The sequence below is a fragment of the Cydia strobilella genome, chromosome 10, assembly GCF_947568885.1.
Source record: "Cydia strobilella chromosome 10, ilCydStro3.1, whole genome shotgun sequence".
In the NCBI taxonomy this organism is placed as follows: domain Eukaryota; kingdom Metazoa; phylum Arthropoda; class Insecta; order Lepidoptera; family Tortricidae; genus Cydia; species Cydia strobilella.
In genome coordinates, this window is record NC_086050.1 from 18,589,051 (window position 1) to 18,661,139 (window position 72,089).

Below are 72,089 nucleotides of genomic sequence, written 5' to 3' on the forward strand. Positions count from 1 at the left end.
CTAAATTTGCGCCTGGCTCGCGGTCTATTACGGGGAGTGTTTCGAAGGATTGTTTGTATTAATCCCTGCCGCTTCTTTCCACCATCTACGCGACAAACTTTCCATCTTCACTACTTAGATGGTTGGCAGTCCTCAACTGTGCGTTTCTCCAGAAACTTCCTGCCTCGTACAGCTAAACTGTGAAATGAACTGTCACTCTCGGTATTTCTGGACCGATACGACCTTCAAACTTTCTAAAAAAAAGCATACTCACATCTTAAAGGCCGGCAATACTTGCAGCTCCTCTGGTGTCATAAAAAGTGTAGGTACATTTTAAATCAAACTTAGATAATGCTATTCCATGTTAGTTAGTTAGGTAATCAACCAGAAAGAAGATTGAAAACTTAAGTGGGATCTACGGTACTTTCGTAATCTATGTCCTTACCCATGCTACAAAATTGGACATAGATGACCCGATGGCTGATTGATATTATATAATAATTTATCAAAATCGGCTCAGTAGACATATGTTGATGAATGAGGGCTATCGTTTTTTTGCTCACCAGTTGGCGCCTCTGTTGATGGTGGTCCAAAAGACCATCTGTCAGTCATTGAAGTGACAAGTGACATTTGACATTTCGAACTATGGAAAAGACCACCATCTACACTAGCGCCCCTAGCGGCGAATTCATATTCGTTAGCCCTCATTGATGATCCACAAACTTCTAAAAAGGTGTTTCTTTTGGAATAAAATTGTAGTTGGATTTGACTTATTTTTTTCGTTAAATATAAATAGTATCATAGAGTAACTTATACTAGAGCGGTACTGTCATAGTAACCCCAGTAAATTCACTGCCATCTGTCGACACACTTTAAAACTAAAAATAAATATTTATAAAAATACGATAAAATGTATTTAAATATGGATAAATGATTTTTTTATTTGCATTAATTATTTTTATATGATTTTGACCCATGTTCTTTCACTGGTATGCGTTAAAATTATAAATAACAAACGAAACAGTCAACGCCCTCTATACGAGTGTAGGCCAAAACTAGTGGCGCCATCTGATCGAGAATCAAATTTTCGTGATTTTCGAGGCACGTTTTTTTCTTAGACTGTATCCATCTATTACGGAGTTATATCTATCTTTGGTAATACATTGTTCACACATACATCGTTTATACATTGTTTACAAAATAGAATTGTTTAAGTTCGATTTTCTCTCACACCAAATCGCCAGAGTAAAAAATCTACACAATGTTTAAATCACATTAACAATCGGGTCTAGCGCGAATTTATTTTGTTTTCTTTATTTACCCTTTGTTTACCTGTGTCGAAACGTCGGTAAATAAAGGTAACAAAATAAATTCGCGTTAGACCCAATTGTAAATGTAATTTAATATGTGATCAAAACGCGAAAGTTTTAAATTGTACACAATGTTTTTCACCTCAGCAGCTCGAACAAGCCTACTTTCGTCACTCCCTGGAGTGAGGAAAGTGCGACTTTCCTCACTCCAGGGAGTGAAACAATGTAGCTTTTTAATTTAGTGAAGGCCATGAACTTCATACTTTTATTACATATTACATTTTTTTATGGTACGGTACGGTACGGTACGGTCCGGTCCGGCCCGGTCCGGTCTCGTATCGTATCGTATCGTACATATTATAATACTTTTTTTTTCTGTTTATTCTGTGTAATTCGAAATACATTTTAACCTTTAATATGTTCTCACTACTGAGGTGAAAAATTATGTGTGCAACACGAGAGCAAAGTTATTTTACATCTCGTGTTTTTGATTCCCTCAGTACGCTCAAAATTCTACCTTAGAATCACTCGCTTCGCTCGTGATTCAATTATAGTATCTTTCACTTTCTCGGGACTCAAAATAAACACTCGCAAGAAAAACCAACTTTCCTCTCTTGTTGCACAAATAACTATTTCACTCAATAGTAAAATATGCGTACAGGAAATATCACGGTATATTATACAGTAATTATGGCGAATAATGATTACTTTATGAATACTTACGAATAAAATTAAGGGTAGGTAGTACCTATTACGAAATAGTCACTTAAAATTCACACAAAGGACACAGTTAAAGCAATTGAATAAACCAATAGAGAGCTATAAATTATAGAACAATTACTCTTATTACACTATTACTGTAACAATTGCGATAAAATCGGGCGATAAGCGATCAAACGGCGTTTAAGCGACGATTACCGCCATACAAACACAATGAGTAACTCGACGCCTTTTCATACATACATTCATACAAATTGCGTCGGCATAACATTTGAAACTTGAGAGGTGCGAAACATCAGTTTTAGGGAGTATAAGGTGACGCATTAAATTGAAGTGTGAGGAGTTTTAAATGAATTACAAATGTAAGAACCCTTTTCTGAGGTCCTTTTCTACCAATACCCTGGTAATTTAAATGTCTTTATTCATATTGATGTGTTTAATAATTATAAGATCTTAAAGAAGATATAAAAAGATATAATATAATCTTATTGGAATTGAAATATATTGTTTTACTTCTATTCCACATTTGAGTAAAGTTGTGTTATTATAGGTATAAACTAAAACACAGTTAGTAGGTATCTAGATTCTATAAATTACACATTCATTCACGGAAGCCGTGGCTCCGGGCGCCCTGTACACTCTTGGCAACGGTCCGTCATGAGTGAGCTACGTTTTGACAGTATAGTGTAGTGTCTATTTGAAATAACACAAATTAAATTATAAAGTAATTTAATAGCTAACCCCGAGTGCTCAAATTGAATTGTTCAACCTACAATCTTACACCCTCGAAGTTATACGGCGTGTAACTGGAGCGGACGATTGCTTCCCAATTATACAGTGTGCGGCACCTAATCATTAAAGCCTATCAGATCGAGCGCCAAATATAATATTTACTCATATTTAATAACTAGCTTTCACTACCGAGGCACAGTGTAAAAAGTAACAGCGAACCGACGCCTTTGATGTTTGCGTAAATGCCGACACCGCACAAGAACACAGTAGGGTTGTCACAGACTTTTACACAACTGCCCAAAAAACTAAGTAGTACCGAGCTACTAACAATGGCGATGTATGCAGCTCGGGTGCGCGCGACCCACCACTCGCCCCTTGCACCCCGCACGATTGCCCTGTCTAAACCGCTTCGTCGAATGACTGTATTGTTTTATAGACTGTGACCGTGTCATGGGGCATTCCAGAAAAGTGTCGGATACGTGACGCTTTTTAGGGTTCCGTACCCAAAGGGTAAAAACGGGACCCTATTACTAAGACGCTGTCCGTCTTTCCGTCTGTCCGTCTGTCTGTCTGTCACCAGGCTGTATCTCACGAACCGTGATAGCTAGACAGTTAAAATTTTCACAGATGATGTATTATTTCTGTTGCCGCTATAACAACAAATACTAAAAAGTACGGAACCCTCGGTGCGTGAGTCCGACTCGCACTTGGCTGGTTTTTATTTTTATTAAAACTTCTGATAAAATAAAATGAAATTAAAAAAATCTTTATTTTCAGGCAACTATTAGCTCAGATAAATACATATAAACCTTCCTCTTGAATCACTCTACCTATTAAAAAAAACCACATCAAAATCCGTTGCGTAGTTTTAAAGATCTCAGCATACAAAGGGACAGACAGACAGCAGGAAGCGACTTTGTTTTATACTAATATGTAGTGATACAGATGTCTCCGACAAAGTAGACTTTTTTGTGGTTTGTGGAATGCCCCTCATCCATGATGCTAAAAGTAACAACATTGGCTTCAACGGGCATTTTATTATGTCTGAGTCGTGCCACACGAGTGCTTTGAGATTTTGAGAAGTGAATCTTACTAAATACCTTTTATTACGTAGGTACATAGGTATAGGATTGGTTCAGGTTTGGACCTGAAACCCAAAAATGTTACATAGTAACTAAGTACTTACATTTGAAGGGTACACTCAAAGAACATGTCTAGTGACTTTTTTTAGAAAATGAGATTTTAATCTCAAAATATAGAGCCCTCAGTGAACTGTTAGTTACAACTTCTGTTACCGCTGCAATTATAAATATAACTCCTTTTTTTCTCACTTTAAAATCACTACTACACGAAAATAATATGGTTAATTACCTACATCGTTCCTTTCAAACAGCGATAACTCAAAATGTTGTCACGGAGACTAGACATATTCTTTCCGTGTACCCTTCATTTTGTACAGTCAAGTTAACTTTGGCTTGTAAAGGTGTTTCTGAACTCGACCGTACAAAGTCCACATTGCAATTCCTAGAATCACGTAACTATATTAGCTCTAGTATCCTCAATGGAACAGTTGAAGGGGAGGTTCGAGAGAAACGGACATGTTTACTAGTTTTATTCCCAGTAGGGCGTAACCAACGGATAACGAAATAAGAGAATTAACTCTAAGTGCTAATACTGGTTCTTGTTAAAAGAAAATGCATTAGGTTTTTCTCTTTAGTTTAAATCCAGGATTGCTAAGTGGGAATGGAAGTAGAAGGGAATACTTATAGGACAGATAGTAGGTAAAATTCATTCGGATATTTATCAGTATTATATTTATAGTATATATGTATATATATTGTGTCTATTATATTTATAGTATGTTTGTACTTATGTAATATATGTAGTTTATAAGTATGTATATTAGTTTGCTTTTCTTTTAGTTCATTGTTTTTTTTTCTCTGCACAAATTGTAAGTGTTTCTGTTTGGCCCTATGGTTGACTGGTAGAGAATGCTATTTGAGTTCATTTGACATTAAGTCCGCCATTTGTACATTATTGTATATATTGTGTGCAATAAAGTTTAAATAAATAAATAAATAATAAAAAGTAACTCAGTTAACTCGAAACGTGGATGTTTAAATAAAATTTTGGTCACAACAGGTGTTAAGTTTATAAACGTTTGATTCATCATCGTCATCATCATGGTGGCCTTTTGGTAATTCAATCTTGGATGTAGGCCTCTTCCCTCGTGTTCCACTCCCGTCGATCTTGTGCCCGATTTATCCAGTCCCGACCTCCGTGTTGTCGGATGTCGTCCACCCAGCGCTGCGGTGATCTACCGCTCCCTCGGGTGTCCGCTCTAGGCCTCCATTCAAGGACTCGTCTTGTCCAGGGACTCTTGTCCATTCTCGTAATGTCCACTTTCTTTGCGTAAACGTTTGATTGCGTGAAATATATTCGTAAATGAAAAAAAAAAATGCAATGACAAATTTCTTAAATGGAACCAGATAAATTATCAAAGAAAATAAATTTAGAGGTTGTCTTTTTAATTAATTTTGGAGGCAGCAACGAGGCGGTATTAACGCTAAGGAGTGAAGAATATTTGCTTACCTAATTAAGTCGATTTTAATTATGTCGAATAATATTTATTTTCGTTCAAATTGAACGAAACAGCTGGTAAGGAAAGCTTCTCATTTTGGGCGGAATATATACGAAATCACAACAACATGTCCCGAAAAAATGTATGTAATTCCTTTAAGATACGAAACCATGCACCATACGTTTTCGTAACTTAGATGGAGATTTTTAGGACATACGGAGAAATTGCGTTAATATTGTACAGAATAGGGAGCTATCAACCCACGCAATTTTATTGTTATTGTTATTTTATTTTATTTATTTAGAAACAAACATTCTCTTATATTAATAAATTGTTACAGTATAGAGTAATCAGACTTATTTATAGACCTACAGTTTCTTTAAATCATCATCATCTTCCTCGCGTTATCCCGGCATTTTTCCACGGCTCATGGGAGCCTGGGGTCCGCTTGACAACTAATCCTAAGAATTGGCGTAGGCACTAGTTTTTACGAAAGCGATTGCCATCTGACCTTCCAACCCAGAGGGGGAAACTAGGCCTTGTTAGGATTAGTCCGGTTTCCTCACGATGTTTTCCTTCACCGAAAAGCGACTGGTATAAATATCAAATGATATTTCGTACATAAGTTCCGAAAAACTCATTGGTACGAGCCGGGGGTTGAGTCGCACGCTCTTACCGCTAGGCCACCAGCGCTTCACCTACAGTTTCTTTAAATATAGTATGAAAACCATATAACTTGTATAAGTACTAAATTAAACTAGAAATATAAATTCTAATTCCGATTATTATTTTTTAAATAATCGGCCAATTTTAGATTTTAATTAAGTATGCGCTTCGACTGATTTACCCCTGCCTCCCCTACAGTTTGCACTGTCCGGACATTTGTAGGTAAGTGCTTAATTAGTTAGAGGCACATTCGGGTAGCAAGTTAGCATCGGGAAATGCTCAAAATGCACACAACTCTATTGTCAAGAGAATATTTGGCTTGGGAGGCCCATTCAGATGTTACAATTTGTTACAGTTTTCATCTTATTTTGATACGACCTGGAAGGTTGCTCTGGCTAATTAGCCTCATGAAGTTTATATTTGAACGAAATATTATATTTTTTATTCGGATGTCTGTTACCGGTATATCTTGTTACAAATGCATTTCCGTTATTAAATTATTATTTAATTGCTTAAAATTATAAATAAAAAGCATAAAAATTTGCCCGCTAAAAGCTAGTGAGCGAAACGCAACTGACGTCACGCGTTCGCATAAATTCGTTAGTTCACATATTAAGTGTCATTAGTAGCAAATATCAGTTGGACCGTCCAACGTGTGACGTCATCACGCTCTGTCGAATTCGCGCCAAAAATTATACGCGTTTAAACCGCTCAAAATTGTTCACTTTAAATATTTTTTAATCAAATAATGTGAAGGTTTACAAAAGTATTTTTACTTTTTCTGGTGTTCAAACGATATAAATTATTATTATATTAAAAAATCTTCATGCATGGAACTAATAATTGGTGCATGCGAAATGAAGTAATGCGTGCGTGAGATGCGCGCTAATCAACAATACGATTGTCAAGGTATCAAAACCAGCTCACACCCGTAACAAATTGCTAAATTAGAATATAATACTTCTAGGTTGTAAAAGCCAAATAACCCAAAAAAAATACTAAATACAAAATAAAATAAGGGTTTCTTTTGTAACTTTTTGGTAAGGAACCCTAAAAACGTCAATTCAATTCAATTCAATGGTTTATTGATAAAATACACATTTTACACGTCAAATTTACAAAGGTACATGGTACCAAAGATAGATATAACTCCGTAATAGATGGATACAGTCTAAGGAAAAAACGTGCCTCGAAAATCAAGAAAATTTGATTCTCGTTCAGAGGGCGCTACTAGCTTTGGCCTACTGTCGTATAGATGGCGTTGACGGTTTCGTTTGTTATTTAACAATTTTAACGCATATCAGTGAAAGAACATGGGTCAAAATCATAAAAATAATTAATGCAAATAAAAAAATCATTTATCCATATTTAAATACATTTTATCGTATTTTTATAAATCTTCATTTTTAGTTTTAAAGTGTGTCGACAGATGGCAGTGAATTTACTGGGGTTACAAAATTTACTATGACAGTACCGCTCTAGTATAAGTTACTCTATGATGGTACATATACAGTTTATTTGGGAAATGAAACTTTAAAACTACCAACTTCTATGCTGCACGCGTGCTGGCAGCCTGGCCGGTACGAACTCCGCAGCCAGCGCGCGTCTTTTGTTTATATTATGTATAGGTTTTTTTCCCGTTCTGTGTTGTCACTGAGCAATAAATGTATCACTTCTTTTTTTTTGTCATCGTAACTGGTGAATTTCCAATATGACTTGGAACTCCGGTGGCCGTTTAAGAAGTGTAACACTCTTACGGTAGATGTCGCTAGGGTCCCCTGGACCCATATAGTGGGAAGATTTGCTGACTATGGATGAGGTCTTGGTGGCTCAGTTGGCAGAGCGCTGGAGTATCGATCCAGAGGCCGTGAGTTCAAGTCTCATCCAAGGCAGTAATTTTTCCACTTTTAAATTCATTCTAAGCTTAATAGCATCGATCGCAGACGTTTCTGCTTGTTAAAAATTAATTTAACAAATGTATCGTTTCCACATCGTTAGTAAATGTTTATATGTAAATAGACTTTATATGTAAATATTCTATGTTTTTTTCGTATGATTCTATATATAGATTGTATTATATATAGTACAGCCAAAGTTTTTCCCGTTTTATTCATCATCGGCGGCCCGACAGCGTACAATGACGTAAAAGTTATTTGTTTTACAAGTAAGTTGTTCAACCGCTTGTGCTAATATTGATACCCGAGCAAGCAAAAGATTCCAAAATTAAACCACGAGTGTAGCGAGTAGTTCGTAGTTCGTACACTAGAATCTTAAGCGTTACGGGGTTTTCAAGGCACGAGAGTTAAACAAATTTTGCCCCCGAGTGAAACACAAAACTTTTCACCACAGCGCGAGGAAAATACTGAACAGTAAAACATCAAACTCAAACCAAATCAAATACAAATAAACGTTATTAAATCGGGCATTTTCTATGAAAAGGGACCTAATTGTCGATGGCGCTTACGCCGCACAGCGTCGCGCGGCATTGTATTTATATCGGAGCATCGTTAATAATAGCGTAAGCGCCATCGACAATAAGGTCCCTTTTTTAGAAAATACCACAAATATGTATCATTCAAAATGATCTCACTCTTGTGGATAAACGCTATTTTCTCGTTCATTTTTAAACAATCAAAAGAGTCTTAACGAGCTGGTGTGGTGAAAAATAATTTTTTCAAGTACCTTAAAACCTTTTCAACACATGCCATCTGTAAGCCCCATCTCGACAAAATGTCTGTAAGCCCGTAATCTTACGTATTGCGACGTTTACTGACACTTCCATTAGGTAACCCTACAGAAATGTACGTTTTTTATTACTTACTGCGCTTATACACCGTGATCCTAAGTAAGCTGACAGACTAAAGATAAGCGAATGATAAGAAAGTTATTAAATCGGAAATAACGATGTATGATGTACTTGTGACATATTTGAAATTTATTTATTGTAAGTTTATTTAAGTAGCAATTAGTGTTAAATAGTGTAATTGTAATTGTCTGTAAATTTTTCATGGGTGATCCTTGCCTGTCAATAAACGTTTTATTTATTTATTTATTAAGGATTAACCAATTTAATAATTTGGTTTTTACATAAGTCGTAAGGTTTTTTGTTTAAAAATAAAGCTTAAAAAATATCTTACTTGTTTTACATTTGTAAACATCGTATTGCAGACGTCGTCACTTCCGCCGGTAATAAAAAATATTGTAACTAAATATTTAACGGTTTTCTAAGCTAGTTGGTAGTGACCCTGTCTATAAAGCTGGAGGTCCCGGGTTCAATTTCTGGTAAAAGCATTTTTTTGTGTGTTTATCACAGATATTTGTTTCTGAGTTATGAATCTTTCCTATGTATTTAAGAAAATATGTATACCTATCTATTTTATATATCGTCGTTTAGTTTAGTACCCACAACATAATCATTATTTAGCTTACTGCGGAATCCATTTGTGTAACATTGTCCCATATTATTTATTTATATTTATTTTCTAACACCGTCTCTATAGAAAAATCACTCAATTATTATACATACATATAAAAAAAAAACCTCATCGTTAGTTTGGTAGAATTTATTTACGAAGTGTATTCTTTCTAATGGTTTCAAATGTACCACCATTAAATGGTCGCATTTTTGATTCCATTACAACGCGGCATGTAATATTTCTGAAAAATGAACACTTTTTTTAGAAAGTGACTAATTCAAAATTATAAAATGGGCCCTAGTCCAAAAATATGTAGGTTAAAGTTTTAATAACAAAACTTCCGTGAGACACAAACATATTAAAATATAATTAAACGGGTCACTCACGCATTTTAAGTCGAAGATTGCTCGACAGGTTTCGCTGCATAACGAAAAGCTTCAACGGGAACACGCGTTGGAGAATCGACGCAGATAGCAGGCTACAGCTCTCTGCGATCGGTTGCTCGGCGTACATGAGTGACCTGTTTTAATATATTTAACAAAGTTTGTCGGGTTATTGAGAGTTTGAGACCCACGGTGTATATTTTGTTCAGGATGATTGCTTAAAGCGACGTTCGCCAACGACCTTTCTAATGTGGATTTTATTTACGAGTGTCGCATAAAATATATCTGAATATCAAGAATGAAAATTAATAAATCTTTCATGGCCAAATAAATGTAACACTCTTATGGTAGATGTCGCTAGGCGGTAAGGCATATGGGGCCGCGTCTGTCCGTGTGTATGCGCGATAATCTCAAAAACTACTAAACGGTTTCTCATGCGGTTTTCACCTTTTAATAGAGTGATTCTTGAAGAAGGTTTAGGTGTATAATTTGTTAAGGTTTTGTGTAACCCGTGCGAAGCCGGGGCGGGTCGCTAGTAGATATGTTACTTGAATCACAGATTATATAATACTATACCTTGAATATAACATTTAAAACTTCCGCGGTTTAAACACATATTAAATCACATTTAGAAACGGGTCTATCGCGAATTTATTTTGTTACCTTTATTTACCGACGTTTCGACACAGGTTTCACTGGTCGTGGTCGCGGCTAACTGACGTCCCAGCAAAATGTCAAAACAGAGATTTGTGTGACTACCCCACGAAAAGTGCATTTAAAGTTCGAGGTAGACATCACATTTTCAAACCACTCACTACACATAAAAAGTTAATTATTGTCAATAGTCCGACACACAACACTCACAACATCCGCGCACACATCCGAAGATAGATCCCTTGGCTTTAACTTCTGGATCACTGGTCCCCAAGTTGCCGATAAGTTAAAACCATCTTCCCTATAAAAATTTCTGGGGTGCTTCTTGATTTCAATCGCTTCTCGCACAACTCGAGGATAATAATGGCGTTCAGTGGAGACAACTTTTGGTTTATGAAGCTCAATCCAGTGATTTGCGCCGTATGTAAGTAGATGTTCGGCGATCGCGGACTTGTTTACTTGGCGATTTTTTACTGCCGCTATGTGTTCTTTCAAACACATAGCGTGTGTTGTTTGAAACGTCGGTAAATAAAGGTAACAAAATAAATTCGCGATAGACCCGTTTCTAAATGTGATTTAATATGTTACTTGAATGTCCATAGTTCCATACCAAGTTTCATGTTATATCAGCAAGTCGTGTTAAGAGTCCCCGGCAAGCTCGGTTCTCCATACAAACGTAGTTCCGCTCTCATTTTACGACTAGCTAGATTGCTCTAAAACTTTGTACTAACAAGAAAAGGTATATCTAGATCTGTCATTAGTTAATGTAGGTTCTGATACAATAGTTAAAAAAATACAACGAGTTTAAGTTTTTCATACAAAACTTATTTTTCGTCTATTTCGTTTGTTTTTTTATACTAGAGCTATATAAACTAACTAGCTTTTGCCCGCGACTTCGTCTGCGTGGACTTAGTAACCGCAGCTAGAGTAAGAATAGCGCCTGGAAAAATTCTCATAGCAATCTAAATTTAAGCATATTATGCACACAAATTAGCAGGCACTTCGTTAATTATCTCAATTCCACCCGCTTTTTACTTTCTTAAGGGATGATTTTCGGGATAAAAACTATCCTATGTCCTTCTCAGGGACTCATCCTATCTCTATGCCAAGTTTCATCTAAATCGGTTAAGCGGTTTAAGCGTGAAGAGGGAACACACAGACAGACAGACAGACAGACAGACAGACAGACAGACTTTCGCATTTATAATATTAGTATGGATTACAGACCTAGATATACCTCGTGCTATTGTATGTGCAAAGTTTCATTACAATCCAATACGTCGTTTTAAAATGAGAACGATACTACGTTTGTATGGGAAGGTGAAATTCGGCCGAGCTTGCCGGGGACTTAAAATAAGAGCATAACTTATATTAGATTTTTTTGCGGCTTAGTTCTTGTGACTTGAAATATAAAGTAGATATTTTTGCCTGCGCATTGTTGACTCTTAACCTTTCAATATAAAAAGGTATTTGTTATAAAACTAAAAAAAACTATCACCTTTCGATCACTTTTTTCATTGACTCGTGTCTCCCACCTGGCTTTAGCTATTAATAAAACTAAATTAACCATAAAGGGGCACACCCACTCACATAACTCTGCAATCTTTACTGTTCAAAACAAGTATTTATAACTATTACCTTAAGGACCGTATTCGCTATATTTTTGTGATTGAACTCCGGTATTACTGGAACCAATTTATATTTACCAAGAAATCAAGCAAATTTGAACTTTATTTAAAAGGGATAAAGTATTCAGCAACTATGTGGTATATTAGCTGAAACATGAAGTTCGTGACATTTCTTTTGATCAAGCGCACGTGTTATGTAGCTTCAATGGCGGTTGAATGTTGTATCTCAAAGCATTAGGTCTTATGTTCTTGTTTAACCTAGAATGTTCGTATGTTTTTTTGTCTGATCGATCTGTTAATTATATATGTACTTTATTATCTCTGATGATTTGGCATTAGGTCACCGAGCAGAGCCTAGTTTCCCATAGCGAACCGTGACTAATATCCAGGAAAACATTACGTACCTATTTCAAATCGTATTTTTTATCATAATCTGTTTCTTTACCTAATTGTATACTTTACTTCTGGTAACTGTACTCACAATCGGCCTGATTCGAATTTTAACATACGTCAAAAATTTGCTAAAGATACGATATGGATCGGATATGTCAGTGTCAAATCAATGAGGATATAATAAGATAGAGCGGTACTGTCATAGTAATTTTTTTTAACCACTTTAAATTCACTGCCATCTATCGACATACTTTAAAACTAAAAATGAAGATTTATAACATAACATTTATCCATTTTTAAATACGTTACACGTTTTAAAATGTATTTAAAAATGGATAAATGTTTTTTTCATTTGCATTAATTATTTTTATATGATTTTGACCCATGTTCTTTCACTGGTATGCGTTAAAATTATAAATAATAAACGTAACAGTCAAGGCCCTCTATAAGAGAGTAGGCCAAAACTAGTGGCGCCATCTGATCGAGAATCAAATTTTCGTGATTTTCGAGGCACGTTTTTTCCTTAGACTGTATCCATCTATTACGGAGTTATATCTATCTTTGGTCTAATGAAATATCCGATCCGGGTCGTATCTTTAGCAAATTTTTGACGTATCATAAAGTTTGAATCAGGGCGAATATCTTATAAGAATTAATTTTAAAAGTAGAAGTACCTACTATAATATTTTGCGAAACTGTAAAACTACTGAAATAAGATCCCAACCGCGTTTTATAGCGCTGTATAAAACTATTGAAAGTTCAAAACATAATAAATCTACTATAATGGCTTTAACATAAAGTTTTAATGGCTTTAAATACATTATGGTTTCTTTATGGTCCATCTCGGTTGGCTTTAATTACATACTCGCTATTGCCGGGATGCGTATTTACAAAAGCTAAACTATTTCAGTCACGCCTCAGATTATAATCGGGGAGCTTTTGTTTATGCATATTAGTTAACAATATCTATACCATTTCGGTAAAAAGTAGTCACTCAAATGGATAAGCTTTTTGCTTACATATTTTCAAATATTATTCACGACAAAACCTAATCGAGTTTAGTAACGTCAGTATCGTATAGGGGCCCCGCGAAGCGTATTAGCAAAGATAGATATAACTCCGTAATAGATGGATACAGTCTAAGGAAAAAACGTGCCTCGAAAATCAAGAAAATTTGATTCTCGTTCAGAGGGCGCTACTAGTTTTGGCCTACAGTCGTATAGATGGCGTTGACGGTTTCGTTTGTTATTTAACAATTTTAACGCATATCAGTGAAAGAACATGGGTCAAAATCATAAAAATAATTAATGCAAATATAAAAAATCATTTATCCATATTTAAATACATTTTATCGTATTTTTATAAATCTTCATTTTTAGTTTTAAAGTGTGTCGACAGATGGCAGTGAATTTACTGGGGTTACAAAATTTACTATGACAGTACCGCTCTAGTATAAGTTACTCTATGGTAGTAGTATAGCCTTTGTAAATACGCTGCCGGCGTGCCTTATGATTTCAGTAAGGTGCTTTGGGGTAAGTGAGAACGGGTTTTTTCATGCGGGGTAAGAAGAAAAGTCGGCCGTAATTGCTTCGGCATACGGACGATTTTGTCATACCCCTCATGAAAAACCCGTTCAATCTTATCCCATCGCACCTTACAGCTACGAAATATACAGGGTGAAATTTTAAGCCACCATGTAGTGACTTTATAGGTCATAATGGTCAACTTTTATTATGGGACCAATGCCGAAATCGCAAAAGAAAAATTTGGCTGGCCCATAGAAATCAGCGGCATCACATCAGCCGGAATGTATGAAACAGCCAAATTTTTTTTGCGGTTTCGGCATTGGTCCCGCAATGAAAGTTGTTCAGTGTGACCATAGAGTAACTTATACTAGAGCGGTACTGTCATAGTAAATTTTGTAACCACAGTAAATTCACTGCCATCTGTCGACACACTTTAAAACTAAAAATGAAGATTTATAAAAATACGATAAATTGTATTTAAATATGGATAAATGATTTTTTATATTTGCATTAATTATTTTTATGATTTTGACCCATGTTCTTTCACTGATATGCGTTAAAATTGTTAAATAGCAAACGAAACCGTCAACGCCATCTATACGACAGTAGGCCAAAGCTAGTAGCGCCCTCTGAACGAGAATCAAATTTTCATGATTTTCGAGGCACGTTTTTTCCTTAGACTGTATCCATCTATTACGGAGTTATATCTATCTTTGGTGTGACCTATAAAGTCACTACTCCTAAAACTACTGTCTGACCTCCTAGTGGGAATTGCCCTAGGATATAGGCTATAATATGTACTTTTATAACTTTGCCTGTAAAATTAAGATCATTGTTATCTTTATTTAATAATTGAAATTGAAATCTTATTAGCCTGTATCTGTTTTTTCCCCAATAAAGAAAATAAATAAAAATAAATAAATACACAGAATATAAAAAAATGGTGGTGGTTAAAATTTCACCTTGTATAGACGAAGCTCTCTGTACATTTTTTTATACCACGACGGTGGCAAACAAGCATACGGCCCGCCTGATGGTAAGCAGTCACCGTAGCCTATGGACGCATGCAACACCAGAGATATTACATGCACGTTGCCCACCCTTTAAAAACCTGTACACTCCTTTTTTGAAGAACCCCATACTGTAGTCCCTCGGGAAAACCTCGGCAGGGAGCTCATTCCACAGCCGAAGCGTCCGCGGTAGGAAATTCCTCTTAAACCGCACAGTACGCGACCATTTAGGTGCTAGTGTGAGGATGAACGCCCTGCCGATGGCGAGCGGTGCGGTTTCGACTTCGACAAACGATAAATATGACTAACACTTATCTGAGGCCTCTGAGAGCATACCGCGAACCACGTTCGACGTGTTGCCTCCCTGCCTGTCATACTAACGTACGAATGTACAAATGTGACAGAAAGGCAACGCGTTGAAAGTGGTTTCTGCCGTTTCAGTTTCTTTTTTCAAAATAGTAAAGCTACAGCCTTAGTTTCTATATTTTTCATTGAAAAAACTTCTAATGATATAGTTATGGAATATATGTAGTAATTAATTTTTAACAAGCAGAAACGTCTGCGATCGATGCTATGATGAGGTCTTGGTGTCTCAGTTGGCAGAGCGCTGGAGTATCGATCCAGAGGCCGCGAGTTCAAGTCTCACCCAAGGCAGTAGTTTTTCCACTTTTAAATTTATTCTAAGCTTAATAGCATCGATCGCAGACGTTTCTGCTTGTTAAAAATTAATTTAGAATGGGTAACACATCGTAACTGGTGAATTTCCAATATGACTTGGAACTCCGGTGGCCGTTTAAGAAGTGTAACACTCTTACGGTAGATGTCGCTAGGGTCCCCTAGACCCATATAGTGGGAAGATTTGCTGACTATGGATGAGGTCTTGGTGGCTCAGTTGGCAGAGCGCTGGAGTATCGATCCAGAGGCCGTGAGTTCAAGTCTCACCCAAGGCAGTAATTTTTCCACTTTTAAATTTATGTAGTAATTATCAAAACAACCTATCTGGTTTAATCACGAAATATCAGTGTAATGTCGTATATAATCGGTTTTGAAGTGCCGACGGCTGCTGATGGCGATAACTATGCCCACTAAAACTATCGCCAAACGACTTTATCTGCGTTTTATCACGATCTAAAAACTGGTGAAACTTTTGTACTTAATACCTGGCGATATAACAATGGCTTGCCTTAAAGTTCTGATTTTAAACTTGTACGGTTTTCACACATTATTTTAATTCAATTATTATTTCACACTAGCTTTTGCCCGCGACTTCGTCTGCATGGATTTAGTAACTGCAGCTAGAGTAAGAATAGCGCCTGAATAAAGTCTAATGGCAATCATTCAATTTGAGTACGCTTAATTGCTTACACAAATTATCGGGCAATTCATTAATTGTCTCAATTCCACCCCGCTTTTGAAGCTCTTAAGGGATGATTTTCGGGATAAAAACTATCCTATGTCCTTCTCCGGTACTCAAACCATCTCTATGCCAAATTTCAATTTTTTTTTGAAAAAATGTAAGGAATCGAATGGTACCATAATTTTTTTCCTATTTGGAAGTTATGTTTTTTTAAATCTTTGATGTCTTTTATTTATTTATTACACCTGTAGTGTATTTTTTAAGTTTCCAATTTTTATTTTTTTTATACTACGTCGGTGGTAAACAAGCATACGGCCCGCCTGATGTTAAGCAGTCTCCACTCCAGAGGAGTTACATGCGCGTTGCCGACCCTAACACTCCTCTCCCTCGAGCTCTGGCAACCTTACAGGAACACAACACTATTAGTAGGGTCTAGTGTTATTTGGCTGCGGTTTTTTGTAAGGTGGAGGTACCTCCCCAGTTGGGCTCTGCTCTAGATCTGGAATGACATCCGCTGTCCGGTGCCCTACCACACAAAGCGAGATGTCATTCACAGTGCCCATACCTCTCTTTTGGACGTAGTTTAAGGACATACCCGGGTCCAAAATTGTGATATTTATTGCGATAAATTGCTCATTTCCTGTCTATTTTACTAGATTTAGTTATAAAAATCAACACGTGGATAATACCCTATTCTTTAGAAGACAGGTGCACGGTGTATAGTCCAGTGAATAGTGATGAATTAGCAACAAAATAAATGATATTTTATCGAATATCGCATGTTATTTAGCCGTTTGCTCACTAGTAAATACGGAACGCCTCCAACACATATTAGATTGTAAAAAATATTGGTTCACACCTTCTCGGGTTTAATACAGATGGACACGCGAACTGTGGATAAGATGTTTTGCGATCGTAATTTCATTTGTAAGTAACTGTATTAAAATAGTATTTGAGAAATGATGAATTGAATGATGAATGTCTTCTTAACGCTGATGACCTGGTATTGATAGCGTCATCGGGTGAAGAGTTGCAGGAGGGTAACTATTAGAATGCATGGATCTTTTGAACGTAAAGGATTGAAAATAAATGTAAGTAAGACAAAAGTAATGCTATTTAAAAAGGAAGAATATATGACAAACTGTGAAATTTTGTTTGGTCAAGTGAAAGAGTTTGTGTATCTGGGAACCTTGTTCACTAGGGACGGTAATCATGATAAAGACATTGAAAGGAGAGTGAATGCTGGAAATCGCGTGAATGGGGCACAAAGCTTTTATGAGCAGCCAGAAGGTGTCGCATAAAGCACGGTTGGTTGTGCATAGAGGCGTGCTGGTGCCTACACTTATGTATGGTAGCGAAAGTTGGGTATGGCAGAAGAAGCATCAGAGCCAAGTGAATGCAGTGGAAATGAGAGCGTTAAGAAGTGTGTGTGGTGTAAGATTACAAGATAGAATTAGGAACAGTGTGATAAGGGAAAAGTATGGACTGAACGAAGATGTAGTGACCAACATTGAGAAAGGTATGTTGAGATGGTTTGGACACGTGGAAAGAATGAGTGAAAGAAGGCTAACAAAGAGAATGTATAAGGGAGAGATAGAAACGGGAGTTGGAAGGGGCAGACCTCGGCGGGCTTTCTCTGATCAGATCGGGGAAATCCTAAGGAAAGGCCAGGTCAAGCTTAGAGCACCCTAAACCGGCGAGCGTGTATGAGGAATGTTATGAAAGTGAAGGAAGCGAAAGAGGTATGCCAGGATCGTAGCAAGTGGAAATCCGTGGTCTCTGGCTACCCCTCCGGGAAGGTTTTGAAGGTTTGAAGTTACAATCGGTTGCAATAATTACTTTGTGGAATCTCCGTTAATACCTTAACTATAATAATTGTTTTCTGTAAAGGCCACTTGCACCATCCCACCAACCCGGGGTTAAGCAGTTAAACCGTTAATCCAGTGTCAAATTGTACAACCATGGTAACTCCAGGTTTGACCGGTTAACCCCGGATTAGTGGAATGGTGCAAGTGGGTTTTATAGATTTAGATAGACTGACAAAATTTATTTTTGCAATTTATATTTATACAAATTTATTTCACTATTAAAATGAGACGGCATTTAACAGATACGGCGTGAAACAACATTAATTAAACTAGAATGCCGCCCTCTAGAGGCACATTGTACAAACAACTGCTGTCACATACATGATCTAACAGCAATAGCGACGCTCGAGTGGTCTCGACTCTCGAGTGGTCTCGAAACTCTCGAGTAATTAGGGTACGAGCTATAAGTGCGGGCATATGAAGCTATCATATAAGTATACTTATGTTAAATGTACCTAACACTATGTAACCCTTAAATTGCCAATGGGACTTATTGTTTTCTGGATCAGAATCATTACCACTATTTATTGAGTAGAAATCACGACTTTCCACGTTTTTTGCCAATTTAAGGGGTAACGGCCACAGGTTGTAGCCGTTGTAAGTTATTAGTTTCGATTTATTTCACTTAGTATGGCGGTAACAAAAAGGAAAGTTTGAAAAATGTATGGAAATTTTTTGACACTTTTTTTTCTCCTATAGGGATGAAAAGGGCTCGTGATCCTGACTAGAAATAACACAAAAATGGCAAAAAAGGTCACATAAAAAAAATGCCAAGTTGGGGGGGCGTTTTGACGCCAATGTCTGTCTGTGGCGTCGTAGTTCTCAAACGGATGGGCCGATTTCGATGCGGTATTTTTAGGTCTCATTTCATTTATTCGTTGCAACCATGGTATAACAGATGTTCTTAAAATAAAGTGAGTACAATCATGGACCCTACTAGGGCGTAGCAGCATTTTATATCTACTTATTTCTAAGGTAGTCTTATAAAATAAATCTATAAACAATAATAACAAATAGAATAGGTAATTAAAATCAAATATTTATAGTATTACAATAATTAAAATCATATATTGTCTATGTAAGTAGTTATTATTATATCACTATAACATTAATCATGCTCCATTTTTATTAAGAAAGAAAGAAAGAAAATACATTTATTTGACGCCACAACATAGTACATAAAAAAGAAAAGCATGCAGACAAAAAAACATTTGGACGCCAAAAAGGATCCCCACTCAGCATAGTGCCGCGGCAAACCGTGGCGCTGGTTTTCTGTGGGGACCTGGCTTAATCTAAAAATAATGGCGACACGTACGCCAACGACACACAAATAAAATTTACATTGACATAAAAATACAAACAGAAAAAACCAACACCAGAACGAACTAAACTTAAGACTAAAACTAAAACAAAGACTAAAACTAAAACAAATCATCAAATTGCCGCGGAAATGTAAAAGTGTGTGTGATAAATGTGCGAGTGAGTGACTGATATGTTACTGTGATGTCTGTAATTGAATTTGTAACAAGTGTGCACGACATTTCGATTTGAAGCCACTTAACGACTTCAGCGAACGGATTGGTGGAGGCAGGTCATTCCAGATCTTCGTAGCGGCGTGCCGGAAACAGCCACGAAAGGCCGCTGAGTGGTGACGAGGGCAGACAAGTTGCAGGTACCTAGATGACCTGACCTCCGAGGATCTGGAGTTATGAGCCCAGGTTAGCTTATCGTAAAGGTACGAGGGTATCTGGTGGTACACAATGCCAAACATAAGCGACGCTAAATGGACCTTTTGACGCGTGGACATCTTCAGAATGCAGTTCTTATTTATATATTAAGTACATTATTATTATTATTATTTTTTGTCTAATTATTCATAAATTCTTGTAGGGTGTATGGGCATTCAGTTAGAAGGTAGCTCTTGAGCTTGTTTACAAAATTATAATATTTGGTTTCATTTCTTATAAACTGAGGGACGTGGTTATAAATTCGAATGGACATTGAGTAAGGGCCTTTACTGAACATTTGGAGGTTAGCTGGATTTGCTTGCACAAGTTTATTTCGATTACGTAAGTTATGTAGTTGTGGTTTGGGGTTTTGGATTTTAAATAAGTCTTCGTATTTTCGCACAAATTTACAAGTTTCCAAGATGTGAGGGTGAGTATTTTTAATTTCGCGAAATGTGGTCTGCAACTTTCTTCAGTTGTTGTCTTGCTCGTATGCATCTTTTTTGTAGTATCTCTATTGTTTCCCATATAGTTTTAAGTCATAATGTATTGTTTGTCCACATTTTCGTTAGTCATAATTTGGTTTTTCTAAGAAACGCGTAACTTTTCAGAATTGCCATAAAACAAACCTAACCTAACCAAATCTATCTATCGGATAACCTGAGGAAAATCCTGAAAGGTTAAGGGTTTCAGAATTATGACTAATGATAATATGACAATTATTTAACATTTAATTTAACCAATATAATCCATTTACAAACAATAATTAAAACTAATAATCTAAAACTAATAAACTAAAGGTCTAATATGCGCCTCCACCCTGCATCGTAAATTATTACATTATGACTTTCAATAATTATGTCAAACAAAGGGACCCCGGTATTTTGACTTGAAATCGAGTTTTCCTGCGGTGGTTATTAGCAATGTTTGATAAAATCAATCAAGCAGTTTGAAGAGTATCCGCTCTTTTCCAAAATAATGTATGGCATTTTTGCCATAAAATGGTTTAAAATCTTATGATTAGTGTAGGGGGTTTAATTTTTAATTTAATAGTAATTAAAATATGAATGCGGCTTCTGATATAGTACGGTTATAGTGTATCCTCTTGCCACATTAACAAACCAACTGCACTGCAATTACCGGAGACCACTGGAGACCACTAAGATCACTCGAGCGTGGTTCTGAACCGCATCGTTAACGGTGCTCAATCATGTTAATGACAATGATTATTTTAACGGAACGAGACTATACAGGCCAATTCGAACAATGAGATACGCCATTTACTAGTTCTACAAACGATATGAATTAGACATATCAGTGCCGAAAATGACGTTTCTTCAAACAAAAACATCATTTTTGACACTGACATCGTATCCATATCGTTTGTAGAACTAGTAAATGACGTATCTCATTGTTCAAATTGGCCTGTAAGTATATCATGCACTTACAATTGTAAAATTTATATACTTATTAACCGTAGTCCTCATTTTTCTCTCTGGATAGCATTATAGAAAGTATGTTTACACAAATGTTTGAAGATGTCCTTTCGTTTGGCTTTTTTTATATATAAAAGAGACAGTAGCGAAAATTAAAATCCGTTCACATTTTTAATCTCCTAAGGGTCACGGTTCTATTACTTATTCTTTTCGATGAAATTTAAATCATGTTTAATTAGAACAGAGTTGAATTTCAGTAGTAGATGTTTAATTTTTATTTGTATGGCTGGGCCTAAATAAAAGGAGGCAAAATGCTCCTAACTCTTATAATTATTAAAAATAAAAAATAAACAAACGATGTGTCGAAATACTTCCAGGGTAACCAAGAAAATCTAAAAGAAAGTAAATCGCTTACAAATATTTGTATATATATGTTTTTTTTTCCTTATAAAAAAGCAAAATCCTGTTTGGTCCAGATAAATTGAAATCATATTCAGTTTTAAACGAAATTCATTAACAAATTTCAGAGTAAACCGTATCCGGCTTTTGCAAATAAAATTATCATTCTGTTCGCTTTATTGTGAACTTTCTTACAACATTTTAATGAGATTTGTAAAATTAATTTATAATGTTCATATTCAACCTTCACTTTGGAAATTTTGTAATTGAATCTGGAAGTTTGTTTAATAAAGGAAGTATCAGTTTAATTATTGTTGTTTGCATGCCATACTTTTAACGTATTATTGGATTAGTTTAGTATTAACAAGTATTAAAGATGACGGGCGCTAGAATGGTCCCGGGGTCTGACCTGACACTTCAGTTTTCTATAGAAACCGTCAAGTGGTCAGTTGATCACCGATCACCCGTCATAGAAAACGAAGTGTCGAAAGCCTCGGCCTGGACCCGGACAGTTATATCTAATGTATGTCATTTACATAACTAATATAAATAAAAATAGCCACTGGCTTGGCTTAGTATGGCAGTAAAGTACATCTTCTCTATAAATAATTAAATAAATTTAGTTATATTAAAGAAATATGACGTTTTCAACCAAAAGGTACCACATTGTCGCTTGTCGATAAGGTTGATTTCTAAATGAAGCTATATGGAAATAGCGCCTTACTAACAAGCGACAATAAGTACCCTTTTGGTGGAATATGGCACAAATAGTAACAATAAGGGTCTATATTGGGTCGCGTAATAATTAAAAAAATTTAGTCTGTTTATTTCATTAAAAAAAAAACATGCATATTTACAAAACTAAACAACTAAACTTAAATTAAAAAGTTTTTGAGTTAAGGAGTCTAGTAATTGATTGTCCTAATGTAATGTTACGCATAAAACTCATTTGTTATTGTGCTGAAACTATTTACATTTCTAAAAATTAAAAAACAAACCTAACCTAACCGGGTAGTAGTAACCGGGTTCTACACAACCTATGCAAAACATATTCGAAAATACTTTCTGCTTCAGCTGGAGAAAAATTATGCGAAAAGAGTTTCATGCGTAACATTAGATTAGGACAATCAATACGACGAGATAGGGACCCTAACAATAATGATGTAATTAAAAATAAAACTTAATACTTCTTAGCTAACAATTTTTTTATACTACGTCGGTGGCAAACAAGCATACGGCCCGCCTGATGTTAAGCAGCCTTCGTAGCCTATGTACGCCTGCAACTCCAAAGGAGTTACATGCGCGTTGCCGACCCTAGCACTATGCACCCTCGTTGAGCTCTGGCAACTTTACTCACCGGCAGGAACACGACACTATGAGCAGACTATTAGACTTTAGATTAGGCTAAATATGTCTGTGAAATTTGTATTTTTTTATTACAATAAACAGTTTAAATTATTTTTTTACTATTTTAGAATGACTTGCTTAAATTAACAAACCTTCCGTGAGACACAGACATATTAAATATATTAATAACGGGTCACTCACGTGTTTTAAGTCGAAAGCGCTCGACATGTTTCACTCCGTACCGAGGAGCGTCATCAGGAGCTTGCGTCGACGGTGACGGACCGGCGCAGACTGCGGGCCGCAGCACGAACACGTGAGTGACCCGTTATTAATATATTTAACATGCTTAAATTACATGACATGAATGTATTTTATTTCTTTCGTTTTTTTTCTCGCACCTAAACATAAATAAAATTGTGAAATTATGATCACGCTTAACAAAGACGGTTACAAAACTTATAAAACATGTTGCAAACAGAAAAACGCTAAACCAAGCGGAAGCGATTAAACGCAATATTTGACCCGGGAACAAAAAACACAAAAAATTGCACACGCCAGAGGGCAGGTTCCGAAAATCGCAACAGACAGACAAACATCCGACCCTATTATAGGATTCATATTTTGTTTAATGTTCTCACAGAAGCTCTGGAATTATTAAAGTATCTGGTTATAGGTGTTGGGGCTGAGAATCAGCGAGAACATAAGCGGAGCGTTTAGCGAGAAGGCTTTGGAACAGGTCAACGAGTAGATAGGTAGTCAAATATGTACCTAATCACTACATAGTATAAAACAAAGTCGCTTTCGGCTGTCTATATGTCTGTCCCTATGTATGCTTAGATCTTTAAAACTACGCAATGGATTTTGATGCGGTATTTTTTTATGGATAGAGTGATTCAAGAGAAAGGTTAGAGGGTTTGTGTAAATTAGTTGAACTACCCCTTCTAAGCCGGAGCGGGTCGCTAGTAGGTACATATTTGTGTTGAACGCAGTTGACAAATACACAAAGGAAATTATTTTTAGTTCAAAAAATATATGAAAATGGCAGGGTTCAGAGAAATTGTTTGCAATTACTCGATGATTAAGATACCCATTATTTTAAAGGTTTTCTGGAAGAGATCGCTTTTTAGCGATAAAACCGCGTTTTGTTACCTAGGTAGTTATAATTTCTTTATAATTTTACATGAAAAATGTAATGTTATTGGTGCAATAAAGAATATTTACTTACATAATCAACGGTTTCAAAATAGCTATCTCTCTGGCCCCAATTCATAAATAGCGGTCATATTTCACTCGCAACATCTCAATTGTGACCCCATTTCAGTTCAAACGTATACTCTTTGAATTATGGCAAACATACCCGAATGTTAAACCAGTAAAATATTACTTGGTAAATAAAGGATTATAAAGAGTTTAAAGCTCGTAAATGGGGTAATACCATTTTGAAATAGGCTTAACATAATATAAATATGAGATACATAATATTCTGTCAGATTAGCTTCCTTTTAATAGCTTGTAATAATTTAACTTAGTTTAATAATTGCGCCATAAAAATACGTAGGTCCTGCTTATTTATTACGACTTATCCTCCAAGTAAAAAGTATTTATTAAGATCTTTTATTATGTAATTGCAAACCTTTTTGATTTAGTAGTATTAATATAACTGTACATTTCTGACCTGTGACATTGACTCAAGTCATTCTGAAAATAATGAAAATTACATCGAATAATTATTTATTTTAAACTTTATTGCACATCAATAAAGGTACAAATGACGGACGTATTGCCTCATGGCTCATGGCATTCTCTACGAGTCAAACATTGGGCCAAACAGAAAAATGTCAAGGTGGGTAATTCATTTCATTTTATTTAAATTAAATTAAATACTCATTTATTTCAGATCTTTACAATCCATTAGATGTTGTTAGTTTATCTTAAACTAAATATTTAAAAATTAAACGACGGTACTGTCTTACGTCATAATTTTATCGACATTCACTCCTAATAAGTTTCACTTGTCCTGGCAGTTAAACGTTAAACCAAATTGTACCCTTCAAAACGTAGTAAGAAAATAACATAGTAAAACATTGGAAAGACTCCGCCAATGAACCTTGGGGAAAATTGACATCTTTAAGCATTCAAATCAAAAATTTAATTAAACCCTACTGATAGTGTTGTGTTCCGGTAAGGTTGCCAGAGCTCAATGAGGGTGCGGAGTGTTAGGGTGGGAAACACGCATGTGCCTCCTCTGGAGTGCAGGCGTCTATAGGCTACGGAGACTGTTTACCTTCAGGCGGGCCGTATGCTTGTTTACCACCGACGTAGTAATAAAAAAAACCATTGATTCTTTGTTACGTACTCGTATGTCTAACACAAACAGTATTTCTTAAAGCGTCTATCCAATCAGTTTCAACACAAATAACCCCACACAACCCTATCTATAACGAGATCAAAACAGTATTATCACAGATTTGCAACTCTTTACGCTGCCGCCGCAAAAACTTTGAAAAACCTTTCGACCTATTGTTATTGCTTACAACGTACAAGCTAACAGACGAACAACCAGCATTGAATGAACTTTCTAATAAATTTTATATTAAAGGAAAAAATGGAAAAAGTTACACTTGGATTTGAACCCGCAACCTCCGCAATCCGTGCGTTGCTCTTAACCAATTGAGCTACGGAAGCCTACCAGAACCTTGCAAATCTTTCCATTCCTTCCCTTATGTATACACGCCTTTGGGGTGAGTGAACTTTCTATTATGTACGATTTAAGCACATTAAATGTTTGGTTTGGGGTGAACTTTCTAATACTTATGTACGATTTAAGCACATTAAAGTGACCTTCGGATACAAACTGCACCAGCATTACTCTTGCAGTATTGCATGATCTGTTTTGATATTTTTGTTGCGAAATTACAGACTTTGTACTTTAGCCAGTAGCATTTTACGTGGGGACTCTGACTGCCCCGAACTAGTAGCTCAGTTGCTGCGTCTGTATGCTTTTTAGCAGAGCTTTTAGATTATTATATATATATTTTTTTTATATATACTACGTCGGTGGCAAACAAGCATACGGCCCGCCTGATGTTAAGCAGTCTCCGTAGCCTATGTACGCCTGCAACTCCAGAGGAGTTACATGCGCGTTGCCGACCCTAACACTCCTCTCCCTCGAGCTCTGGCAACCTTACTCACCGGCAGGAACACAACACTATTAGTAGGGTCTAGTGTTATTTGGCTGCGGTTTTCTGTAAGGTGGAGGTACCTCCCCAGTTGGGCTCTGCTCTAGATCTGGAATGACATCCGCTGTGCTGTGCCCTACCACACAAAGCGAGATGTCATTCACAGTGCCCATACATACCTCTCTTTTGGACGTAGTTTAAGGACATACCCGGGTCCGTTTGGACGTAGTTTAAGGACATACCCGGGTCCGACCGATATATACTTAGGTTAGTTTGTAAAGTATATGTATATCTATGGGCCTTAGTTGCCTGATAATAAATGATATTAATTAAATTTAACTAATAGTTCGCCCACTCTCGCGCAACGAAAACAGCGTGGGGAATACACGGTGCACGGTCTGCAAAAAATGTCGGATTCATATCTTGGAGGGTGAGCAAAAACGCGGTGTTTACGTTTGTTGAATTAGGTAAACGAGTCGAAATACTGTCAGCAGACGTCTCGTCGGATGTTATCATTGTTCGTTGAAGGGTTACGTATTTTAAACTTTTATTGATTTTATCGACGCAATTGCATAAACTACAAATAAGCTATATTCATTACTAGCGACCCGCCGCGGCTTCGCACGGGTTATACACAACCTTAACAAATTATACATCTAAACCTTTTTCAAAAATCTCTATTGATAGGTGAAGACCGCATTAAAATCCGTTCAGTAGTTTTTGAGTTTATCGCGAACATACGCGACGGAGGACTTTGTTTTATAAGGTGTGGTTAAGCACAGATCGATTGTCCGCAGCAGTGTCGCAATAGTAATGCAGCTTGAGTTGCCATCCAAGTCACCTAAACACTATGAAAAGGCGCCTGAATTTTGTATGCCGGCCGGTTTTGTGTAATCATAAGTTTTCACTCATAATTTTAAAACTAACACGAGACTTAATCGCGTACAAACTTACGTTTAATAGTAATGCAGCTTGAGTTGCCATCCAAGTCACCTAAACACTATGAAAAGGCGCCTGAATTTTGTATGCCGGCCGGTTTTGTGTAATCATAAGTTTTCACTCATAATTTTAAAACTAACACGAGACTTAATCGCGTACAAACTTACGTTTAATAGTAATGCAGCTTGAGTTGCCATCCAAGTCACCTAAACACTATGAAAAGGCGCCTGAATTTTGTATGCCGGCCGGTTTTGTGTAATCATAAGTTTTCACTCATAATTTTAAAACTAACACGAGACTTAATCGCGTACAAACTTACGTTTAATAGTAATGCAGCTTGAGTTGCCATCCAAGTCACCTACTATGAAAAGGCGCCTGAATTTTGTATGCCGGCCGGTTTTGTGTAATCATAAGTTTTCACTCATTATTTTAAAACTAACACGAGACTTAATCGCGTACAAACTTACGTTTAATAGTAATGCAGCTTGAGTTGCCATCCAAGTCACCTAAACACTATGAAAAGGCGCCTGAATTTTGTATGCCGGCCGGTTTTGTGTAATCATAATTTTAAAACTAACACGAGACTTAATCGCGTACAAACTTACGTTTAATTATGGCCTGGCGTTTCGAACGTGACGTTACGTTCGTGGTCACAGGCCTACTGGCCATAAATAAACGTAAGTTTGTACGCGATTAAGTCCCGTGTTAATTTATTTTAAAATTATAATCATAAGTTCACAACAGATATTTGCAGCGTACTAAGGAAGGTACGCAGTAATCCAGGCGGTTTCCTCAGCTCTAATAAATAGGCGGGCGGCGGACATATATCACTAGGCTTTATCCGAAAGAGCATGGACGTTTGTAATGATTTAGGTCTTTTTCTTAAAATTTTCGTCGTCTTACAACTTACAGGTCGATTGAATACATTTTAGTGATATCTGAGGGCGTACCAACTATTTTTGTTGGCACTCGTTGCGTGTTTAAAATTTGATTTTAAGTGTGGTAGTTAAAAGCCCGTTAAATAAAAGTGACGTGAGAAATTCATGATCCACCTTAACGTTATTTGACACTAAATTTATTTCTCCAAAATTAGCCATTGTAGAAATAATTCATTATACATTTTTCGATACTGCTTATTTTTAATAGCATTCATTATAAAATAGAGTTGAATTAGTTGCGTATTAGGTAAATATATTAATAACGGGTCACTCACGTATTTTAACGTATTTTTGTATTTTTCGGTACGGAGTGAAACATGTCGAGCGTTTTTCGACTTTAAATACGTGAGTGACCCGTTATTAATATATTTAATATGTCTGTGTCTCACGGAAGTTATGTTATTAAAATTGAATTAGTTTCGTTTTTAAATCGGACGTAACAAAAAAAGCAACTCTGTTATTTAATAATGATTTAAATTTCATTGCAGGTAATTTGCACTAGTATTAATTAGGACCGAGGGACGCTAGAATAGGCATATTTGTTTTTAGTAAGAGTTAGCGTCATGAAGATGTGCCTGACGATAAAAAAAACATTAGTAAAATCGCCCGACGTCCGAAAAAATAAACGTTCCGGATTCTTGACCCATCTAATTGCTCGTAAATTAGGTTTATTATGCAGAATTTTGTGCCATACATGTTTCATTCAAAATTGTGTTTAAAAATACAAGTTAATCATTTCGTATGTTGGATTAAGATCAAGTTAAAAAGTTCCCCTAAAGATTCATAATCCATTAAAAGCCACGTGCTCACAAAATGGGGTGATAAATCGATAATCCCTTCAAAAATATCCTATAATTTGGCAAAAAGCCCCAAAATGCGCAGTCTATTGTGATATTTCCCGAATCATGGAAACTGATTGACAACAATGCGATAATGATTGACAATTATGCGATAAAGATTGTCAATTATGCGATAATCATTGGTGACGGACGTCAATCAGGGCGTAAGCTGGATTATGAAATAATGATGGTGATGGAATAGTGCATTCTGGTAGACAAAAGATTATTTTATGGTTCATTTTGACGTTAGAAAAGACACATAGATCCAAAATCTTTAGTAATATTATTTTTGTGAAAGTAACCCTGTCTGTTTGTCTGTTAACTCTGAACCAATTTAGTCGCAATTGTGTATAGAGATACCTTAAGCCTCGGGACTCAAGGTTATGAAATATGTAGTTTTATCACGGAAATCATGCTTTAAACGGGGTGAAGAAAGGAGTGAAGTTTGCTATAAAAGTGGGATATATTGGTGGCAGAAGCCGATACTTAATAAAGGGTGTACAGCGGCAGATTTAAATATTTTTCGATTGCAAGTTCAGTTTCTATAAAAATAAATGATTTATGTTTATATATTTCATTTATTATGAATTCGGCCGCGGGATATCCTGTAGTTGTCATGATTAAAATAAACCAACAAGGTTTGAATATACTTAAATCAATAAAAGGAGATATCATAACTCTATTGTATCTATATTTCGGAGATCTGCCTCCAAGCCTTAAGTAAAACGAAATGATTTTATAGAAAACGCCTATTTTAAACATTTACACAGATACAATCAACTTTGTAAGGAATTATCACGTTACTTTTCGTTGCATTTTTTGACGTTTATCGATTTACAATTGGACTGGGCCACACAAGGGCCTGACACTCTTTTCTTTCATAATCTTATTGGCGATTCCTATAAGAGGAAAGAGAAAATAGTGCCATGCTGTGTCCGTATCACCGACCGGGTGGCATGATAGGTAGGAGGCGATGGCGAAATACCGAAATTTATAAGAGTGAAAGAGAAGAAATCCTATGCGGCCCAAATTTTATATGAATATTCCTTCCTTTACCCCCAGTCGCTCGGTGGCGCGTTTATAACTACTTGTATATACTATGTCTATGGGGCCACAGAATAACTAAGAGTACTACCGTATGATTCTTATTTGTGGGCCCTGACTGTATGATTCATATTAGAAATACAAAATTTTCTTACTATACTCAGCATTACGTATTAAAAATTCTTATTGGAGTCCCTTCTTTGATAAATTAAGAAGGCCCTCGTGGCCTAAGTTACAGAACTCTTGAATTCGTGACAATAATTACATATTATACGTCAAGATGCCAAGCGCACCCTTTCTCGTATCTTAAAATTTAAGGCTCTTTAAGGCCCGAGCACACTTACGCGGTGGCCGGTGACTTATTTAATTTACCTACTTATTATGAACGAGTGAACTGTGCGATCAAACATTCAAACGCCGATTAAGAGATTTTTTGTTGGATAGACCGTTGTATTCTGTTAGTGAATTTATGAACGATGTATTAGATTTTGACGATCCTCTACAGGAGATACTATCTTGACATTATTTTGAAATACCTACTGGTATCCTGTGATTATTTAATTTTTGAATTGATATTTTATTGATTATGTTCTTGTATAACTGTTTTGACGATCATAATATGAATTCTTGTAGATTGACATGCCTGCAATTTATAATGTAATCTGTATTAAATTATGAAATAAATAAATCTAAAATCTAAGCCCTTTGAAAGGTTGGTGTTAAATCAGAGTCAAGTCAAGGAAGAGGGGAGACAATTTAAGACACGAATAAGCTTTTTTATACAGATGTTTTATTTAATGCTGACATTTTAAAAAACCGAGAGGCTAATTTGAACGTACACTGACATCAGAATGATATGATGTCATTTAGATATCGGGCGTTTCGGTCGCGCCAATACATGTACGGACTAGTACGAGCAAAATGCAGGATAACTAAATAACATTATTCAGATCAATCTGATGTCAGATCACGCTCTGATTGGCCTGCGAGGCCTGCTATCATATACCTATTATAACATTTAAAACTTTCGCGTTTTGAACACATATTAATAGTACATTATGATACAAGTGTGCTAGTTGGTCATTACACACGAGGCGATATTGTGCGCGTGAGCTGTAAGTAGAGATGGGTAGGGGTGAGTAAATACTGAGTATTTACTCGGTATTTACTCAAAGCATACAGTAAATACTCGTATTTACTCATTTAGGTGAGTAAAAACGATTATTAACAAAATTTCAATATTTTGGTGAGATTTAAGTACTAAATTGGTTTTTATTTAATTGTGTTAACGTGTATTAATGATATTTATGTTATAAGAAGCTTATTACGCTTAGTTTTCGGCAAAAAGGTGATTATCAGTGAGAGGTCATTTGGAATTTAGCGGATATAGACGTGATAAAGTATAGTTAACAATTTTGTTTTAAATAAGAAGATACTTAATTACTTACAAAGTTACTTAATTACTTGCGTTCTAGATAAGTGCATGTTGCAAGCTGATTCACATATTATACAGTTTTTAACCAGTTGTTTATTAAAATAAAACTGCGACGATAATACTTTACAATATTATAGCTCTTACCAGATAGCGCGGCGATTGTTACATAGTATGTATAGTAGTTCTTACGGCTAACTCTTTGTCTATTGTAAGTATAACCGCACGTGCTACTACCTGCAAAAAAGGTTCGGTCATAGGCATATAATTCTAATAGGGTATTTGACTACTTGTCAAATCAGTTTCTTTTTTCGAACTGTCAAAACGATTTTGCTGTCGAGGCGAACATACGCTCTTTGCCCTCGACCCCGCCGCCTGCGTCGGAGAGGCAGCGCGTCAGGATCGGCTTCGCGCCCCCTCTCCAACTCCTCCTTCTGCAACATGACTTATTCGCAGAAGGAGGCCACCGCTTCAAAATTCCTATCGCTGCTCAGCATCGCCGCTATGATGCTGTGCAGCGACAGGTCCACCACCCCTGTTGCCGCCCTGAGGGCAGCTCTTTCCACGGCCCAGCGATTGCACTCTTCCAGAGTGTGCTGGGCCGTGTCGTCCACCGCGCCACATTCGTGGCACTGGGGCCGCGGCTCCCTCTTAATTGTAAACAGGTAGTGTCCGAAGCAGCCGTGTCCGGACACTACCTGCGTCACCATATAGGTCAGGGCCCCCCTCCTCCTGTCCACCCACTCATTCATCACCGGGAGGATAGCCCCTATGGTTCGGGTTCCATAGTGGCTATCCTCCAAGGCATCCCTCCATCGCGCTCGTAGGCGCTCCGCGGCTGCCTGCGCCATCCTTTCGGCCTCCTCCATGTCTGGGGGCTCGTCACGCCCCCTGGCCTCCGCCCTCAGCTCGTGCCCCTCCGCCAACACCTCCGCGTGCAGCTCCCACGGCGGCGTGCCGGCAAGGAGGCACGCCGCTGCATGAGAGGTGGTGCGGTAGGCCCTCACCATCCTCTGGGCCACCATCCTCTGCGGCTGGCGGAGCAGCGCCTTCGTGGCCTCCGTGAGTCGTCCGGCCCAGATTGGGGCTCCGTAGAGCGCCGTACTCCGGACGACCCCCGCATCTGCATGCTGCTGCGTTTCTGCATGGGGCATTCGGCCCCCCTAGGTTGGGTAGTAGGCGGCCCAGAGCCGAGGTAGCACCCACGGGACGAGGAGCCATTCTCGTGAAGTGCTCCTTAAAGGTCCACCTTCTGTCCAGGACAAGTCTCAAGTACTTAAAGTGGGTCCTGATCTGGACAGATTCGCCCCTAACCCTTACAGCGGTGCTTGCCGGCAGCCGCCCCCAGCCCCTTGGTCCCCCGAGGACCATGGCCTCGGTTTTCGGCAGTGAGAACTGTAACCCGAGGAGGCCTATGCGGTGGACCGTGAGCTCGGTCGCTACCGCCGCCCGCCTGAGCACCTCCTCCAGCTCCTTTCCTCGCACGGCCACCAGTGTGTCATCCGCAAGGACAGACCCCTGCGGAACCCCTCACTCCATGGCCCTCACACCCCTAACCCCCCTCCGCTCGTAGTGCACCACCCGCCCCGTCAGGTAGTGCTCTACTACGCGCCTTAGGTAATGCGGCACTCCATGGTAGCGGAGTGCCTCCGCGATTACCGTGTAGGGGAGGGAGCCGAACGCGTTGGCGATGTCCAGCGACACTGCCACCACTCCCTCTCCCTTACCCTCCGCTGCCACTCCGAATTCCCTCAGAGCTCCCACCGCGTCTACGCCTCTCTACGCGTCTTTGTGTGCGCCTTTGTTACGCATCTCGTTGACATATTTTAGACTGGTTCTGTAGCGTTCGACTCGCCGAAACTCAGTAACCGTAGAGGGACCCCACACAGCCTCGCAATTTTTCTGTAGTTAATTTTGAATCTTATTGCAAGTTCAATAGAAATTGTAATTCAATAACCGGTTAAATTGACCGAACCGTTTTTTATTGAGTGGGTAGCACGTGCGGTTTTACTTACAATAGACAATGAGTTAGCTGCAAGGGCCAGCTTGAAAATTAACGACTATACATAGTATAGCCGTATAGTATACGCGGTCAAAGTTACGAATCTTGTTTTGCAGGTAGTAGCACGTGCGGTTTTACTTACAATAGACAAAGAGTTAACCAAAAGGGCCAGCCTAGAAACTAACGACTATAGTAAAATCATATTTTAACCACACTAATTACATAGTTACGGTATACGGCAAATACTGGTTTTTAGGTAAATATTTGGTGGGTTTTTACTAACTACCCTCTAGTTGCGGTCAACTGCTGCTTAGAAAGCGTCGTTCCACGCTGGGTTCCACTCTCCCATTAAAATAAGTGACTGAGGACTGGAATAGAATCCACAGGTCCGCCTTTTAGAATCCTGAATCCCCGTACACGCAAAAGTACGTGTTGACGCGGCACTTACGTCCTTTTATAAAGAGTTTTTTAATGAAAACTCAAAAATGACCCAACCGATCATGTTCAAAGTTTTTGTTTCTCAAAGTATTTTCTAGGGTCTACTCTTCCGATATTTTTTCATATTTTATTAAACTTTGTTCCAAAAGTTATAGAGGGATGAACATTATTTTGGCCTTTGGAAACGGTTTTTTCCCAAAAGTATTAAATTTATCGAAAAAAGTGCATAATAACTTTGAAGTTATTTTTAAAGACCAATTTAATGATGTGCCACACGTTGGTGGTTTCAGATTGTTTTATTGTGACACTTAGTTACATGTATGGAACGCCCCTCTTAAAATATATTTTTTACTAATTGGACTACTAAATCCAGTACAAAATACACCTTTATTTCAGATTTCTATACCCTGTCAGCAGTGTCAGCACTCTAAATAGTTTATACCCACCAAATTGGGTATAAACGAGTAAATACGGGTAAATTGAGTAAATACTGAGTATTTACTCGGTATTTACTCTTGAGTATTTACTCACTACCCATCTCTAGCTGTAAGCGAGCGAGAGAGAATAAGAAAGCCGATGTGTGTAATGACCAATGCACACGCGTTTCATAGGACGTTTTTTAACACACTTGCGAGAAAAAAAGAAACTTTCATATTAATCAAATTTTAATAGTTAAAACAGTTAGTATTGTGTGTTTCATCTGTCATATTCGTACTGCCGGCCGGGCCGCGCACCGCGCAGGCGGTCGGGCGCGCCCGTGCCCGCCAGTCCGACCAATTAAAGAAGGCTCCCTTTCCATGCATATTATTAGCAATCAGTTATCTTCTTAACTCAGTCGGATAATATAATGAAAAAGCACGAGTGGAATAATACACTGAAAGAGCACGCGTGTTTAATATCTAGGATTATGAGCCAAAAATCGGTGGAATTAAAACGTCATTTTGAGCATGTGTGTTGAAAATCACATTTACAATCGGGTCTATCGCGAATTTATTTTGTTACCCATTATTATTTATCTCCACGGGACTTAATCGCGTAAAATAGTTTTAAATTTACCTCCGACGTTTCGAGGACGGCGTTGTCCCCGTGGTCTCGGAGAAGACTGGCCCGTTCCAGTCACCTGGCGTTTATAAGATCGATTGCAGTTGTGGTAGTTCCTACATCGGGGAAACGAAACGTACCATTGCGGAGCGAGTTAAGGAACATATCGCAGCTGTCAAGAACCGTCAGGTGAACAAGTCTGCCGTTGCTGAGCATTTACTAGAGTCAGGGCCTGTAGTATGTGTAAAACGGAACGCTCTCTTCTGCAGTGTCGGGTGTTGTGTATTGCTACGCTCCAATAAAATAAATCTACAAAATTAAGTAGTTTTAATCCAAGATACAATATTGGCGACGAGGACACTCGGACAGCACGGTGCAACGACTAAATTAACCAGAAGAACATAAAATCGGTCACAAGTAAGAAATAAATTACTTCAAAATATGTGATGATAATGGCGGTGGCAAACGCACTTTGAGGTTATCTACAAATTAAAAGGTACCTTGATAAATCGTTGTTACTAACATTCATGGACCGACTGAACGTGTAATGAAACGTTATTATGACAGGTGTCACTGAGGGTAAGAATAAAAATGATAATAGTTTGGCAGAAGCAGAAGACGCCGATGTTCTAATATCTTTGGTAAAACAAGGAAAAAGGAGTTACATTTACCGGTGTGGAAAAGACATTTTAATAAGAATAATAAGTGAAGAAGGTTTACAGTGCCCGGAAAATCCAACTGTGGACGCGTTAAGGAAATTGTTAAGTGATTACTACCAAAATCAAGTGCAAACTGTGCAAAGCCAACCTAAAATTTTAAAACACAAAATCATGACAAACTACGAAATAAAACCATTTAACGGAGACAATTGGGAGGTCTTCGAGCAACAGTTAGAATCTTTAATACTCTTAAATGATGTACCAGAAGAAAAAAAAGTGGCATTGCTTATTACTAAAATAACCTCAAATGTGTTTGAAACACTACAAATTCTATGTAAGACAAAAAAACCAATAACATTAACTTACAAAGAGTTATGCGACACGCTAACAGAAAAATATAAACACACTAAGACCCCACTATTAGACAGGGCCGAGTTTAGACGACGCAACCAACTCCCTACGGAGTCAGTGGATGACTATGTGTTAAATCTCCGAAAATTATCTCGGAAATGCCAATTCAAAGATGAAGAGGACCAGATTAAAGAAAAACTTGTTGACGGAGTGTACTCTAAGCTAATTAAATTTGAATTGATGAAACAAAGTGCCGAGGCTAAATTAGAAGACCTTATAAAATTAGCAAAAACAGTAGAGTCTGCATATAAGCAAGCCAATGGAGAAGAAGAAACTAGCAATATTTCATATGTCAAACCTAATTCCAAAATGCCAAGACAGAGGTATGCACCCTCAAAGAAGAATAATAATAATAACACGAAAAGTAAGTGTTTCTGCTGCGGAAAAGATAATCACATGAAAAAAGATTGTACACTGAAGACAAAGTTTTGCTCGGAATGTGGTCAACAAGGTCATATATATAAAATGTGCCCAAAGAAGTATCGACAGACAAATATGTTGGAGGTAACAAATGAAGAAAAAACGGAGGACCAAGGATTGGAAGACATAAAAAACTTATACGAAGAATATCCAACTTATACCTTTGACAGAGTAAGTAGGATACCACCACATTTTATAGAGCTGACCATAGGTCATGGACAGAAAGTACAGTTTGAAGTGGACACTGGTTCCGAAGTGTCAGTGATGCCTCTTAAATTCCACAAAAAATATTTAAAAGAATATACTATGGAAAAATCAAAAGCCATATTTCGAAATTTCGACCAATCAGAATCCCAGCCTCTGGGCATTATTTGTAATGTACCAGTGCAGTATAATAATAAATACAAACAATTAAATATTTATGTGTCGCATGACTCAACACCTTGTTTAATGGGTCGGGATTGGTTAAGTCAATTAAATATGTGGCCTCCAACTTTTAAAAATGTAGCTTATTGTCATCCTAATATATTGGTAAAAAATGTTTCAGATGCCAAACAACTAATTGATCAGGAGTTCGCAACAGTATTCAGCCCTGGGTGGGGTACATTCAGAGGTGAAGCGATTTCATTAAAATTAAAAAAAGATGCCGTACCCAAGTTTCTGCCTGTTCGTCGTGTGCCGTATGCACTGCGAGATAAGGTAAAACATGAAATTGTTAGATTACAGCAAAATGGTCGCATAGTGCCAGTCGAACAGAGTCAATGGGGTACGCCGGTAGTACCAATTATAAAACCAGACGGCTCTGTAAGACTTTGTGGGGACTATAAAGTCACTTTAAATCCAAATTTGGAAATAGACCATTACCCCCTCCCACATGTGGAGGACATTTTTGAAACTTTAAAACAGGGAGAATACTACTGCGAGCTTGATCTTCGGGAAGCTTACTTACAAGCTGCTTTGACTGAGGAGAGCCAATTGCTAACCACCATTGTAACAGAATTTGGAACATATAAGTACAAATACTTACCCTATGGAGTTAATACTGGGCCTGGGTCTTTTCAAAGACTAATGTGTAAAAAACTGATAGGTATACCAAACACAATTGTGTTTATTGATAACATCTACGTGGCAGGGAAAAGTTTGCAAGAAACTTATGAAACCCTGGTCAAAGTGCTTAAACGACTACAAGAATGTAATTTTAAATTAAAACCAGAAAAATGTAAGCTCTTCACTAGCCACATGGATGTGTTTGGTTTTCGCATAAATAAAGAGGGAATGAGTCTCATAAAATCAAATATTGAGCCATTGTTAAATGTTCCTGCACCAACTAATCTGACAATGTTAAAATCATTTTTAGGTAAAGTTAATTATTACTCCCGGTTCCTAAAGGACATGGCCAAGATTCTTAGTCCATTATATGAATGTACTAAAATAAATAGATTTAACTGGACAGCGGACTGTCAAAAGTCTTTTGACACAATAAAAAATAAATTAGCCTCCGCAGACAATTTAAGACATTTCAACCCGGACCTCCCAATAATAGTAACTTGTGATGCCTCAAACTATGGACTAGCAGCCGTTCTATCTAACCGGGACCAAAATGGTATAGTTAAGCCCATAGCATATGCAAGCAAAAAATTAAACAATACTGAACAAAAATATGCTGCCATAGACAGAGAAGCCATGGGAATAGTGTTTGCGGTCACCAAGTTCTACAACTATATTTATGGCCGACAATTTGAATTGGAAACGGACAGTTCTGCACTAGTCAGGATTTTTGGACCAACTAAAGGTATACCAAAAATGGCTGCAAAGCGGCTACAACACTATGCTATATTCCTCTCAGCTTTTAACTACAAAATTAAACACATAAAAACTAACAATAATCCAGCAGATTATTTGTCCAGAAATCCTGACAATAAAGAATGTACCAGCCAACATGCCCATTCAATATATAATGTAGATAATTTTATGCATGTAATATATACAAACAGCTCTGAAATAGACTATTTGAATTTCAAAATAATACAAGAAAATACAGAAAAGGATCTACTTTTGAGTCAGATAATTGAATATTGTAGAACAGGTTGGCCCAATAAAAATCATATTAAGGCTGAATTTTTACCATTTTATAATAGGAAAAATGAAATAAGTGTGGATCAGGGCTGTTTACTTTGGGGACATAGAGTAATAATTCCAGAAATAAATCAAAAAGCAGTGTTAAAAAGTTTGCATAAAACACATTTTGGCATTATTCGCATGAAAGAAATAGCACGGTCATATTTTTGGTGGCCTAATTTAAATTCAGAAATAGAAAATATTGGAAAGTCATGTATAATCTGTTTATCAAATCTTAAAAATCCCATAAAATCCCCGCAAACATGGCCAACGCCACCTACAGCGTGGTATCGACTTCATGCGGACTTTTTGGGGCCATATTATAATAAAATGTATTTAGTAATTATAGACAGCTACAGTAAATGGCCCGAGGCCTTTGAAATGTCAAACATGACAGCCGCTAAAACAATTGATGTACTAGATAAATTATTCAGCCGGTTTGGATATCCGAACCAACTAGTCACAGATAATCAGACTACGTTCACATGTACGGAATTTAATAACTATTGTAAAGAGAATAACATTAAACAAACATTTGCGCCACCTTACCACCCAGCGACCAACGGAGCCGCAGAGCGATTTGTACAAACTTTCAAATCAGCCGTTACCAAAATAAGAGAGAGTGGATGCAGTATCAACTCGGCAATCAATTTATTTTTGTTTGATTATAGAACCACACCTCAAAGGACTACAGGTGAAACGCCGGCTCGTTTGTTGCTGGGGAGGGAATTAAGGAATAGATTTAGTTGCCTTAAACCTCCACCTATAATTGAAAGTTTATCTGAAAGGAAGGGGAGAGAAGCATGTAAAAGAAAAGTTAAATTTGTAACAGGGCAAAAAGTGATGGTAAGAGACTATAGAAAAGGCCATAAACCTTGGTGTGTAGGAAAAATTGTGTCAGAATCTGTTCCAGATTTAACTTATATAATTGAGGTTCAAGGTATGATGTGGAAACGTCATATTGATCAAATGGTGTATTGTAATGATGATGTCGATAGTAATTAGCGTTAAGTTTTGTATCGTAGGCCAAGTTTAACTTGTATTTATTTATAAATGATGCCAAGATATGTACTTGTTTTGAACAACTCATTATCCAAGCTATGTAGAGTGGTTCAAAGCACACTATGACTGATGTAGTTCATTTAGGACTACACTAGGATTAATAAATAATCCTCTGCCATGTAATTAGACTTAAGTAAAACTAGATTAGTTTTAGGATTAGTCCGGGAGAGTGTAGTATGTGTAAAACGGAACGCTCTCTTCTGCAGTGTCGGGTGTTGTGTATTGCTACGCTCCAATAAAATAAATCTACAAAATTAAGTAGTTTTAATCCAAGATACAATAGGGCCAAACCACTGGATTGAGCTTCACAACCCTAGAATACTTTCTACAGATCGTGGGTTCTATAGTAGAAAAATCCGTGAAGCCATTGAAATCAAGAAACATAGAAATTTCAATCGAGACGAAGGTTTTAAGATCTCATCCACATGGAACCCAGTCATTAGTAAGTGTAAGCGAAACCAAATATCGAAAGTTGAAAAATCGAATATTGTGAGTGTTGTGTGTCGACCCGGTAGCATCCCTAGTGCGCAAAACGTTCAAGTTAATAAACAAGACCAAGTGCGGGTAGTTCGAAAAACTCGCGCGCCTAGAAGATGTTGATGTCAACTTTAGCCAGTCTTCTCCGAGACCACGGGGACAACGCCGTCCTCGAAACGTCGGAGGTAAATTTAAAACTATTTTACGCGATTAAGTCCCGTGGAGATAAATAATAATGAGTAAAAATCGTGAAAGTTTAAATCAGTGTTTTATTTTGTTACCTTTATTTACCGACGTTTAGACACAGGTTTCACTGGTCGTGGTCGCGGCTAACTGACGTCCCAGCAAAATGTGAAAACAGTTACGACGTTTATCATGTCCAGATAAGTGTATCTGGACCTTTACCTTGCTTGTTCCGACATACATCATGGGTCTACATTATTCACGGTACGTCTCATACTGGTAGCATTACCTCTACATTTGTACGAGTACGTGTATGTAATGCCTCATGTTTTTGCTGTCTTGAATATTTTGAGGCATGTCAAAAAATCATAGAATACGGTTCGCAATTTATGTTCCTCAACTCTTATTTTTAAGGTTCCGTACCCAAAGGGTAAAAACGGGACCCTATTACTAAGACTCCGCTGTCTGTCTGTCTGTCTGTCTGTCTGTCTGTCACCAGGCTGTATCTCATGAACCGTGATAGCTAGACAGTTGAAATTTTCACAGATGATGTATTTCTGTTGCTGCTATAACAAAAAATACTAAAAACAGAATAATATAAATATTAAATGAGGCTCCCATACAACAAACGTGATTTTTTTGCTGTTTTTTTCCGTAATGGTACGGAACCCTTCGTGCATGAGTCCGACTCGCACTTGGCCGGTGTTTTTTAGACATACACATAGAATATTTTTATTTGTTTATTATTTATATCATTATTCTAAGCACAAACGTTAAGCTTTAGCTACGAAAGTATAATTTTTGATAAAGCCAAAAGAAAGGAAAGAAAATTAAAATGTATATGATCCAGCAGCGAATTAAACCCTAGAGGTTTACAATGACATGGCTGGCATGCTGGCAAAATTTCTATTAATATTTTGTAAATAAATAAATAAAAAGTAAAAAACAAAATTAAACCCATAATCTTGACGTCGAACCGAACCCAGTTTTTAGGGTTCCGTACCCAAAGGGTAAAAACGGGACCATTGTATTGTATTGTGTAGTTCGGGCGATTTTCCGCAACTCGACGACTGGCGCCTATTTTGCGTGACAAAAAAAATAAAATGGGACCATATTACTAAGACTCCACTGTCCGCCTGTCTGTCTGTCCAGTCTGTCACCAGGCTGTATCTCATGAACCGTGATAGACGAACAACAAATACTAAAAACAGAAAAAAATAATTAAGGGCTCCCATGCAGCAAACGTGTTTTTTTCCCGTTTATTGCGTCATGGTACGGAACCCTTTGTGCGTGAGTCCGACTCGCACTTGGCCTGTTTTTTTCAATTAATCGAGCTGCCAGGCATCCTAATAGCTCAATAAGGTCGTTCTTTACATTTCCTTAAATTTTGTGTATTCTGTAGGTACTTATTGTTAAGTTCCTAAGTTTAATTTGAACCTTGAACTATAGTAAATTGAGATGAATTTCGTTTGTTGAAAAAGCAATGAAACAAAAGAAATGATACTTTATTTGGTTTATGAAAGTTTCTAATTAGATTGCAACTGACTTTAGGTAAATAACGTTGTAATGGACATTGGACCTTACGAGGTTAATCAATTTAAATTTTTATAAGTCCAGAAAGAAGTGTTTAGATAGCTTCAAATCATAGAGTAACTTATACTAGAGCGGTACTGTCATAATAAATTTTGTAACCCCAGTAAATTCACTGCCATCTGTCGACACACTTTAAAACTAAAAATGAAGATTTATAAAAATACTATAAAATGTATTTAAATATGGATAAATGTTTTTTTTTTATTTGCATTAATTATTTTTATGATTTTGACCCATGTTCTTTCACTGATATGCGTTAAAATTGTTAAATAACAAACGAAACCGTCAACGCCATCTATACGACAGTAAGCCAAAGCTAGTAGCGCCCTCTGAACGAGAATCAAATTTTCTTGATCGAGGCACGTTTTTTCCTTAGACTGTATCCATCTATTACGGAGTTATATCTATCTTTGCTTCAAATAAAGACAAAGTACGGTCAGCTGCAGAGAAAAGGCACCCCATGCATACAAGCTTCTATGTAGGGGTGGTATCTTTTCTCTGCGGCTGACTTGGCTTAGTAAATTGGCATTATTATATTTTTATTATTATTAGCCTGTTAGTGTGTCCCACTGCTAGGCAAAGGCCTCCCCTCTTTCCTGGAGGCGAGGGCGGATGACTTTTTCGCTATTAGGCGGAAAAGAATTGCCTCGATGCTAAGGCGGGTGCGCGGCAGCAGCAACAGTATGCTGAGGGTGTCAGCGTAGCGCCTGGACTGCCCGCTAACCAAGTACTGGGTGGAGGTTGTCATTGGCAGGGCCAGGTAGTGAATAAAAATATCTACTACTTGCCCCTGTCAGTGGAACACTTATTTTTTATTTTATTTTTTGTGTTTATCTTTATTTATAATTAACATCTAACACTAACATAGCCTTTTAAGTTTGTACTACAACTAACATTTTTTATGGACACAATGTCTGAAATAAACAATTTTTAATTTTTTTAATTTTTCCCGCCGCTTGGCTCTCCACACAGAATGTATCGAGGTCATCCCGCCATCTCCGTTTGGGTCTGTCTCTGCCCCGAGATCCATCCTATGGGATTTGGCCCAGCGTTCTGGGTGCATTCAGCAGATGTGCCCCCATTTCAGCATTAAATTACTTAACTTAAAATTCAACTACATTTTAACATCGAATTATTTAACTTCCGCAGCTCAAAAGCAAAAGTTTTAACGCGAAATCCTGAAATGGTGTTTTTACAACACACTTAAACCTTATTTTCGCCGTAAAGCTGCCTTTGTTGAGTGTCCGTATATTTTATTGCATATTAAATCTAGATGCATAGCAACAAAACAAGCAAAGGCACTGAAAGGCAAAATAGTTATTTGTTATACAAGGGTGCAAAGTTGTATTTTACCAGCGAGTGTGGAATTGAAACACGAGCAAGTGAAAGGATTCTATAGTTGAAATAGTTCTAAAATAGAATCCTGAGCGTAGCGAGTGTTTCAACACACGAGAAGTAAAATACATTTGCACCCGTGTGTAACACAAAACTTTTCACCTCACTATAGCGAGGAAAGTGCAACATCCACAGGCGTTAGATCATCTTCATCACTGGAATCACTAATTTTTTTACGATATTATAACAATAAACTCTGGAAATTCTGTATTTTTACGTGAGAAGTTTTAAAGTAAAATTTTTGTTGACAATGTTGACATTTCTGACGTATGAAATGTCAATGATGCGTTTTGAAATTGCGTCGACTCAACTTGTGCGTTCAGAATTTGCGCGTTATTTAACATCATTATTAGAAAACAAACGTTTCTTATGGAATTTTAAGGTTTATGACTTAAAATCAGTAAATAAAGCTAAATTTGGTATTTTTTATTAAATTCTCAAACCATTTATTTAATGATAATTAATATCGAACGAACCATTATTATGAGCGTTTTACGTTTTGTTATCTGTCAAGCTACTTAAACACGCTCCATCCAAGGTCAAATTACTTTCCCCACTAGTGGAAAAAATGCGTTTTTCCCCGCTGGTTTTAAAGGATAAAAGACGGCTTTCCGAGCTAGTGAGGGGAAAAGAACTTTTTGAGCCACAAACGGCACAAACTATGCTATACTTGATAAAGGCATTAGGGGAGAGCGGGGTTAAACGTGCCGATTTTCATAAAATACAAAATTAATCTATGAAAACCGTGTGAATAATACAGTCGCCATCAGATATATCGGAGCGGCCGAAGTGCTCACAAATATTTGAACAAGCCTCTATTGTCAAGGCGTTAGAGTGCGTGTTCAGATATTTTTGAGCACCTCGGCCGGCTTTTGGCTTGCTCTATATTAAATAATGGATTATTTGTGTTTCTGAATAGTGATATTGTTAGGGTTCCGTACCCAAAGGGTAAAAACGGGACCCTATTACTAAGACGCGGAGTCTTAGTAATAGTCTGTCTGTCACCAGGCTGTACCTCATGAACCGTGATAACTAGACAGTTGAAATTTTTACAGATGATGTATTTCTGTTGCCGCTATAACAACAAATACTAAAAATAGAATAAAACAAATATTTAAGTGGGGCTCTCATACAACAAACATGATTTTTTTGCCGTTTTTTGCGTAATGGTACGGAACCCTTCGTGCGCGAGTCCGACTCGCACTTGGAAGGTTTTTTTTGTACATCGTTAAACGGTTTTCTTACTAGATTTTTTTTTATCAGATAGATCGAAACGGAACAACTAACCCCGCTATGGGGCTAGTTGTACCGTTGCTTCAAATTGTAGCTTATTCGTCAATTTTTAGGGTTCCGTACCCAAAGGGTAAAAATGGGACCCTATTACTAAGACTCCGCTGTCCGTCTGTCCGTCTGTCTGTCTGTCTGTCACCAGGCTGTATCTCATGAACCGTGATAACTAGACAGCTGAAATTTTCACAGATGATGTATTTCTGTTGCCGCTATAACAAGTAATACTAAAAACAGAATAATATAAATATTTAAATGGCGCTCCCATACAACAAACGTGATTTTTTTGCTGTTTTTTTTCGTAATGGTACGGTACCCTTCGTGCGCGGGTCCGACTCGCACTTGTCGGTTTTTTTTATCTCGATTCACAAGGTGTAACAAAACCAGATGGGATCCGTTTAAGGGCATATTCGGTATCGTGTTCTGATAAGGAAAAAATAAAAGAGATTTTTTTTGACGCGTCCCAAAGTTGTATTACAAAGCTGTAAATTCAGCGCCATCTTTATTACAAGAAACAAAAGATATTTGCGTCTCCGCTTCATTAGAGCGGATGGTTTTAGAATGTAATCAAACAAACATCATTAAAGCTACCACGACGGGCTGTGAGTTGTGGCCACGAAATCCGAAGTTAAGTCACAGAATAAGTTATAGTATTATCATACAGAACGGCCACGCACCGCCCCGCCCCGACTCGAATGACCTCGCCCCGCGACACCAGATTGACGGCCGTTTGCCGGCCGCTCAGTACTATTTTTAAGCAACTGACTCACACTATGACGCATGACGCGTGTACAGACGTGCCGTTCACACATAGAAACGCAAGTGATTTTTGATGTATAGCGTCCGCCCTGTGGTTAAGTTATTAAAAATCATTACTTGAGTCATTATTTAAGATGTCACATTTATATAACAAACACAACGAGCATGTAACTCCTTTAGAGTTGCAGGCGTACATGGGCTACGGAGACTACTGCTTAACATCAGGCGGGCCGTATGCTTGTTTGCCACCGACGTAGTATAAAATAAATAAATAAGGCATCTACTTATGTGTAGACATTTCATAATAATCATTTACCTACAATAACATAAGATAATTACTTATTTAATAAAATCTGCAACTGTAGAAAGTGTGCTCGATACGCCACCGTATTTAGCCTTACCATTCGATTCCTTGCATTTTATTGAGAAATAAATAATATATTTATTTCTCAATATATTTTGTATTGTATGACTACTTTTTTTTTATACTACATCGGTGGCAAACAAGCATACGGCCCGCCTGATGTTAAGCAGTCTCCGTAGCCTATGTACGCCTGCAACTCCAGAGGAGTTACATGCGCGTTGCCGACCCTAACACTCCTCTCCCTCGAGCTCTGGCAACCTTACTCACCGGCAGGAACACAACTCTCTTAGTAGTGTAAATATACATAAAAACGCAATATTTCACCGTCAAATAGCTATTTTCTGCTATCTTCTTCGTGATCGTGCTCGTGACGTCTGTTTAGTACAGGACGTTTCGTACATTGCGCACGATTGTCAGACTTTGACTTTCGTTTCTGAATTTTGTATTGTTTTAATTCATTAGAACCCACACAGAAATTAAGAGCACGTTGTAAACACGTCCGCTGTACGCTATAGGGGATATTACTGTAATGTTCTGCCACCAGAGTTCAGCACTAGCCTTTTTAGTAAACCATAGAGTAACTTATACATACTGTACCTTTAAAAGGTTTAAAATATGATACATTGATGCATCAATGCGGTTTGTTTACAGAGGACCTACCGGGAAACGCGAATCCGAAATTTCGCTATCTGCCTCTTTATCGCTCGACAGAGATGTTAGATAACGAAATTTCGATTTTCTTGTTTCGCGATAGACTCAGATTGTGGTAGTGGCGCCCCCTACGCAGTTTCGCGTAATATTCCCTATTCTCGTGGCCCAAACGAGCGAAGCGCAGACAAACGATGTTTACGCTCGACGGAGTGGAGTTTGCACCCCCCTTAGTAAGAAACGTACCCGATTCGTTCAGCTCTACACCGGTCGGCAAAGAAAAATAGAAAAATATTTATGGAAGCTTCGAAAGATACCGAGAAAGGGTTTATCTGATAATAATGTTTCTAGTTAACTGAATATAGTGGAAAAATAGCTTTGCGTGTACAAAGTCTGTTGGAATATAAAAGGGTTAGCAAAGGAAAAATATATCTTGAAAAAATATCGTTACAGCTTCTTTGATTCGCTTATGTGATTGGAAATGAAATTACATTTAAAAAGAAGGAAAATCAGAAGTCCCTGGGATAACTTAAAGGGGCCCACCAGTAAATACCGGACAAGTGCGAGTCGGACTCGCCCACCGAGGGTTCCGTAATTTTTAGTATTTGTTGTTATAGCGACAACAGAAATACATCATCTGTGAAAATTTCAGTCTAGCTATCACGGTTCATGAGATACAGCCCGGTGACAGACAGACGGACAGACGGACAGCGTAGTCTTAGTAATAGGGTCCCGTTTTAACCCTTTGGGTACGGAACCCTAAAAAAAGGAATGACGTGATAACTGAGTTAAGAGTCGCACGAACCTGCCGCCTAAAATCCGCTCCCATACAATCTTAGTTACTCTCTCATTTTTAAAATGGCATTCTGAAATAACATAAAATGTGACACGAACGTTTAAGTAACATATATTATTATCTCTGGTACTAGTTTTCTTTGCTAATTCGTTATTTCTTTGTATTTAATTAATACCAGCTTTTGCCCGTGACTTTGTTTGCGTGGAGTTAGAAATTTGGGTAGCTTATTTTTTATCCTCTGCTTTTTATCGATTCCCCATACAAACTTCCACCCTCCCCTTTTCACCCCCTTAAAGGATGACTAAGTCGGATAAAAACTACCCTATGTCCTTCCCCGGGACTCAAACAATCTGTATACCAAATTTCAACTAAATCGGTTCAGCGGTTTAAGCGTGAAGAGGTAATAACAGACAGACCAGGGCTCGGAACCGGTATTTTTTAAAAACCCCGAAATAGCCCAATATTTTGTTTTTTTTTTTATGCTCATTACTTAGTACTGAATCATGTATTTAGGAAACAATTATGCATTATTAACCCGTCCCATTAAAAATGAAATTATAAACAAAAGAACGAAAAAGAACTTAATAATACCGGTATTTTTGTATGGAGCAAATACCGGTTTCCGACCCCTGAGACAGACAGACAGACAGACACACTTTTGCATTTAGTATGGATTTAAAACAACGAAAACTATAAGTTTTAATGTCTTAAATTTTAATGTCTAATTTCATGCTAAGTTTCATGTATAAATTATTGTATGTATGTATGTATTAAGCATGTTGTTTTAAAATGAAATTGTATGTTCATGTGACACTTATTATAAAAGCTATTAAAAAGATAATAATGCAATTAATCCTAAAACACTCATTTTATCACCGGCCATAATATATTAATCGGATGTCATCATACAGATTGACGGCAACACCGGATTCGTCGCTGGAAATGGTAAAATAAATATTTAATGTTGATGTCACCTTTCAGCCGATTCTGACGATAATATTCCGTACGGGTGACAGTGCCAGTTAGCATTGCTTAATTGCTCATCTCATTAATCAATCAATCAATATATTTTATTTCAGACTAATGTCCATAGTGTTAGTGTACATTCACTTAAGCCTATGTTATTTAAACCTATACTAACTTATAATAACTTATAAACTAAGCCTCTGGATCCCATATGTACATTGTCCCAATGTTTCCAGAGGCGCAAGCAGGCGACTCTAACACTAGGCGCACGAGGCTGCTGGAACTGTCTCGCACGCGACGCATCAGGGAGGCAGTTCTTTTGCGTATTATCGCACCGAAGCAGTCCGTACGCGCCTCCGCGAACATACCTGACGCGCTGCAAAAACGAGGCAGTCCCAACAGCATCCTGAACCCATTGTTGTACTGGACGCGCAGGGCATTGAAGGCTTTTTTAGTATAATTTGTCCACAGGCTGCACGTATAAAAGGTCTGACAAAATGCCTTAAATAGCGTTATTTTGACATTCCCGTTACACCGCGCAAACCTGCGAGACAACATATTACAACGCACCGCCAATGCCCTGCGCTCCCTCTCTATATCGACGTCGTCCTGAAGATTATCGGTCACCCAGTGTCCGAGATACTTAAAGCGCGTCACCCTTTTAAGAGCAGCACCACACAAGCTGACAGTGATGGCATTAACCCGCTCACCCGCTCCGTGCCACCGTGACAGCTAGCGGAAGCCCTAAAGCCCTGATTTCTGACTGAAACCTTAAGGATGAATCACGTTAGACGGGTCCGGATCCGGGCCGAGGCGTCCGGCACTCCGTTTTCTATCGAAAGCATCACGTTATTACCGATCCATCACAAAAACCCAACTGTCAGATGCCTCTAGCGTCTAGCGCGCGTCATCCTTTATCTGCATCGAAAAATACTCCTTTTGTTAACCTGTATGATAAAATCTTTCCTTATATGCTCTCACAGGGCCGGATCTAGGGTAAAGCGAGTGAAGCGGCCGCTCTAGGCGCCGGATGGCAAGGGGGGCGCCAAAATGACAATTGAGAAAAAAAATAAGTTTTAAGACGCGAGTGTGACGCGGGCCTAAAATACGGTTCGTTTTGCTTTTGGGTAAAAAGCTTCAATGAAGGGCGCCAAAACCCGATTTCGCTCTACCCTGATCAAGTACTCGGGCCGGCACTGTGCACTCAATTAGTTATTTATTATCTTGAGTTTCGATTATTCACACCAGCGTCTCCCAAGCGTCGACGTCTTGTCAACTCTTTGGCTGCTGACGTTGACGCAATTGCGCAGAGACGCCATTTCCCACAGCGCTGACTATAGACGCCGCCGACGCTCAAAGACGCTAGTGTGGGGTGGAATATGCTGCCCCAATATTACAGGGTTCTATGTTTCACTTATATCAAACTGAAATTTGAACTTTATCATAGTGAGATTAAGTCGAATTTCAACTATCTTGAAAATTTTACATAGAACCCTGTAAAATCGGGGCAGCGAATTATATGTTGCATTAAAAATTTCTGCTGGGATCATGTATTGTTTAGTATGTAGTACCAGCTACTTAAATTGCTATTATGCTTTATAATAGCAATTTAAGTAGCTGGTACTATTCGTGTATGTATTTGTAGATATATAGGCTATATATATATATAGGCTACGGTAACTGCTTACCATCAGGCGGGCCGTATGCTTGATTGCCACCGACGTGGTATAAAAAAAAAATATATAAACATTTAATTATTCATAAATTTATGTATGTATATTTATGAGGTCGTTTGTTGTTTTAAAATTTTCTTGTTGTACATTTTTTTTTCGAACCTTACATTTCCATTTATCTGTTAGGCCTGCTAGTTGATTGGTAGAGAATGCCTACCGGCAATAAGTCCGCCATTTGTGCTTTTTCCTGTGCAATAAAAATTAAATAAATATATAATAATGCTAAGCTGGTGGTATATGTATTATTTATGTTCTTATTGAAGCGTCGAGTACCGTAAAATGGGGTGAGTAGGGTTCGCGGGGAGAGTTGGGTTATGAATGGAGAGAGAAGGGATGAAAGGGGGGTGAGATGTAATTTTAAGGCTACTGCTACAAAAATAATGTATTCCAATTTAAAATGGATCTATAGTAATACTAATACTCATAATAAAAAAAATCGATCAAACAATCTTCCAAAATCACCTTTGTATGAAAACCCATCTCACCCCAATTACGAGGGACTACGGGGTGAGGTGGGGTTTCCTGTTTATCGTCAAAGTTATGAAATGGAACTACCCAAATTAAAATAACAACTAAAATACAAACGCCCGGAACACTTTTAATATTATATACACCATTCAGTTTGCATATGTAAAAATAAAATGTTATCGAGGTTTGAATGTCAGTTTTGCTCCTACTCACCCCATTTTACGTTACTATGTCTTCGTTATTAAATAGCTCGGAAGTGTCCATGCTTATACCGCTGTGGATAAAACATACGTCACGTTCTGATCTGACACGTTGTGTTGTAAGCGCGAGACGAGGCATGAATTTTTCATGTACGGTGATGTGAAAGTAAACATATTTGGGTTATTATTTAGGTGCTGAATGTTTATTTTTGTGCCAGCAAAAAGTAAATAATTTACTAAACATCTGGCATTTCTTGTTAGTTATCCTGCTTCTACAAGAAAATCGAAAAACACTAGAAAAGAAAAGAAAAGAATGAAAATAAAATTTACAAACCAACCTATAACGTACACGTATAAACCGTATAAACCGACCTATAGTTTAAAAATGTTATATAATATGTCATTCATTATATTAACGAACATATGTACATATATTTTTTTGTAAATGTAAAATGTGACCTGTAAAATTTGCTTTTACCAATAAAGTTCTGTATTCTGTATTCTGTAACGATGTTATCAATAAAAAAAATATTTTTCATTTCTCATGCTCTGAAAGAGGGTCGTTGTTGTTCTAAAAGGTGTGCAGAAAATGATACGTGTCTGCACTAGAGCATTTTACGTTCGAAGTACGATTTTTTAATTTTTTTTAGGATAAGCAATTGAAATTTTATTTTAAATGGATTTGTTATACAATTTCCATTCTGATATTTGACTGTCCATTCCATAAATAACGATACTTTTGCATAAATTGTTAACTGAAAGTACCCTTAAGAAATACCATAAAAATGTATACTTAGTCATGTCTTAAAGAAAACACATGCATTTTACTTTCCTCGTATTCGAAATGAAAAGTAGAGTGTTTAACTCGGGTGAAATGCATCATTTCAGCCTCGGACTATTGGCGCTCTCACTGCGTTCGAGCGCCAAAATACCTCGGCAGAAATGAGTGCCTTTCATCCCTTGGTTAACAATCTACTATTTCAATTCTCATGCTCTGAAAGAGGGTCATTGTTGTTCTAAAAGGTGCGCAGAAAATGATACGTGTCTGCACTAGAGCATTTTACGTTCGAAGTACGACTTTTTTAATTTTTTTACGATACGCAATTGAAATTTGAGTTTAAATGGATTTGTAATAAATTTTTCATTTTGATATTTGACTCTCCATTCCATAAATAACGATACTTTTGTCTGAATTGTTAATTGAAAGTACCCTCAAGAAATACTATAAAAATGTATACTTAGTCATGTTTTAAAAAAAATACATGCATTTTACTTTTCTCGTATTCGAAATGAAAAGTAGAGTGTTTAACTCGGGTGAAAGGCATCATTTCTGCCTCGGACTATTGGCGCTCTCACTGCATTCGAGCGCCAAAATACCTCGGCAGAAATGAGTGCCTTTCGTCCCTTGGTTAACAATCTACTATTCCTTAGTGCTGCTGTTTTTTTGGAACACTTATGCATTAAAATATTAATAATTCAGTGTATTTATCTGTTATTTGATCCTTCTGCTAGTTTATTTATAGATTATTGAAACATGTTAAACGTTAATTCGACTAATTCGTTACCCATTTAAAATTCCTTTTTCACCTCAGCAGCTCGAAAAAGCCTACTTTCGTCACTCCCTGGAGTGAAACAATGTAGCTTTTTAATTTAGTGAAGGCCATGAACTTCATACTTTTATTACATTTTTTTTATGGTACGGTACGGTCCGGTCAGGTCCGGTCCGGTCCGGTCCGGTCTCGTCTCGTATCGTATCGTACCGTATCTTATCGTATCGTACATATTTTTTTTCTGTTTATTCTGTGTAATTCGAAACACATTTTAACCTTTAATATGTTCTCACTACTGAGGTGAAAAATTATGTGTGCAACACGAGAGCAAAGTTATTTTACATCTCGTGTTTTTGAGTCCCTCGCTACGCTCAAGATTCTACCTTAGAATCTTTCGCTTTCTCGGGACTCAAACTAAACACTCGCAAGAAAAACCAATTTTCCTCTCTTGTTGCACAAATAACTATTTGTTTACACCTGCCAACCTGCCTATTCTAAAATAGGACTTACGCTTGTTTACAACAGCCGTGGCATAAAGAAACTATATTGCCATTATAAGAGCGTAATGTAGCCAGAAGCAATAAAGGTATTAAAGGGGAAGGTCGGGCAACGTGCCCTTTTATCTTCCGCAGCCATTGGAGCAGACACTGGAAGTCTAAAAGGACTAGCATGACGGTTGCGCGATTTTTTAGACACTAAGTAGGCTAAAGGGCCCCCTGACTATTAATCCGCTGGACGATATCGGCCTGTCAGTTGTTCGGAACTGTCCAATTTTTAATCTTACTGACAGGCCGATATATTATTGATTCCATATTTGTAATTGTTTTTTGTAATTTTTGCTAAATTTTATTGTTTGCAAAAATTGACATGTATAAGTGCCCCTGTGGCCTATTTGCTGAATAAATGTTTGATGTTTGATATCGTCCGGCGGACTGATAGTCAGTGGGCCCCTTTAGGGATCAATTGAATTTAACGGGGAACTGATTAAGATTGAACAAAATGACGTAAAGCAGTCCGAAAAAATAAGTGTTTTTTCTAACAAACTTAAAAAATACTTAGCTCAGAGACCTTACTACAAACTTGGACGAATTTATTGGTAAATTATTGGTAAGCCCATATCTAGATCTCGATCCCCATTAAATGTGTGGTACCTCGACGACGGCACTCTGGGGGGTAGGCCAGAGGAGGTTGAACAGGACCTGCTTGCGCTACTTCCACTTTTTCGGGAGCTGGGGCTCGAAGTCAACTCTAGTAAATGTGAGTTTTTTTCTTGTAGCGCCAGCTCTCAACCTTCCTTCTCTTTGTTTTGTTCCTTACTCCCCGGCCTCAAGGAGTTATCTACCCAGAATTTAAATCTTTTGGGTTCTCCCGTGTTTTTCGCAGCTATACCTGAAGCATTCATGGTGAGAGAGCAGCTTCTTAGGTCCGCTGGTGAGAGGCTGAAAAAGCTCCCGGCCCATGTGGCACTTACTTTGTTAAGGTCCTGCTTTGCCGTTCCCAAGGTGACATACTTTCTGCGTACTGTACCTGCCTGGCTGCACCCAGGCCACATGGACTCGTTTGACCTGGTGTTGAAAGAATGTGCTGAGGGTGTACTGAATGTCTCGTTGAATCCGGACCAGTGGGACTTGGCTTCGTTGCCTATACGGAGTGGCGGACTTGGCATACGGCGCGTGCGGGATGTGTGTCTTCCGGCCTTCCTGGCATCGGCGGCGGGGGTCGTGGACCTTGTCACTAAGATTTTATCCTAAGATGGTGGCAAGGCGGTAATACCTTTCGCTTCCGATGCGTTGTCGGCCTGGGAGGCTCTCAACCCGGGTGCGTCAGTGCCTGAACGGACGTTTCGTCAGCGCTCGTGGGACGAGGTCAATATTAAGCGTCTGTTTGGCTGTCTTTTAGATCAAGCTTCTGGTGCGGATAGGGCCAGGCTGAACGCGGCTTCGGCGCCGGAATCTGGGGCTTGGATGCACGCCCTTCCCTCCCCGAACTTAGGCACCCTGCTCGACAATGACTCGTTGCGGGTGGCCGTTGCTCTTCGTCTGGGCTGCGATGTTTGTCAACCACATCTATGCATCTGCGGGTCCATGGTGGAGAGCAACGGGCACCATGCTTTGAGCTGTTGCCGGTGCGCGGGGAGGTTCCCACGGCACCACGCCTTGAATGACATTGTTCGAAGGGCGCTGGTGTCAGCCAATGTCCCGTGTGTGCTGGAGCCGCCGGGTCTTAGTCGGTCAGATGGGAAGAGGCCGGATGGATTGACTCTGGTGCCGTGGGAGAAAGGTAAGTGCCTTTTGTGGGACGCCACCTGCGTCAGCACATTCGCCGCCTCGCACCTTGGCCGCACCGTGCGGTCGGCAGGAGCAGCCGCTGAGCAGGCGGCGTCCCTAAACAGGGACAAGTACTCGGGGCTAACAAACTACTTGTTCGTTCCCCTTGCTGTGGAGACGTCTGGGTGCTGGTGCGCGGAGGCGAAAACTTTTCTCGGGGAGCTGGGGCGTCGCCTGCGGGAGAGGGGTCTCGACCCCCGCTCCGGGTCGTTCCTGGCGCAGAGGTTGTCCATCGCGGTTCAACGCGGAAACGCAGCAAGCGTGATGGGCACCTTTGCGTCGGGAGCGATGCGGGGTGGGTTGTTCGACTTGTTTTTAAGGGTTAGTTTAGGTTTAGTATTAGTTAAGTATATTGTGGTTATTTTTAAGCATTGAATGTTGTAAAACTATGTTTTCACTTAAATAAATATTTGTTTATAATTATTAGATTAATTTATTGATATCTCGCTTTCTGCTTTAATGCATTTTTTGTTTTCTACTCTATTATGACTGGAAAACCATCACTGACAAAAATCTAGACTGGACAAAAATCAGCTGTTTTATAGGAAACATTGACATTCACCGAAAGGTATGAGACAGCACCAGATTATTTTTTCGCGATTTCTAGGTTGGCCCCCATAGTAAAAGTTGTTCAGTATGATCTACATATTCACCTTTCAGAGTTCGTTCAGAGATAACAAATTCACCCTGTATAAGGAGTATGAAAAGAGAGGTTTCCTTGCATTACAAGTTAAGGATATATGACCCACGCTACAAAGGCCGGGCCCGGGCCGGGGCGCCCGACACTTCAGTTTTCTATAGAAAGCATCATGTCATCACCGATCACCTGTCACAAAAAAAAGTGTCGGAATCCTCGTCCCAGGCCCGGATCGTACTAGTGTGAGTCATCCCTTAAAAGGTCATAATCATTCGGGAAAACTGGCGTTTTTTCTGTGGACGTTACGAGTACGAAAGAACGATTTAGGTACATATTTCAAGACTGAATTTATTAAGTAGTAGGTTGTAATGTAACATGCCGATATTATGGATAAAGTTCGAAAATTTGACTTTAAACTCAGTTTAGTTTATGATGTCTACAGGAAAGACGCATAAGTTTATCCCATGCTAAAAAAAATGTTGACCCAAAAGCGTTTCATTGCTATAATATAGTGATATCTGATATGACATCAAACAGGCGGAGCATGCTAGGTCCGGAACCCGCTCAAAAACGCTCGTCACGCGTCGGGAACGTAATTAAAGTGAAGCGGGGCCTGATAAATGGCTCTACACGGTAACGTGTGTAACTTCTACAGTTGGAACATTCCTGCCTTCATCATCATCACATCGCTCCAGCAATTCTGACCAAATGACCATCAAAAAAATTACTTATGTCCGTAAAACTTAATCTCACTTTTTTGTTCAGTCCAGTCAAGTAAAAAATTTAAGCACGTGCCCGTAGAATTTAAAACAGAAAATGTACAACTAGATACTCCAGAGCATTAAGCACAGCCCGTTTCATAATTTACTGTTGTTACACGCATGAATTTATTTTTCACACCTTATACTAGATTTATTTAATAATACTTTTTATTATTTTAATATATTTTAGACTTAGTATTTATTTCTTAAATATTGACATCATTGTTTTCTTGTGTTCTTGTAATGATATTGTTTTATATATATATATTTTTTTTAGCGTTTTTAATTTATTTCTATTTGCATTGTTTTGTTAATATTAATTGTAATTTCATTTATACTGATGTTCAATTCTAATTCTAATTATTATTATTAAAAAAAACCGATCATTATACGACAAGTAGTACAAGCTGAAATGTACGTATATTTTACCTGTGTGAAAATTGTATACATGTGATAAATAAACTAAACTATAGGTTACTTTCAAACCCCGGCTCGCACCCATCAGTTTTTCGTAACATTCCTAGAGTTAGAATAAGCTTAGCCCACAGTGCACGGGTTATTTTAAACGTCAAACTTCTATAAAATTTTGACGTTTAAATAACACTTTCACAGTCTTAAGAGGCTATCAAAATCGCTGCCAATAAATCATTTTATTATAAAATACATTAAACTTGAGATTGAAACTCCGCAAATTTACAATTTTTATTTAATGACATTGAATTAATAAATTGCTATTAGGGGATGCGCAAGACATGTTTTTTTTTTATACCACGTCGGTGTCAATCAAGCATACGGCCCGCCTGATGGTAAGCAGTTACCGTAGCCTATGGACGCCTTCAACACCGGAGATATTACACGCGCGTTGCCGACCCTTTAAAAACCTGTACACTCCTTTTTCGAAGAACCCCATACTGTAGCCCCTCGGGAAAACCTGCGTACGAAACATAACGTAACGTTGACGTAACGTGGTGTTTGTATTTTACTTCCAATAAATTTTCATAGCCCGGGCTTAGGTACTTATATGTATATGAAAATCGATTATTAAGGAGTAAACTCCAAGAAACACGCAATCGGGATCAAATTAAAATCCACAAATCAATTTAATTTTTTTATTTAAAAATATTTTTTTTCCTGCTTAACCTAAACACCACTTTTTTCACTAAGCATCACATTTATCTGTAGATTAGGTAGTAGGTACTTATTATCTTTAAAAGTAAGGAGTCGTCGACATCACTTTTCTCTTATAACAAAATCGTTGCTTGCCGTAATGTTCTAACTCATACAATGGCTTCAAGATCTTCTCCAATTCTTCATCAGTCTGATCCCGTTTCTTTGACATTAAGAACTTTACGTGGCCCCTCAATCTGCAGTCGTAATATATCATATAATCACTATTCACAGGCTTATATGCATAAACTTCGTATGTACCGCTAAGGCGCATTGTAGATTTCGGGTCCAGAAAGTAGTATTTTGTTGTTTTGTGTCCAGCAACTATACCTTTTATCGGCTTGTCGTAGCCTTGATCCTCTTCACTCAACAACGCATCATCAAACGTAAATGTTTCGTTCTGAAGATCATATTTCGCTTTGTATCTATCCAAATCTTCTTTCGCTGGTGAAGTGAAGATTGTGGTTCTGCAATACTCGTATCCAACGCCAGTGAGGCCTGCGGCAAACTTGTATATTATATACCAGGTTCCAGTTAAATAATTAACGTCTAATGTTTTATTGTTCATATGAATGCAGTATCTCACATTATGTGTGGCTATATCTAAGGTTGTAAGCGGCTTATGGTATTCGTTGACGTCGATAAAATATTTTGTACAGTAAACCAAATTGATGATCAAGAATAATATGAACAGTTTCATTTTAAACACGTGCACTTTGTTGAATGAAACGTCTATTACTTCTTATTATCGAGTTGGCTCGGGACGATATGGATGTTTTAGCGGTTAGAGTAGTAATGGTATCATTAAGGTTAAAGGGTCATTGATATGATTGTGGCACGAGTATTAAAAGTAAATATAATGCTAAAGTGGATGCCGCAAAAGAAGCGCGGACGTGGCAGGGCCAGACGGAGATGGCGGGACGATTTAGATACCTTCATCAGTAACTGGTCGGAAAACAACAAAACAGCGGGAGTTCTGGAGATCAAGGGGAGAGGCCTTTGCCCAGCAGTGGGAGACTACGGGCGGAAATATAGGTAAACGCCCATATGCTCGGGACGATACGAAAATTAAATAGGTATCTAATCCAAGTAATAAAGCCGCCTACATTGACATTATCTGGGTTTTACCTGCTGCTAGTTTTATTTTCGTAGTAGATGTGGGCGTAAGGTAGGCAAATTTATGCAAAGTGTCAGGAAAACTATTATTCTGGAGCCAACTCGATCCCGCAGAATCTGAAACTATGTTAATTTCACTTTGATTTAGGAAAGGACGCGTTATTTGAGATAAAGTGTCTGTTCACGTGAAATATGATAAGTTGGCTGTTGATTGGTGATATCAATACCTCTATCGGAGGTGAGGTCTTACACACTACAACATGTAGAAAATTTCGAGTTTGAAAAAATACAATACAAATTATTTATTTGCCAGAATACAGTGGGTATGTAGATGGTGACAAAATTAAAAGTACAAGTACAATGTACTCACAATTGAGCATGCAAATCATGCCATGCAATCAAATTAAGTAAATAATTAAAATAACAATAATTACCATCACAATAAAAAAAATACAATTCTTTAAGTCAGTCAACCTGGATAAATTATTCTGAGACCTTTTAAAATTACGTACCCGAATTTCGCCTTTAGTACATAACTTCGCCTTAGCCAGCATTAAATCTTAATTCCTATAAATTGTTCTTTTTTTTTCTAACTTTATTGTACAAAAAATACATATTAAAAATTACATGGTACAAATAATAAGATGTACAAAGGCGAACCCCCTTTGAGGGATCTCTTCCAGTTAACCTTTGATTAGATGAGAGGAGAGTGAAAAGAGGGTGATAAATGTAGCAAAATTTAAAACAAGGTACCAGAAAGACAAAGGATATAAATACATATAAAGTTAATAGGATAAACATATATTACACAATTCATTAATTTCGAATAAGTTTTAACATAAATAAATGATAAGGCGAAATGTAAGGGGGACGGATGGCGAAGTGCCAGCCCTAATTATCAATTGTAACATTGATAACGGGGTTTTTATGTCCTCAGTTTACTTTACTTGGTACTTGGTTATTGGCCAAGACAGATAAGCAGGCCAATTTGAACGTGCACTGACATCAGAATAATATTTGAATCATGTTATTTAATTATCGTTCGTCTCGTCCGCACCAACTACATGTACGGACAAGTACGAGTGAAATGCACGATATGAATAATATAATTCAAATATCATTCTGATGTCAGTGTACGTCCGAATTGGCCTTATGGCTCCTTACACCTTTGGCCATGGTGGGCAATTGCAGGTGATCCCGAACGTGTGGAGAGCTTAGTAATCACCGCCATTCTGTCGGTTTTTTGGCAAACATTAAAGGAAGTGGCGGCCATGATTGTGCGAGTGCCCACACGATGGAATCGTCGCCCATTCTGTAATGGACCATCATTGCTGATGGTGTAGAGGAGCCATGGTACTCATGAACAGGGGCCGTAGTTGAGATGAAAATAGTTTAACCAATAGAAAAGTGAAAAATATAATATCGAGATGACAAATGCAACGAAAAGTCAGGTGATCTTTTCCATAAGTACGGTACATAATTATTTTGGGGACAAAAACAAATGAATGACGGATTCAACGTCATAATTGCGGCAGTAATGCAGCGGCGAACGTCGCTAATTTTATCAAGGAAACTGACAGATACGGCGTATGTCACAGCAGTAATGCAGCTGCAGCTGACATCCGAATGTCGTGATTATTCATTTCGTCACTATTCTTTCATAAAATCTCGTATAATCGCATAGTGGTATTTTACGTTAAGAGGCAGTACAATAATTAAATAAATATTGGATATTCTTACACGAATTGACTAAGTTCATGAAGGCTTGTGTTGTGGGTACTTAAGGGGCCCACTGACTATCAGTCCGCCGGACGATATCGGCCTGTCAGTTAGAACAAAAAATTGACAGTTCCGAACAACTGACAGGCCGATATCGCCCGGCGGACTGATAGTCAGTGGTCCCCTTTAGACAACGGTTTATATAATATATAAATACTTAAATATATAGAAAACGCCCATGACTCAGGAACAAATATCTGTGCTCATCACACAAATAAATGCACTTACCGGGATTCGAACCCAGGACCATCGGCTTCGGGCAGGGTCACTACCAGACCAGTCGTCAGAATAAGTTTCACTCATTTTCTAAGTTTATCCTTCTTCTTCCTCGGTCCCTCATTGCTGAGGATCGCGAACATGTATGCTCCGTCTCCATAGTGTGCGGTCATAAGCCACATGAGTCACGCACTGCATGTTGCCGCCAACCACCCTCTTCACACCATCAGACCATCTCGTGGGTGCTTTTCCTCGCCCGCGCTTGTTTATCCTATATAAATGTAAAATTGATCAATAGGTCTCAATTTAATCTAAAATCGCCTTAATATCTTACAATCCATTTTATCGAGACTCCCTAAAGGTAGTCACTTAATTTGATCATATCCTTGGCATGCTTCCGGCTGAAAATAACCGCACTATACCGGATAACGGAAAAGGATACATTTTACCCAGACCTTGCACACTGGACAGCGCAAAAAGGCATGTCTTATTTTATGCCACTATTAGATGTGCCAGACTAGGTACCCACGATACGATTCCCACCGACCGGCCGGAGACGGGCCGCGCCGGAGCGCGTTTTCAATGTGCCTATACATTATGTATAACAAAAGCGATGGAGTCCGTCCGTTCAACGTTAATAACTGGACCATAGTTGTATGGGGCATTTTCTATGAAAAGGTACTTTTTTGTCGATGGCGCTATCGCCGCACAGCGTCGCGCGGCATTGTATTTATATCGGAGCATCGTTTATAATGGCGTAAGTGCCATCGACAATAAGGTCCCTTTTTATAGAAAATACCACATATTATAGGACTTTAGTTACTTGAATTTACGGTATCTATTACGAGTATGTTAACTGACCTATAGATAGTTAAAATGACCCATGAAATATACCTAAGTTTTATGAGTAATTGGGCCCAAGGTTATTTTTCATTTGTGTTAATTCTCCAGCTATCTCACAAAACGTATTATAGCCAATTATAAAAAGTGATAAATTCAACAGAAAACTTAGTTCCATGTTTTAGTGGTGAGATGCTTAAGAGACGCAACAATGAGCGCTTACGAGTACCTAGTCACGAGTTTTCGCACTGTAGATGCCTCTTATGGCTCCTGTACACGATGGGCCATCATATGGACCACTAAGACGGGCCAGCGTGTGGAGAGGGTAGTGGTGTCGGATGGCTTATGGCGCGGCGGGATGGCGATGGTATGGCCACGGTGTCGGTTTTTCGTCTGCACATCAAAGGTAGTAGGCCAGCGATTTTGCGTACTACTAGTGGCCCATTCCATAGTAATTTTGACTTGTGTACTGTGTGTATGAAATGTCTATTGGTTTCACAGTGCTTTGGATTACTGTTATGCTGTGAAATGTAATGAATAAAATAAAATAAAATTGTGCGCAACCATCGCATGCCCAAATCGCTGGTTTAACGCTGGACCATCGTGTACAGGAGCCATAACCATCGCATGGCCATCTCGCTGGTCCAGCGCTGGACTATCGTGTAGAGGAGCCATTACGGTTGTGTTGTGTTGTAGTGGCAGTATGCTTCATAATGCGGAGTCTATACATGGTAATCTATGGTTGACCCAGATGTCGATACGTGCCGATGGCCGGCCTGAACCCCCTGACCTCTGACCCCTCGACCCCCACTTAGTAGATACAATCACAGCAAACACGGGTAAATACGAGTACAGGTTGCATGCATTTATTTAACACTGAACAGGTAAATATTAAGAGCCCGTCAACGTGCCACCTAGCGCCACTGCTAAATAATTGTGATTATTTAAATTTAACGATAGATATTTAAAAAACCCGGCCAAGTGCGAGTCGGACTCGCGCACCGAGGGTTCCGTACTTTTTAGTATTTGTTGTTATAGCGGCAACAGAAATACATCATCTGTGAAAATTTCAACTGTCTGGCTATCACGGTTCATGAGATACAGCCTGGTGACAGACAGACAGACGGACAGACGGACAGCGGAGTCTTAGTAATAGGGGACCCGTTTTTACCCTTTGGGTATGGAACCCTAAAAAAGGCCGCTACGTACTATATTTTGTATTTAAGTACCTTTTGAATACATTAAGTATAGTTTTTACGTTGCTGGATTCGTCAATCCATGCGTCCAAAGTTAAAACGGCCGTTTTTGTTTTGAGTTCGTAGATCTACGAATCCAGCAACATAAAAACTAGTTTGATGTATTCAAAAGGTACTTAAATACAAATTACATTACGGCGTCCATAGACTACGGTGACTGCTTACCATCAGGCGGGCCGTGCTTGTTTGCCACCGATGTGGTATAAAAAAAAGTTAAGAACCATAACAAATTGTTAAATTGCAATCGACCATAAGTACTTAAGTAGGTTTAAAAATTTTCAAGCATATATATTCTTAGTGATAATTAATTTAAATGAAAAAAAAAATGAAAAATATAACTTTTGTCGCGATTTATGTAGAATGTCTACACTAAGTTATTTTCTTGTAATTGTTGACTATTAAAATTATTACTTGTTGACTAAAAGGAAAATTAGGCCTTGAAAAATGAACTCCCAAAACACAAACGACACAAACAAATGCTTCCAAATTTGATAAAATATTGAAACAATTGCCAAACTCAAACATCAGACGAATTCTAACAAACTAGGTAAAGTACTAAATTAAATTAAATTCTTATTCAATTGAATAATATCCATGTTGTAGCGAGATCGGTTTATAGGCCCAACATTAATTATGGCCGGACCTTCATTTGTCTCACTTAAGGTTGCGTCTCTTTCTTTCAAGAAATCACTTTTTACCTTTCGATTTTTATAGTTTCTAGTTTTGGAGACAAAATAGCAATGATATGTCGATCAAGTCACAGGTATTTTACTCATGAATAAAGTGTATATGGCCATTTTACATATTTGTGATGTTTTCAATCAAAACGTACCACATTGTCGCTTACCATAAGGACAAAATTGGATTGTATCTTTATACGAATAACCTGTCAGAGCGTCTTTATGGCAAGTGACAATGTGGTACCTTTTGATTGAAAATGGCACATTTAAAGTTAAACTACACTTTTTTCACATTTGGGATTCTATAATCTGTCGATCCTAATAGGAGAAAAAAAGTGTCCCAAGATTTTTATTTCCATTCTGCTGCCATTTTTAATAGACTTTGTATGACTGTAACGGAATGGAAGTAACGAAAATGTATGGACATTTTGGGAAGAGCTCGGGATTCTGAGTAGAAAAAATCCCAAATCTGGAAGAAAGTGTACAATACAACTTTAAGTAATACGACCTGCTACAGTGCAGTGAATAGGTATGATGTTTACTAGTAACTAACAAAATATGGATTGTAATATCGTACGAAATAAATGATTTTTATTTTTATTTATTTTATTTATTTAATATAACGTAGAGGCACTAAAGACCGACAAGAACCAATGACCGACACTTTTTTTGACCTAAGCTAATAAGAGTAGGAAACCGTTTTCTTAATTTTGCAACACTGTGCACTAGACAGCACACTGTTGACTGGTTCCCATTCAAATTTCAGCGAAATCCGTCTTTTTGTTTCAAAATGGCAGCGTGAAAATCTAGTGCGGCTAGAAATCTGGTTAAAATAACAGAATTTCATATAGGAATTCATAAGAAAGTTTGTGTGACTTAAAATAAAAACCTCACACAATCCAACGCAATTTTGTCTCCTATCCTATCGCCATAACTGACTAACTTTAGGTTTTGATACAACGCGCCAGAAAAAACATTGTTCCCTTTTTTGCCTTCGCTCCAGCTATAACCATTGAGCGAACTCATTCCGACGGCCATCAAATAAAATACGTCTACAAGAACGGCATTTGGAAAAGTAAAACCACATCTTAATTTGATTTGACGACCGGTCTGTCCTAGTGGGTAGTTAAGTGATCCTGCCTATGAAGCCGATGGTTCTGGGTTTAAAACCCGGTAAGGGCATTTATTTGTGTGATGAGACGAGATATTATATTTGTTCCTAAGTCATGGGTGATTTCTATGTATTTAAGTATTTATAAATCCATATTTGATTCCATACTAATAAATATTATAAATGCGAACGTCTGTCTGTCTGTGAAACCCTCTTCACGCTTAAACCGCTTAACTGATTTATTTGAAATTTGGCATAGAGATAGTTTAAGTCCCGGGGAAGGACATAGGATAGTTTATATGTCGGAAATTATCCGTAAAGAGAGTGAAAAGGGGGTAAGATTGAGAGATTTAATGAATTGTCTGATAATTGATGTCAAGCAATTAAGCTTATGCTCAATTTGAATTATTGCTATTACACTTTATCCAGGCGCTAAACTTACTCTAGCTGGTGTAACTGATTCCACGCAGACGAAGTCGCAGGCAAAAGCTAGTGTTTATATGTTACATATATCATTGTCTTAAGTACCCCACAACACAAAGCCTTATTGAGTTGACTGTGGGGCTTAATCAATTTGTGTATTAATGTCATATACTTAGGTAATCTTTATTTATTATGTTGTTTCATTATTATTTGCAGTTCATCTCGGTCGATATCGATATTACGTGATGAACCCACAAACAAATGCCGTTACTAGGATTTGAACCCGGGACCTTCTACTTCGTAGGCAGGCAGGGTCACTACACTACTGACTAAGCTAGGAGGCCGTAGGTTATTATACGACCGTGAAGAAGGGGGAGTAAACATCAAATCACTATCATATCAAGATTATATTTGTAAAATTCGAATGCTACTCCAGATCGTACTCCATAGAATCACGTATAAGGTGTCAAGGATTATGAGTTTGTGCTCAAATTTTTATCAAAAGGTGTGTGTGTGTGGGGCGACGTGAGATTTATAAGTTTGTTTTTCTCATAATAGGTACTGTTCTGTTCCACCACACACATAAGAAATGTAAGCTATAGAATTTAATTTTTCACCACACCCGCTTGGAAAGGCTCAATTTGTCAAAAACGGATAAGAAAGTTGCATTTTATCCACATGTGAGGCAAAGTAATTAGATGCAAATTTTGAGTAAATAACTCAAAATTGAGAAATTTATGTTCATGTTGGCTGATAGAATTGACTTTTAAACGAGGATTTTAAATGATAAATATTTATAACGTACATTTGAACGATATAAACAACTGATTTTGTACCAGTTAATGACATCATCATCATCATTGGCCTTATCGTCTATTGCAGACGATTTATGGTGTAACACCGGAGACACCGTTTTTGATGGCCAAAAAGACCGATGCGAGACCGACATGATATAGGCCTGACAAGAGAAGTTTGCGGAAAACGGTACTGAAACGCCTTGACGTCGTTTTTGCCTCTTGCCAGCGTGTGCGGCGAACCAGGACTAATCATAAAACTTGCGACCCTCCACAACGCATTTGCGCCACTCCGTCCGTTGATTGGTGCATGCAAATTTTCAGTCAAAAATAAATGAAAGTCGTGCGTGAGATGTGTGCCAATCACGAAGACGATCTTTAAGGTCGTAGCAAAACAAGATCAAAACCGTAACAAATTGTTAAATCGGAATCTGCTCCGGGATTTAAAAACATTTTCACATTATCAAATTAAATGTTGAAATAAAACTATGAAAACGGATTATATCGCGTATATTGAATTTATTATACATCCCGACGTTTCGAACTCTTTACAGCGTTCGTATCACCCGTTGACCACGATACGCGATATAATCCGGTTTCATAGTTTTATTTCATGAGTAACTATCGCGGTAACCGAAGACAATATTAAATTAAATGTTTTTAATTAATATTTCAGAGTGTTACGTTTTTGCCACAAACAAATCCATTGTTAGGTACTGCTCTTGTGTGTCTTCATAGGTACGTTTACGTCATCGGGGAAAAAAACTGGAATTATCCTTTGAATTTTGTATTTCTTTGAAAATAAACCTTAGCAACCAAAGGAAGTCCTTCATTGAACCCAAATAAAACACGAAACACACACCTATAATAAATACGTTTCTGAATGGAAGGTATTTTAACCTCGAAATTTGTGCCTTATTCCGATAAATTTACGGTTAGTTTTCGAATGTCTGTAATATCGTAAATGAACTTTGGTTTTAAAATAGTTTGTTTACAGAAATGATGAAAGAATATAGCAAATATTTAGTTTGTATCGAATCACGTAGAGGCTCTTATGATGAAATAACATATATTGGTTTCAGGAATTTTATTCTGTTAGAGTACCTAGTAAATATTTGACACTTCTGTTTAGATTAGTTTTTCTGTGAATTTCTGCGAGTACGAAATATGATTTAATGTTTTCCAATGATTCTCCAATATATGTACAGAAAGGTTAGGTACTTACTCAATAATAGTTATTATTAAATCTACTTATATTTTGGATTTGTAAGTATTTATCTCCTTACTCTTATTGTAATTGTGTTGACAATCACTTATTGGAGCTATAATTTTGTTTTCATCAGTATTATTATTATTTTCATTTTTATTTTTATTTTGACGATCATGATAGAAATTCTTATATTTTTGACATTAATGCAAACTTATTATGTAAATTGTCTTTCATCTAATCTAATCTAATCTAATCTAATCTATTTGGGTGAATCAATTATTTCTTGTTGTTATTGTGTCCCGTCAGCCAGGGGATAATATTAGCACAGTTTGTTAGACGGAATGTTGTATAACGTTCCACAAACGTGCTTATTAGTGGTAGCTCAGTGGAAAGGCCTTATATCTACTACAAAAATGCATGTGTGGTTATTTTAATTCTCATAAAATCAGGGGTTTAAGAGTGACTCGGGACTATAGTATTAGACCCTTAAGAATAAGAATAAGATTAAGAATAAGAAATATTTATTAGCACAAAAATAACATAAAACATTTATTCATTTAGACGAACAGAATTGTGCTAAAAGCTCTTCACTCGGATGTCCCGAAGTGAAGCGGACATACTACGTGACGCTGATTATCAGTGAAGCCTGATAAAACTTAAACTAGAACTAAAACTAAAACTAACTAGGTAGCAGAAATAAGTTCAAAATTAAGTAAGTATCAAAAACATAAGGATCATTCCATATAATATTATAAATGCGAAAGTGTATCTGACAGGTAAGTAGATATCTCGTCGCATTCTAGTAAATAGAAATTCTTTAAAAGACATGTTAAAGAAATATGATCAGTTCGCTTCACCGACTTCTCTCCATCGAGGGCATTGAGGCAAGAAAATTGTCCTCGGAGATATATCGAATTTCTTTTACAGTCTATATACTATAAATCTAACTTTCGCAACCTCGTATCTTAACAAACAATATGTTTAAAAGTGAGCTCTGTCGTATATATTTTAAGGTTAATTTTATAATGATTCAGTTGGCTGAAAACGAGAGGTTTTGAAAAGGTTCAGGCAATTTACACGGCTGTAACGAGGTATAACGATACGGACCCTTAAATGACGTGTTTATGAATATAGTTATAAGTATACTAAGTATGACTTTTGGGAAGTCTTTAAATAAAAAATATGTTAGATAACGATCATACAAGACATTACGGAGAAATATCTAGGCACAATTTTACACTTTAGGTATCTTTAGACTTTGAAATGTAAGTTGATATTTCAATTGTAGCTTTCTATTAAAGCAACCGTAAGCAAGATGTTATGATAAGCCCTGCATTATAGCTAAAGTATGAAGTGTTCTTGGTTAAGTAGATTTTTGCCATATTGAAAATTATCTAGCTATCCAAGTTACCCAATTGCACCTTATGTAAATTATTAATTTATAGTGTGTAAATCTAGTTAATAGTGTTTTTAACATTGTTAACGGAGTGGTAAAATGCGTTACGCATTCCCCCTGAACCGGGGCGCCATTGGGAGATGTGGGACTCCCTCCTGTAGCCATCCTCTCCTTTTAAGAGGAGGAGAGGAGGTATACCTACTAAAAGCCACTCCGGCGTCACCCTTCTTCCCGTTTTGGAGGAGCCATGGGTTGCCTGAGATTCTATGTGACTCCTACCGGCGGCCCTGGCTTATTATACGCCAGAGTGCCCACACCGATGGAAAGGAGAGTCAGAGACGCTTGACCTCCAATCGTATAGCGCCTTGTAATGCGGGCCCCCACAGCCCGCTGGTACCGCAAATTGTGGCCGTCTTCTTCCCCGCCATGTGCATCTGCACCAACTATGCTTCTCTGTTTGACCTAAAGGTTGACTGTTGACTGGTAGAGAATGACATGTGGCATTAATGGTGGTCACACACTAGCTGTTATCTAACATTGTGTAACAGGGACAAAATAATAAAACACTATATAACGTTATGTAACAGCTAGTGTATTTCGTCGCATAATAATTGCTTGTCCTAATGTAATGTTACGCATAAAACTCTTTTCGCATAATTTTTCTTCAGCTGAAACAGAAAGTATTTTCGAAAATGTTTTGCATAGGTTGTGGAGAATAGGGTAGGTTAGGTTAGGTTTGTTTTATCATTTTTCAGTATTGTGAATAGTTTTAGCACAATAACAATTATGCGAAATGAGTTTTATGCGTAACATTACATTAGGACAAGCAATTATTATGCGACCCAATATGTGAGACCACCATAAGTCCCCTTTTGTAAATGTACATATATTATTTTAATAATAAATAAATAAATAAAAATAGCCTTTATTTCAGACAATTACATGGTTTCACTTGTTACCTTTGTATATTACATCTTAATTATTTATTATAATAGGGTTGTCTGTATGCCTTTTGTTGGCAAAGGCCTCCCCCAACTCTTTCCATTTCTCTCTTTCTAGTGCTAATGTTGTCCAGCATCCACCTGCTTCCTTCTTTATTTCGTCAACCCATCTTCTTTTGGGTTTACCACGTTTTCTTTTCAGGTGTTTTGTAAACCAGAACATTACTGTTTTGGACCATTTTCCGCTTCCTCTTATTGTATGTCCTGCCCATTTCCATTTCAGTTTTCTGATGGTTCTTGTAATGTCTTTGGTTCTAGTGTACCTTTTTATCGTTGTAAGTCTAATTCTGTCTGACAGTCTTTTTCCTATCATACTCCTTTCCATAGCGTTTTGACAAACTTCTATTTTTCTTATGTGAGATTTGTTAGTTGCCCAGGTTTGGCATCACTTACGGATGCCAAACCTGGGCAACTAACAAATTTTTTTAATAATAAAGTTTAAATAAATAAATAAATCTGCCTGCGTAAAATGTATTCGATATTGAATTCGTACAATAAGTCGCAACTCGGCTCTGCCCAAGAGCCGGGCTTCTGAAGATTTGTTGAAATGCTCTTTTCAAATAAACTCCTTTCACGAAATCCAACTTGAATGTTGTTTAGTGCTTGGATAGTCGCATTTTGTTGTTGCGTTCGATACATTGATATAGATTGTGAAGTTTCTTCAAACTTAAATGAAGGTTTGATAGAAGGGAATAAAGATAAGACATAATAATAGTTTTAATGAAATAGCAAAAGTTTACATTTGCACAGAATTGTATAATGCGATTTCAATTTGTATACAAACGAACTATAAAATACTGCACTCCGATTTGTAAAAAAAAGCGAAAGTTTGATTGTAAGGGCGTAATATTGTCTTCGGTTACCGCGATAGTTACTCATGAAATAAAACTATGAAAACGGATTATATCGCGTATATTGAATTTATAATACATCCCGACGTTTCGAACTCTTTACAGCGTTCGTGGTCAACGGGGTGTAAGGGCGTAATTCAATATCAGCGGTATCAGCATGGTTGCATTTTTATCACCTGTCACTATGCCTGTCATTTTCGCACTTACCTACTTCTTAGAACGTGATAGGCATGGTGACAGGCGATAAAAATGCTACCTTGCTAAGCCCGCAGGTTTCTTGAAGCCTAGGAATACCACTACAAGGATCAGAAGTCAAACTGCGGCTTAATAATTACTAGCGACCCGCCCCGGCTTCGCACGGGTGCAATGCTGATGTATTATACATATTAACCTTCCTCTTGAATCACTCTATCTATTAAAAGAAACCTAATCAAAATCCGTTGCGTAGTTTTAAAGATCTAAGCATACATAGGGACAGACAGACAGCAGGAAGCGACTTTGTTTTATACTATGTAGTGATGATGCTTACGCCACTCTTCTATACCGGCAAACAGGATATAATAGGATAGAGCGGAACTGTCATAGTAAATTTTGTAACCACAGTAAATTCAGTGCCATGTATCGACACACTTTAAAACTAAAAATGAAGATTTATAAAAATACGATAAAATGTAGTTAAATATGGATAAATGATTTTTTTTATTTGCATTAATTATTTTTATTTATTTAACCCATGTTCTTTCACTGATATGCGTTAAAATTGTTAAATAACAAACGAAAACGTCAACGCCCTCTATACGAGAGTAGGCCAAAGGTAGTGGCGCCATCTGATCGAGAATCAAATTTTCGTGATTTTCGATGCACCTTTGATACCGGTTTATGTTGCGGCGTTATTGCTGCAGATTTTAAAATGACTTTTATTCGCTACTATTGTTAGTAACTGTACCGTAATATTTTCATGACAAACAAAATATAGCGAAATATATTTTGCGAGATTGCATCCGCAGAGCTGGACCAGTATCTTATAATCTGCATGTACAAGCCTCCATCCTGTGACGTAAGTTCTTTTATTAATACTGTTGATGATGTCCTTGACAAGGCGACCAATACTAAAAAATCAATAGTCCTGTGTGGCGATTTCAATATAGATATTTTGACTCAATCCGTTGAGAAAGACCAGTATGTCGCTTTGTTTAGGTCATTTAATTTGAGTTATGTGTTTAATGAGCCTACTCGGATTACTCCCACCACCGCTACATGTATTGACAACATTTGGTTGAACTGTTCTCACCTGGAATCAAGTGTGGTGAACGGTGTTCGTTCGGATCATAAGGCTCTTATTGTTAGGCTACCTGGTGAGAGGAAGCACACTGACCGCGTGATTGAGATAAGACCACTAGGTAAAAACAGACTGGCACAACTTAAATCTAATTTGGCAGTTACAATTTCAAATACACAAGTAGAATCAAATGATCCGAATGAGCTATTCAACATGCTCCAGAGCACGGTGTGCAAGGAATTCAATAAGACCTGTGCAAAAAAGCAAATAAGAATAAAAAGTAAGATGTCATTTCAGGAATGGGCCACGGCAGGGATTCGCATAAGCAGAGACAAATTATACCAGTTATATGAAAGGAGATCGTATACCACCAATGAAAGTTTTCATCAGTATGTCAGAAATTATTCGAAATTATTTAAAATAGTATGCAAAAAAGCAAAAGCAGCTTATATTAAAGAAAAAATAACAAGTTCTAAAAACAAAGTCAAATCTGTTTGGAAAATAATAAACACAGAAACGGGGCAAAGGAGTAAAGGCAATTCCACAATCGCCTTAACAGTGGATGGCAAATTAGAAACGGACCCCGTTAAAGTAGCAACCGAATTCAATACTTTCTTTTCTAAAATTCCCAAGGAAACCACCAAATTTCTGGCATCATCAACAGCTGCAGCTGAATCTTTGCTACGTGAAAATGTAAAACTTGAAAATATAAGTCACTTCCATTTTAATAAGGTTTCCTCCTTAGACATTCTTAAGACGTTCAAAATGATAAAAATAAAACGAACTGAAGATCTATGGGGGGTATCGGTACAGGTACTGGAATCGATTTTAGAGGTTGTAGCGCCATCTCTAGCATTAATTTTTAATGGTTGCATAGAAAAAGGGTGTTTTTCCAAGTTTAATGAAATTGAGTAAAGTGGTACCAATTTTCAAATCAGGTGATAGCAATAATCCGACTGATTATCGTCCAGTATCTATATTGCCAGCATTTAGTAAAATATTTGAAAAAATAATCCTTGTGCAATTAATTTCTCACTTCAATTCTAATAAAATTCTACATACACAACAAATTGGTTTTACAAAAAATAGATCCACTGCTGATGCGGGCATAAGTTTAATTAAATTCATTTTGCAAGCTTGGGAAGAGTCGCGGGACGCGATTGGCGTCTTCT

General features: G+C 37.7%; 1 protein-coding gene across 1 annotated transcript; it reads left to right on the forward strand.

Annotated features, from left to right (window-relative positions):
* The first annotated feature begins 5,246 nt into the window (after positions 1–5,246).
* On the forward strand, positions 5,247–55,144 carry LOC134744969 (uncharacterized). Its single transcript, XM_063678917.1, has 4 exons — positions 5,247–5,259; positions 35,600–36,847; positions 53,973–54,616; positions 55,061–55,144. The coding sequence occupies exons 2-4, from the start codon at positions 35,815–35,817 to the stop codon at positions 55,142–55,144; spliced, it is 1,761 nt and encodes a 586-aa protein (XP_063534987.1). The 5' UTR covers positions 5,247–5,259; positions 35,600–35,814.
* Positions 55,145–72,089: the final 16,945 nt, after the last annotated feature.

Excerpts from the sequence above, each read along its gene's own strand:
- LOC134744969 (XM_063678917.1), top strand. The coding sequence starts at position 35,815 with ATGACAAACTACGAAATAAAACCATTTAACGGAGACAATTGGGAGGTC. Across the intron at positions 36,848-53,972 it reads CCAGCCTCTGGGCATTATTT|ATCAAGCTTCTGGTGCGGAT; the intron begins GTAATGTACCAG and ends GCTGTCTTTTAG. Across the intron at positions 54,617-55,060 it reads CCCGCTCCGGGTCGTTCCTG|AGTTCGTTCAGAGATAACAA; the intron begins GCGCAGAGGTTG and ends TTCACCTTTCAG.